We start from the raw sequence: 51,076 nt of genomic DNA, 5'->3' as shown, positions 1-51,076 counted from the left end.
CTGCTAAGCACAATGGGTCAAATTCTGCCCTTGGGTCTTGATTCTGTTGACTACACTGGGACTTACTCATGAGCATCCAAGGGCAAAATAAGCCTTGTCAGATGGAAAGCCCAATGGTACAGTATTTTGTGCAGCACTAAGGCCACAGAGCTTCAGCTTGGAAGGATTCTGCTGCAGAGATCAGAGCCTAATCCACCGTGTTGTAATGCTGCAAAGAAAAAAGCCCCAGCAGCAGTGCCGTGGCTTTGATGGGCAGAGCTTCTGACAGCTTGTCTTGTCTTCTCGGAATCTAGTTCTGCAGTTCAGCACCGGAGAGCAATGTATGCATTAAAGGATTTAATAGCAGAAAGCGCTTGATGTTTTTGGAGGGCACCATTTTACAAGGGGGAGGTCCTCTCTCCTGAATACACATGCCTTCTTTCTGTGACTGATGGGAACAATTAAGCACAGATACACCTGTTTGTACAGGAACATTGTAGGGTATTGTAAAGAGTACGGTTGCATAAGAACCAGATCTAGTGCACTCCCTCTCTATGCCTCAAGCAAGTTGGGTGTTTCTGCTTCTGTAGAGCTTGCATTTACAACAACAATTTCTTCTCTGCTCTCCCAGTGCAGAGATTTTTACACAGTGCACCCTGTTCAGCCCTTGTGTAACTCCACCAAAGCCAGTGAAGTTATACCAGGACTGCACTTGGCCTCGCATCTCCAAGGTAACTCCAGCATGTGTATCTTGGTTTTTACCAGGGATTGAACCAAGGACCTATTCTTTTCTAGTCGATACAGATTTTTACACCACCCTCACCACCATAGCATATGACATCCAGAGCTAAAGCACTAAAATACAGATTTTTCAAAAGGCTCAGCTCCCATTTAGGCACCCAAATAAGTGCTCCATGTTGCTAAAAGTTCTCAGCATGCTGGGTGCACGTTGGATGCTGAACACTTTTGAAAATCTGACCGAAGTTGTGGGGGCTGTTCACTTAAAAACTTGGCCCTGAGCTCCTTTGAAAATCTGGTTTTAAGTCCTCTGGCCTCTATTCACATCCTTTGTGCACCAAACACAGAGCGGATCACGTAACACACGCTGAACAGGGGGTTCTTACATAGGCACATTCAAGGCATCTTTTGGTAGCTGTCAACTTCCAGACTTCACTGCACCACTGGAATCCTCAAGATGTGCTGGTCCTTGGGGTGGAAGCACAGAGCGGGAGCCAGATTGGCAGGGTGTGTGGCTATTCTCACCTGCTGTTTGGAAAGTAAAGATGGAAGCCACATCAAAAGATGTTTGTGGAGGCGGCAGTGACGGAGAGAGAGAGAACACTTTTCTGAGTAACATAATCCAAAGCTGGGCTCCTCCAGGACAGAAAAAGCACACATGGAAAAATTATATTTAAACATAGACCAAATACAGCAGCAAAGCTGAGCCTCCACTATGTTTTTTATCTTAAATTTGTATTATGTCCACACAGGGCAGCTCAACTGCGTTACAACCTGTTTATGGAGCAACTGTATTGGAGCCATATTTAAACGCAGTTCTGTGGGCTTTGTTGCTAAGGCAAGCCCTGGAAATTGGCCAAAGGTCTTGAACAGATAATAAGAGGCTGCTTTCTGAATAATAAACTTGGCATCAGTGAGAGGCTACTAGTCAAACTTCATATAGTAATACGTGCAGATATGAATAAGTGAGCCCTTTTGTCCAAGAAAGTGTGTGTGTGTGTGTGCGTGTGAGAGAGAGAGAGAGAGAGAGTTTTTGCTTCTCTTTTGAGAATACATATGGTTCAACACTTGTTTTACAATCCCTTGTGTTTCTTGGACATACTTAGCCACTAATTTCTGTCAGACTTATAAGTAACCCTGTTTTCCATTTTCCATGAGCCTGCTATTTACACTCTAAGGAACTGTAATTATGATCCTGGTCTGCATGCTTTACTTATATTGAAAAGTCCTTACAAACTCAAGCAGTTTCCATAGTTTTCAGAGTATCAGCTTGCTTTATAGGGTCCATCTGGCCACTATGCAAAACATTTTCAAAAGTGCAAAAACAGTGCACTTGGGGGGATTTTCACTGTATTATTTCCATTACCAACTTCATTTTGATATGTTTGCTTTCAGGCTGTGTGTGTGTTTTATTTCTTTTAACAAGGCTTGGCAGAATTCAATTGTTTTTTTCTAATTTTGATGGATAATATCAATGTTTATTTTCAAGCTTTTTTCTATTTTCATCTGTTTAAATTTTCACAGTGGCAGGAAATAATGGAGGAAGTGGGACAGCCAATAAATATTTAATGATAGTAGACATTGAGATTCAAAAAGTTAAAGCTTTATAACCATTAAAACACAAATTGTCATCATCACAGGTCAAAATATACAAAGTAACTATCCTTAAATCAAACTTTGGTAAGTTCTTAAGCAGCATTTTTCCTACTTTGCCTGTCTGTGCATTTTTATTATTACTGGAAATATTTGTTCACCAGTTTGTGTGCATATGGTGAAATCAACATGTACTGATAAAACTCTGATACTTCCCAGACTAGTTTTAAACTAAAATCAAGAATCCTATTTATATCATATAATGACCTGGCACCTTCTTAGTAAATAATCTTCAACCCTGAAGTATGGCACCTCCCCTGGCAATGTAGAATTGTTTTAGACTTTGTTCGGATCAAAGTATCCTAGAACTTTTGTTGTTACCTGTAACATCCAGCTTCTTGAGACCCATCCAAAGCCCAAAATTAGCACAACAGTCCTGGTGTGGGGCTATTTGCCTAAGTACTTTACTTATTGTGAGTAAACGCTGCAGAATCAGACATTAAATAGTGAAGGATGAAATCTAATGCAACTGGCTTTGAAATACATGACTATAATGTTATAGAGTGGCCAACCTGACAACCTTTAATCTTGAGAAATATACAAACAAAATAGGGTTATTCAGTGGTTGTTTCATTTTCCATTTAAAAGTCAAATACCAAATTCCCTGCAGGAACCTGCCGGTTCAATGCACAACAAAAATTCAAGATTGTTTTAATCTGTGAATCAGGAAAAATAACCACCACAAACAGTAAATCCTGTATAAAAACTGCAAGTGCAGTAAAAATTTAAATCCAACATGGTTCAATATAGGCATTTTTCATCATCCTTTGAGGTGTATTAATTTTTTACTAACAAGATCATAACTTTATCATCAAGAAAGGTGAAACTGAAGAGCATAGCATAAATAATCACTTCATGATATGGTGCTCAAAATCTTTTATCAGGTGAACCCAGAGCATAATGAGAGGTATTAAATGCTGTTTTTCTGAACCACACCTGCTTTGCAGATAAATCATGCTGGCTTTGTCTGAGGAATTCATCAACCTGAAGGTCAAATTCCAAAATATAGTAATAGTCACATAAAAACATCTTTCCCAGACTTGCAGAAGAGCTCTATGGAGCTCAAAAGCTTGTCTCTTTCACCAACGGAAGTCACCCACCTTGTCTCACATAAAATTATAGACATTTCAGTTGCAGATTTCAGTCACATGTTACAATGTTTATATTAATCAAATAGTGCCGCTAAAGCCCTGATGACTGAGGCAAACAGCAGAGGGCTAGTTGACTTGGTCAGCTCTTCTGCTGCGTGAGAGACTGGGCGAGTTCTTGTTATTCTGGCTGCTTGCACCCTAACTATTATTACAGATCTCTCCTATTGCCCTGGTTTCAGGGTACAGCAAATAACAGCAGAGTTATTACAGTTTCACCAAGTGACTCACTCTATTTTGCCTTTAGATTTGATTTCCTCATCACCTTTCTGTTTCTCATGCAAATGTTATGGCTGGCACCTGCTGTATTGCAGCTAACTGGGAACATTCCTACACTTGCATGCAACTTTCATCAACAAAATTTTTGCTACAGTTAGAGAAAGCTTGCACTCCAAAGATGGCCTGAGCTATCTTAAAAAAATATGAGTAGCAAGTGGCTGCAGTATGCATCAAACCAAAAGATACCATAGAACTTTATATTAATATATATTTGATATTTAGTAACTTTCATCCTAAAGAATTGCACATATTATGTACATACAGCCTCATTGAAATGCAGCCACTTCTGGGGTGGAGGGCTGCAGCCAGCCAGCCAACACTGGAACAGAGGAATTATTTGGCCAGGACACCTCTTCCTAAACAAAAGGTGCTCTACATGAAGTGGGTAGGATTTAGGGGGGTTAAATCTTATTATAATGATCCCCACACACAGGACTGCATGCTGCTCATTTTAGTTAATTATTTCAGGAGGATAAAGGCTAGGGTGAACCCTTCTGGGATATGATCTTGCAGTACTACGATAGCATAGGTATTCCAAGATCCAAGCACAGATCTCTAAGCTCCTTTAGCTGTAAGGTTCAGTTCAAGCCAAATAAGCATATTTGGAAAAAACAGTGTGCATGTGACTGAATGATGAGTCACTGAACCTTCTATACCCACTCTGTTTAAGGCAGATGGTGGGTTTTTCCAAAGTGAGACACACTGTGAAAAACAGGGAAGCACAAGGCAGCAAAGGAGGTGTTGGGACGTGCAAACCAGGTTCAGAGGACAGGACGGAAATTGAGCAAAAGCACAGAGAGGACCAGGAGCCACAGGGCATGGGAGAGAAGTAGAGCGAGACCTGAAAAAGGTCCTTGTAGCTTCTGCAACGAAATGAGCCACAGACAAAATCATTTGGGAAAATGTTTGGTTTTTTTCTGTATTGTGCAACTGGCACGTCATGCAATTTAGTGTCAGAAAGGATTCCAAGGTAGCATGATGATCAAATGATTCAGAAAGCACATAACAAGACACTATTTCAGCAAGCAGCATATATTTGAAAAGTGGGCTTTAATTTCAGTTGCCTCCATTTTTTGGGTGGCCGCCGGAAGCTGCACTCAGCACCTCTGCATATCAGATCCTGAATGTCTCAGGTTGGTCACGCAAAAACTGGGACACCCAAAATTAGAGACCACTGTTGAAAATGGATGCATTAAGACAGATGAGCCTGTAAAATGGGAAGGTAATACTTACCTCCATCAGAGGGGGACTGTGGGACTGTATTAACTTCTGCTAAATTCTTTGAGATTTCAGAAGGAAGGAACTTGGGAAATGTTCATTATTTATTTTTATTATCTTCATCTCCACATTCAGTCAGTGCCAAAACCATCTCCTTACAGGTCTATTTTTACATCCTGTACAGAGTCTTCTAGCCCTTTCTGAGATGTTTGTCCTTCAGCCAGTCACTTTTCTATTGCCCTGCTCTAAATGTACATTGTCCTGTATTAGCTTTAATATACATTTTGTTTGTCCTGTATGTATTTTATTCCAAATCACTGTCTAGAGCACTGAGTGACTTTCTGGGCTTGCTTGTGGAATGGCTGCAATGCAAGCAAATTCAGCAACCCGTTGAGCGCAAAGCAATAACTCCTACATGCTCATGGGCACTGACATTAACGATGGTTAATCTGCAAGGTTAAGTGGCAGACACAGAGAAAAAGAGATATTTCAACTGAAAATATAAATGACCTTTTAATGGAGGAATACGGGCTCCTTAAATTTTGACTGAGCCACTCAACAACAACAAAAAAAGGCAAGGGGGACCTTGTTGAACCCTTTTCATATTTGTTTCTTTAAAAACTGATACTGGCAACAATATTGTCCTGGGAAAGACATTTAATTACAACTATGCTAAAAGAAGTCAGCCTTTGCTTTTATTGCCTCCAGGAAGCTTGATGCACAAACAGATTCAAAATTAAGGCTTGATTATCAGCTGGTGGGTCCCTAAGGCTGTCTGGTGACCTACATGCTACTGTGGGGAAGATAAACCCCACAACAGTAGCTTACAGTGACAAAGGTGGATGAAATTCATTGGCAGAGTCCTGTACGTTTGTATGAGAGGTGAATACTGCAGGTATGTTGCATCCTGCTGAAATAATTGTCCCCTTCATGCATGGTGAAAGCGGCTGTCAAAAGGATACAGCCAAGCAGCTGCGGAACTGTAAACTAAAAAAAAAAAGTTTACAACCCTAACGTAGGGTCTCCTATTACAGCGAGGGTGGGGAAACATAAGGGTGAAATTTATTCCTGTGTGGAGGGCTAAAACGAGGTCTATGGACCAAGTGCGATCCCACTTAAGTGTTCAAGATAGGAGCTGAGTGGTCCATAGACTTTGTTTAGGCCTTCTGCACAGGGTGAAATATACCCCTACAGAGTTTCATTGTAACAGGAGAGGACCTAACAGGAAAAAGTCCCCTCCTTTTCACTCTAGCAACTGTGTGGCAAGGCCTCCAAGCCCTAACATAAACCTCAAATATTTTGGGAGCACCAACACCTGCCTTTACATACATGGTACTATCTTGAGTTCATTGGCAATGAATTCACTCCTGTTACAAACTTCTAAGGCTGACAAACCCTGGTAACTCTAATCTAGATAAACCCTCAGAGGCCCGTGAAAGCTGTTGGTAGAGCTTCTTAACTGCTATTTTCTCCTCTCCTATTGGGGAGCAGCTGTGGTAAGGCTGGTTCCTTTTCACATTGCATCTTTCTCGGAGCAGCTGCAGCAAGCCTATGCGCTAGGAATTTCTTTTCCTTCATCGCCACACGAGGTAGTGGTAACTTCTTTCTCCTCTACCGCTCTGCCAAAGGCTCCCTTGGAAATGCAGCACGCTTGCCTAGTCACAATTGTTGAATTAAAAGAGTGAGGGGAGTGGAATCCCTTTATAGCAGAGGGAGACGTCATTGGAAACAGAAGGCAGCTTTACTAAAAGGAGTGAAAATCCATTGAAATGTACTGAAGTGTTTCAAGGCTGTTACTATAACCAAGACCACTAGAAGCACATTCCGACTATGGCTGCCTCTACATTACACTCTTCTGGGAAATCTCCTAGCATTGCCCTAGCATTGGTGCAGTCTGGCAACCCGTTTTGTAGCATTATCCAGCGCCGATGAGGTAAAGTTGAGATTTGCTGTCAACAATTGTAAAATGTAATCAGCAGTTGCTAACAATGGTCATTTCACCCCAGAGTCTACAATATCTCGGTCTGAAACATGGTTGTCAAAGTCCTAAAAACCCCTTTTTGTCAGGATTTCCTCATATCTTTTAATGCCCTTTTTCCTTTGCTGTTAGTACAAATAACCCATTGGAAATGTAATACTTAAACCTGTTTACAAAGGAATTTTAATTGAATGTACACACCTTGCTATTTTATTATCAGCTGCCATGTCAAAATAGATGCGCTATTCATTGTCCGTTTTGCCTTGGATTTTTTGATTAAATTCCCTTTTTAAGAGGCCCAGTCCTGCTCCTATTGAAATCAGTGGGAGACTTGCCTGAGTATGGACTGGAGGTCAAGTTCACTGCTATGCTGAGGGCCTAAACCAGTGCTAGGCACCACTTAAGCCCTCCAATGAGGATGTAAGTGGTGTTGGGGATTTGTGTTCTCTATGCACAGGAGTGAATTCCACCCAGAGTAAACATGTAATGAAGGCTTTGGGATGTGGCCCATGGTGCCAATGACAGTTACATCACAGCTTTCCCGCAGAAGGATCCTGCAGCCCTTGTCTTTATGTGGCAGAGCAGATCCCACACCTCAGTCAGGAAGGCGTTAAAGAGCTCATCTGGGTACAGTCAGCCTCAGTTCTGTGCACCTGTGAGGTTTGTCAAGCCTGGAGAGGGGCAGGTCCTGAAAAAGGAGGATCCCCGCCCAGTGCAGAGTGGCAGGATTGCAACTCAGCATTCCCTGTAGTGATGCCATTTCAGATATTACAGGGGAGAAAATTCTGGTCCCCACTCCCTCCAGCAGGGACCCCAATCTGGTCCCTGCTCATCTCCCCTCCTCCCACAGGGACCCTTGGTCACCCTCACCCCAGGAGTCTCCCCTCTCTCTTACCCACACAATGCATGAGACAATGCTGCCAGGAGTCTACTTCTCAGTGGACTTCCCTGTGCTCCGCTGTGTAGGAACAGACTCCCTGTGAAGCAGGTTGTGACACCATTTGGCCTGGCCATCCTTCCATCCAGACAGAGAGGTGGTCAGGTCAAATTTCAGTGGCTTTGTGACCCTGTGCACCGGGTCGCAACATCACTCACTGAAATTTGGCCCTGCTGCCCCCCTGTCAGTAGGGAGGGGTGGCCAGATCAAATTTCAGTGGCACTGCGACCACACAGCTGTGGGGTGCTGGCTGGAGAAACAACCTGAGAGCCTTAGCTGCCCAGGCCCTCTCAGAAAGGAGAAGGGCTGGTACTTTTCTCTCTTTTTTGGCTTCCTGAAGGCCCACGACTACTTTTTGTGGGCGGCAGAAGCATCCTGACTTCTGGTGTGGGCTACTTTAACTCCACCCTGTATGGGTGCAGATGCCCTGAATAGCCCAGCTGGAGGGCTGTGCCCAGGGCTCTGAGACAGGAGCACTGCCTGCCCTCTCCACAAGGGGGCACTAGAGAGGTATAGCCTACTGCAGCTTACCTAACTCAAATGAAGCCACCTCAGGGGTGAAGCTGGACTGTTTGGCAGTACCACCCGATGGATCACAGCAGGCTTTACCTAGCTGCAACGACCAGGCAAGCTGATAGGACCCTTATTTAGATGGAAGAGTGTGGCCTACTGAGTCACCTGCGATTTCCCTGGAGATTTTTTCATTTTTCACCTCTCTCAGTGGGATGCAGAGATGCTTCCTTTTGTAACTAACTGTATTAGAGAAATCCAACTCTCTTAATTCGGGGTGAAGTCTGGTGGTTGCTGAGCATGGCAGCTCTCTCAGGAGGCAGATACAGCACATGTTGCATTTGATCAATACCTCTGACAGCCTGATCCTACAAAAGGCAAGAGCCAAAATCTGAAAGACGTCATCCTATGGCATTATTGCTGGATTCCAGGAAATCCCGAAAGCAGCAGGAAACTACAGGGCAAAGAAACTGCCTGCAATGGCATGTCCAAGGCATTTGAATGACTTCAGAGGGAGCAGTGATTCAAAACTGGCTTGAGTCACACATTCCTCTGAATTCATTCATATACCTTTCGGTGTAACATTATGTAATAACAGCTTTGCTCCTGAAAATCTGCCAGTTTACACTAATAGAAGAGCTAAAAGGAGGAGGTGCGAATGAAAACAAATGAACACACGCACAAATAAAATAAAGGCAGCTACCTACACAAGGCCAGGTTCTCAGATTCTGGTAGTGTATGGTAGTGGAATTCCAGGGTAATTGACTGAAGTCAATAGAGTGACTAGGGACTGACACCAGTGTGAGTGAGATCAGAATCTAGTCCACAGACAGGAAGGGAGGGAAAGGGAACAGTGATTTCACATCCCCGGAACTATGGTCACCTAACTTCAGCATAGGGAATAGCTTGGCTGTATTGAGATTCCTGCCTTCAGTAGCTCAGTGAGCACTCATGTAGTCCCATCTTGCATTTCATGCATACTCAAAACTCCCATTGGAGTTAGTGCTAATTTTGGATGCACAGAAGTGAACGGTCAGGCCCCTTTCAATTGTCTTTTTGGAAGCCTAAACGCATGACTGTGTCTCTGGCTGGCATTGCATTTACTCACAATTGTTAAGCCCTTTTGTTCAATGTTTAGGAATTTTTCTTCCCCCCTCAATGTTTTGTTGCCCCAGTTTTGGTCTGTGGTTTCTTGCAACTCATTGTTTTGTTCTTTCAAGTGCCTCAGCTGGCTTGTTCCAGACTGATTTTTTCATTCTTGTGCCTCCTCTTGTTAAGTGGTGTTTCTTCCACTCTAGGGTAGAAAGGAACTCTGCCCGCCTTGAAACCAGGAGAACAAAAATCAAGGTAAAATTTACCTTCATCCTAATTCTATACACTGCTCTTCTTTATAGCCCTTCCAGACAAATGTCCAGAGAGTCTGATTTTCCTCTCACACTGGTGTGAATCAGGAATAAGTCCATTCAAGTTAGTTAGGTTCACTGGTGTAAAATCAGTGTGGGTGGAGAACTGGGTCATGTCTCAGGGCAGCAACTCTACTGTTCCAGCTGCGTCGTGCACATTTCAAGAGGGGGCTGCAAAGCAGCAGCACATCACTACTGAACAATCAGGCCATAGCGTCCAGGGGCACTTCACTGAGAGCTTTCTTCAATCCATGTGAAACTAACGCAAGATACAGTGGCACAGCTACATTTCGGAGCTGGAGCTGCCACTGCTCCTGTTTCTGCGTCTGATCCGGACTTTTCACAGGGGGAATTCAGTATGTAAGTTCGTATTTTGAGAAGTTCTTGGATGCAAAGTGATCACAGACCAACTTGTTAAAGTGAAGGGGTGTGCTTAAAATGCTCTCCTTTGTGACCAACAGCATGAGCAGAATTGGTCAAAAATTTTCCAGTGGGATGCTTCACCGTCACAAAATACTGGTTCATTGAAACCAAAACTTCCCGTGGGAACATGTCAATTTTTACAACATTTCATTTAGAGAAAACATTGAAAAAAGCTTTTCGATTAACTTTAAATCTTCCTCTGACATTTTCAGAATAGAACATTTCACTTTTTCTGTTTTGAAACAACTTTTTGTTTTGAAATTTCTTTGACTTGATATTAGTAAAAAAATGTTGAAATTGAAACGAAATGTTTCGACTGACCTGAAGCAAATATTTTCCAAACATGTCACATTGTAGGAAATTTCAAAACAAATGTCAAAAACGTGGCATTTCGTACAACATGAAAAACCTGGTTCCTGCACAGTGCTAGACAGGAACAGCTCAGCCCTCTCTAGTGCAAAACAACTGCATGCAAAGGAAAGGGCTGATGCCTCATCCCACTGTGAGACCTTTCAGTTCAGAAGGAAAATGTGGAGCTTATGTGCTTCCCTAGGTTTCATACATAGGGGCTGAGGGCGCAAACAGAACTATGTATTAAGCAGTTAGGAGAGAGAACTTAGTGTAGTTTCTGGAAGGAAGCAGGCTACACATGTTTGACTATGGACTCGTCTACGTTCCGCTTTTGCACCAATTAAATGGAGGGGGCAGAAGCTCAAGCTAGTTGGTTCTAGGAACAGGGCAGTGGTTTCTTACTTGGGATTTCTGCACAAGGAGCTGCCTGCGTTCAGTTTGTCCTGACTGCTGTTCAGAGAAACAAGACTGGTGTTTATTTTGTAAATAAACAAATTACACTAAGAAAAAATTGAACTGATTTCTGTTCCAAACAGGAAACTGACTTGTGTGGCCCCAAATTTGCCCACTGCTCAGCCAAAGGGGGCAACATTACTACCAACTGGTGGTATTGCCCAGAAATTTGTCCGTTGTCAGACTTAAATGGCCACTGTCTATAAAGAAACATCTCAGGCTTCTGGGTCAGCAAACTTTTTTAGACATCAAGATTGAATAAAATGTGGAGAAATTTTCCCTAGATGGAAACGGCAGGATAACTAGCTGTAAACAATAGGAGGCATGGAAGCACACAAGCCATGTTTGAAAGTCGAGCTTGGGAAAGCCAAAATTGATTCAGTTTTATTCTTATAATGTTTGCAAAATGCAGGTAATTCTTCATTTAATACACATGGAATTTCATAGGTTCAGCAAATATGTAACCTAAGTCAATAGGGACTTTGGCTAATTCACATTTCTTATGATCAACCCATTCACAGCAATAAAAAAAGAGCATTCATTAAAAAAATTAGTTCCAACAGCCCAGATTGAGACAGTCTACTACAACTAACGCAGTGTAAATGCTTGTAATGGAGGAGAAAAATGGGTAAGAAAAGGCATTTCATATTCAGCCTTCCAAGGAGTTCTAAACCAGTGATTTATTTATTCCATAAATAAATCACTGGTTTAGTTCCTAGAGGAGAGGGAGGAAGCAACCCAAAGGTCTTGAAGCTGTGGAGCGAGACAAATAGCATGTCATCATGTATTTAGCAAACTATAATGCAAACCTCAGAAAAATAGAGAGGAGGGGAGATATATGTTCTCTAGGCTGGAAAGTTATTGAATGCTTGAAGCCAGCAAGCTGTTTAAAGGATGGAGGGATTTCCCTGGCTATTTCTCCCACAAACACCTTGAAACAAATAACTGGTGGTGGTGGTGGGAAAATTAAATTAAAACTATTAAAAATACTTTGGCTGTGCCCCTTTTTTAAACCAATGACATTGTTGCCGAGTGAGACTTGCTATTTTCTGCAAAGAACAATTAGTTGATTTCAGAAAAAATCATTTTAAAATGGCACTTTAATGACTGTGGTTTGCAAACACTGTATTTTATTGATATTAATTGTGGTTTAGTATTAGAACAGCGAGTGTTTATGTAGCACTGTAAATGTACCTAGTGCATTGTAAAAAAGGGCCTAATCCTAAACCCCTGCTGAGGCTACTGGGAATTGTTAGTCCTCCGCACTTTGCATGATCAGATTCAGAGCAAGGCATATTCCCTTCCCTGAAGAGTTTATGTTCTAAAGGCCAATCCTGCATGCATGCAAGTAACTTCACATAGGTGAATGGTCCCACTGACATCTTTGCTGTCAGGATTGAATGCTAAAGGCCTGATTCTGCAAGGTGCTGTGCCCTTCCAACTCCTACAGAAATCAACAGGAGTTGAAAGTACTCAGCACCTCACAGGAGGTGCTCAGGACCTTGCAGGATTAGGCCTCTAAGAGAAACAAGATGTGGAACAAGAAAAGGAGTACTTGTGGCACCTTAGAGACTAACCAGTTTATTTGAGCATGAGCTTTCGTGAGCTACAGCTCACTTCATCGGATGCATAGCTATGCATATGCTATGCATCCGATGAAGTGAGCTGTAGCTCACGAAAGCTCATGCTCAAATAAACTGGTTAGTCTCTAAGGTGCCACAAGTACTCCTTTTCTTTTTACGAATACAGACTAACACGGCTGTTACTCTGAAACCTGTCAAGATGTGGAACAGCACTTGAAATATGAGAGGGGATGGAGACCTTATTGGCAAGGAGAACAAGACAGGAAAGATTCCTTGGAAACATGGGGCCAGATTCTCTGCTGATGTAACTCTACTGAGTTCAATGGAGTTAGCTGGCAGAGAAGTTGACCCAGGGAATTAAAGGAGAGATTTAAAAGAGAGAAAGGGTGTTTGGTGGGCAAGAATTGGGAAGTTGTTCCAAGGGAAGAGGCAGCATGAAAACAGAGGCAAAGCTGAAGGTGGAGACAAATGGAACAGTAAGGAGAATCAAGAAGTTTAGGGAGTGAAGTGGAAATGAGAAGGTTTGAATTTAAACACACAAATTTTGAAAATACAAAAGTTGAGTTTCTCATAGCAACTCATTACACGTGGCTGGCAAGATCCGGATCTCAGTCACACTGAAGACAATAAAGTTACTTCAGATGTACATCAGTGTGGGGTTACTTTGGATTTACACGGATGTTCTGAGATTAGCATTTGACTCTGGGGTACCCATTAGAATAGACATTCACTCCAGAGCTAAATTTTGAAGGTGCATTTTGTAATCAGCAAATGCCTGTGGTTACCTATTGTCTCTACATCTATCTCCTTTCAACTGCTTCTTCATTATTGGCTCTAAAATGTGCTGAGACTGCAAGTTTCCTGCTTCATCACCATGATCAGCCTGAACTTTGCTCTGGCCCCACCATGATAATGAGTTGTTATGATTATTATATAACTGCTGTGTAAAGAATCCAGCACGTGTACAGTGGAAGCAATTTATCTTGGAGAGGGGAGGAGGAAACTGGGTTGGCAGAGACATCCCTGCAAATTAAACTAGGAGTAAATAAACCCATTAAACAATATTCAGGCATAGATGCAAAGCAGTGAGCAATAGTAAAAGCCAGCACAGACCATCTCACTGCCAATGCAATTTAATTTGTCAGAAATTCAGCTGATTTTAATTGTTTTTGACTTTGCCTCCAATGTGTTTCTATTACATGTAGAATAAAATAATTTTAAATATGGATTACAATAATAAAATATTTTTTAAAGGATATGCTCATTTCTTGTGCCTTCCTCCAAGAATTTCAAAGCACTTAACAAACATCCTGGAAATAACTACAGGCCCAGGGAGACTCGCATGCATAGTTACTCATCTGCAGAAAGTAGTGGCAGGATCGGGGCCATTACTGAAGTAAGTTTCAGATCACATCTGGGAGGTAGGTCAGTATGATTTACCCCATTTTATTGATGGAGCAACTGAGACTCCAATTGTGCTATGGGAGGCCCATGGCCAAACCCCTACACCCACATGGAGTTCATTGGAGGATAAGCATTTGAGAAACAGAGAAATTGACTTCCCCAACACTAAACAGTGAGTCATTGCCAAAGCCAGGAATAGAATCTGTGGACCCAGTTGTGCAATATGCTCTGCACAGTGGGAGCCGTGAACCTACGTGGGGCCCTGCTGAAGACACTGGGAGCGCCATTTGGGTGCAAGGGTTTATTCCTGTTGGGCACCTTGCAGGACCAGGACTTCAATCTCCGGAAGCTCTAGTCTGTGCTCAGCAGACCATGTTTCTTCAAAAAACTCCCCACATCTGTGGTTGTCAGACAGTTGTTTTCCAGGGTAAAGCCAGATGTCCTAAGTGGCTGGTCAGGTCTGTTTAAAAGAAAAAAGTGGGCACCTTTAAGCAACAGAGCAAATAGTCTCAAAATCTGATATATTAATAACACAATTATCACTTGAAATAGTTATTGATCATTTTTTAGTTAGCACGGTTATCAATGGCAAATTACGATTGATATTAATTAGTTATGTGTATTATATTTATGGATCGACAATTATTATTGATATTAGTTATTCAGGATTGCCATTAATAATAATCTTCGCTCTTTTTGGCTTGATCTAGTCGCTTAGGGAGCCAGACTTGCACGTCTGGGGGCTCTGGCTGCGAGCGGCTCTCTGAACACCACCCCCTTCGCAATGCTGCGGGCACATGCCGGCTTTAAAGCTCCGGTCGGATCTATGTCCCTGCTCCCGCCCCCTCGCGGCGGAAGGATTTCGCGAGCGCGGGACGCTGTTAAGCGAACTCTCTCTTCGCGCTCTGCCTATAAAGGGTTCCCGACCGCCGTGGCCGTTGCACTTAGTGTTCGTGCGCCACCAAAGCTTCCTGAGAGGGGACGGCGGCCATTTTGTTCGGAGCTGGGTCGCTGCTGAGAGCGGCGGGCGGGAGGCAGGCGAGCGCCGGGCCGGCGGGCAGCAGGGAGAGGCGGGCGACTCGGGCGCGGGAGCTGCGGGGCCCCGCATTGCCGCTGAGAGGCGATGGCGGATATAGACAAGCTCAATATCGACAGCATCATCCAACGGCTGCTGGAGGGTGAGGGAGCGGGGGGTCCTGGCGGCGGAGCGGGGTCTGGGGGTAAGCGCGGCGGGCGGGAGAGCGGCGGGGGGGTCCCTGAGGGGATGCCCTCGGCCCCGCCGGCTGCAGCCGAGGGAGGGTCCGGTGGGGCTGGAGCCTGGGGGCGGCTCGCGGCAGGGGGGCGGGCGGGCTCGGCGCGAAGGCAGGGGCCGGCGCGGTGTGTCCGGGGGCAGCCGGGCGGTGAGGGGGCCCCTGCCCCATACGCGCCGCTCGCCCGTGCCCGGCCCCCCCCTGGCCGCCGCCGAGCGGCGCTTTGCCCGTGCCCCGGCGACCTCCCGGCTTCGCCCGCCCTGCCGTCTCGCCCCCTCTGGCCGGCCTCTGCGTGGTCACGCCGGGAGTTTCCTTCAGCGCCGGCCCTGGTGGAAAACCAGTGTCCTGAGCCGCGCTGCGGTGCGCTTCCCCTCCGCCCGCCCCCTTTGCAACTGGGGGGCGATTGGGGGGGGGGGTAGAGAGAGGTTCAGAAGCTGAATGTCCAGTATCCTGCCCCGCGCACACATGCGCAGTAGACGAATGCTTGGCTGGGCAGTTGGGGGGGCTGCAGCCTGTCTCTGTCTAAAGCAGTGGTTCTCAACCTCCTGGAGGGCCACGGCCAGGTTTCAGGGGATCCACCAAGCAGGGCTGGCATTAGACTTTCTCGAGTCCGGGGCAGAAAGCCGAAACCCAACCGCGTGGGGCTGAACCCCGGAGCCCCGCCATCCAGGGCTGAAGCCAAAGCAACTTAGCTTTGTGGCTTCCCCTGTGGCATGGGGCTGTGGGCGGTTGCCCTGCTTGCTACCCACTAATGTATGCCCTGGCTTTTATATGCAGAAAAACAGTTGTTGTGGCACAAGTGGGTCATGGAGTTTTTATAGCGGGGGGAGGGCTCAGAAGGAAAAAGGTTGAGAACCCTTGGTCTAAAGGACAGAGATTGAGTCTGTTGTGGTAGCCTTTTTAGAATAATCTGTGGGATTTTCTGTGTGGTTCTTCAGGTGGGAAGGGTTATCATTTTTAATTAGAACATTGTAATCTGTTGTTTGTAGGAATACAAACCTCTGACTGGGTATGTAATTATGAGTTTTAGTTTATAAAGCCTCATATTTGATTTTTTTTAAAGTGGAATTGGGCTGCTTTTGCACTTGTAAGTGCCATTTTATTGAAATGGTTTGTTCTGTCCATCTGTAATGCTTTGGGGGTGGGAGATAGGGAGGTGCACCCAGTGTCTAGTCTTTTCTAAATAAATATGGGGGTTGTGGTGGGTTTCATTTTTTTTATTTGGTCAGCATCTGATTAAAATGGTTTGTTTTTCTTTGGCAAAGGTACAAGGTTGTGAAGTAGCCAGTGGATATTTTCCTTGGAATAGAAAGCAAAATAATTTATTTAAAGAAGAAAACTGGATTTATCCAGCCTGTCTCAAGTCTGTCCATGCACTCATAAGTCTGGATTTACCCTGGAAGAGCTTGGCCAGGGTTTTAATTTTTTTCCCATTTGGCACAAAGTAATCTAGGACTTTGTTGAGCCAGACAGTAGATAAATGCTTTTAATCGCTTCCTTTTTGTGAGATTTCTTTGACCTGGATAATGAAAGGCCAGGGCAAAGGGACAATTTTGCTGCTATAGAAACTATTAGGATTTACAAATCCAGTGGATTCGGTTTGTGATTGTGCTGCTTATATATAAAGAGACAGAGAGAGCGCTTGTGTCTCTTGTTAGGGGGTGTTGAAGAAAAAAAATTTTTTTTGCATGTCTTTGACAAGTTTAGGCAGAAGTGTTCATGAAAAATTGCTGCTTTTTGCAGGTGTCAGCTCCTTGTTTCAGTGCGTTTGGTGTTTAATAGAGTTTAAAAGTTGTTTGTATAGTGGCTACTTACTGTTGTTGTTGTTTGCCTTGCTATAGCATAACTATCAGTAGTATTTTCCAGGAAAAGAACGTAAATATGTCAAAGTTCTTTAACAAGAAAAAGTAGTTGAAATGTTAAAAGGTAGAACAAGTAGTAAGATGTATTTGATATTTTATATAATGCTTATTTGCTGTCTAAGACTTTTTGGGATTGGGTGGGAATGTGAAGGTTGCTATCTTGAAATTAGGGTTGTCAAGCGATTAAAAACATTAATTGTGATTAATCGCACTGTTAAACAATAACAGAATACCATTTATTTAAATATTTTTGGATGTTTTCTAAGTTTCCAAATATATTTATTTCAATTATAACACAGAATACAAAGTGTACAGTGCTCACTTTATATTATTTTTGATTACAAGTATTTTCACTGTAAAAAAAAAAAGAAATAATATTTTTCAGTTCACCTAATACAAGTACTGTACTGCAATCTGTCATGAAAATTGAATTTACAAATGTAGAATTATGTTCAAAAAATAACTGCATTCAAAAATAAAACAATGTAAAACTTTAGAGCCTACCAGTCCACTCAGTTCTATTTCTTGTTCAGCCAATTGGTTGGACAGACAAGTTTGTTTATGTTTGCAGGAGATAATGCTGCTTGGTTCCTGTTCACAATGTCACCTGAAAATGAGAACAGGCATTCGCGTGGCACTGTTGCAGTCAGCATTGCAAGATGTATGCATCCGATGAAGTGAGCTGTAGCTCACGAAAGCTTATGCGCAAATAAATTGGTTAGCCTCTAAGGTGCCACAGGTACTCCTTTTCTTTTTGTGAATACAGACTAACACGGCTGCTACTCTGAAAATTGCAAGTTATGAATCTTTAGCACATCTGGCATGTAAATATGTCCCTTCATGTTTCATCCACCATTCCAGAGGACCTGCATCCATGCTGATGACTGGTTCTGCTTAATAACAATCCAAAGCAGTGCAGACTGACGCATGTTCATTTTCGTAATCTGTGTCAGGATGCCACCAGCAGAAGGTTGATTTTCTTTTTTTGTTGTTTGGGTTCTGTAGTTTGTGCATCGGAGTGTTGCTCTTTTAAGACTTCTGAAAGCATGCTCCACGCACCTCATCCCTCTCAGATTCTTAAACCTTGGGTCAAGTGCTGTGACTATCTTTAGAAATCTCACATTGGTATCTTCTTTATGTTTTGTCAGATCTGCAGTGAAAATGTTCTTAAAATGAACAACATGTGCTAAGTTGTCATCTGAGACTACTATAACATGAAATATATAGCAGAGTGCGGGTAAAACAGCCGGAGACATACAATTCTCCTCCAAGGACTTCAGTCACAACTTTAATTGATGCTTTTTTTTTTAATGAGCGTCATCAGCATGGAAGGTTTCAGAGTAGCAGCAGTATTAATCTGTATCCGCAAAAAGAAAAGGAGTACTTGTGGTACCGTAGAGACTAACAAATTTATTTGAGCATTTAAGCTTTTGTGAGCTACAGCTCACTTCATCAGATGCATGGAAGCATGTCCTCTGGCATGGTGGCTGAAGCATGAAAGGGCATACGAATGTTTAGCATACCTGGCATGTAAATATCTTGCAATGCCAGCTACAAAAGTCCCATGCAAATGCCTGTTCTCACTTTCTGGTGACGTTGTAAATAAGTGGGCAGCATTATCTCCTGTAAATGTAAACAAACTTGTTTGTCTTCGCAATTGGCTGAACAAGAATAGGACTGAGTGGACTTGTAGGCGCTAAAGTTTTGCGTTATTTTTGAGGGCAGTTATGTAACAAAAAAAAAATTGCACTACAGGTACTTGTATTTTTCAGTTCACTTCATACTATTTCTTTTCATCATTTTTACGATGTAAATATTTGTAATAAAAAAGTGAGCAGTGTACACTTTATTCTGTGTTGTAATTGATATTAATATATTTTTAAAAACCATCCAAACATGTAATACATTTCAATTAATATTCTACTGTTTTGCAGTGCGATTAATTGCGATTCATTTTTTTGAATTAACCTGCAATTCACCGTGACACTCAGCCAGCCAGTAAAATAGAAGATTTATTGGATGACAGGAACACAGTCCCAAACAGAGCTTGTAGGTACAACCAGGACCCCTCAGTCAATTCCTTCTGGGGGGCAGGGAGTTCAGACCCCAGTATTGGGGCTCCCTCCGTTTCCCCAGCCAGCTCCAAACTGAAACCCCCTCCAGCCGTCTTGCACCCCCTCCCCCTGGTTCCTCCTCCAGCCTTTGTCCAGTTTCCAGGGCAGAAGGTGTCACATGGCCCCAACCCCCATCCTGGGCTCTCATGTTACATGCTCAGGTATCTTCTCTCAGGGAGTGTCTCCCATCCCCAATGCAGACAGTCCCAGTAAAAGTCCCCTGCAACATTCCCAGGTCAATACTCCCCACTCCCTGCTATGTCACAGAGATTCATTGCGATTAAATTTTTTGAATTAATCATGTGAGTTAACTGCGATTAATCAACAGCCCTACTTGAAATACTACATAAATAGGACTTTAAAGAACTAACTAACAAGGTACTCAAAGGATATGGCCAAGTCACTGTATTTGTCTCTACAAAAATTAGCAATATTAACTAGTGTTGCATTGATTAAATGCCAAAGGTTTAACATGGAAACTTTATATAAAATCAAGAGATTCAAGAGAGGATTTTAAACTGCTTGGGGCAGGTATTGTTTTTCTAGATTTAAATCACTTATGACACTGGTTATAAATATTAACAGCGTTCCCACATCAGCTAGTTCTGCCCCTTTATATGTATTTACTGTATTATATATTTACTCCTATTTTAATATGAGCTGTAGCAGTCAGTTGCTATGTGGAGTAAAAACTTTGTTATAAATCTCAATGATATTGGATTAATGTAGCCTTCTGCATTTAATACCATTTTTTACAAACGAAGGCCAAAGACCCATTCTTGCATTCAAGTAAATAGCTGTGTTTTGAATAGAAGTGCTAAGTTGTGATTTGTGTAGCTTAAAAGGGAAATAACATGTAAAACCCACCATACTATTTTAGGTTTCAGAGTAGCAGCCGTGTTAGTCTGTATCCGCAAAAAGAAAAGGAGGACTTGTGGCACCTTAGAGACTAACAAATTTACTTGAGCATAAGCTTTCGTGAGCTACAGCTCACTTCATCGGATGCATTCGATGAAGTGAGCTGTAGCTCACGAAAGCTTATGCTCAAATAAATTTGTTAGTCTCTAAGGTGCCACAAGTACTCCTTTTCTTTATGCATATGTCTGAAACTGTTACATAACTTCATATAATTATATCTCAATCAAATTCCCCTCAAATGAATAACACTTCAGACTGAGTTCTCCATTGATTAAAAGTTTGCTCTGATGGACTAGCACGTTGCCAAAAAAAAAAAATCTTTTCGTAACTGGACATCTCTCAAACCGAATCTTAAAACTCTTTAGTGAAGGCTTAATCTTTAGAGGTATCTTGTATTTCAATACACCAGTCCTTAGAAACAACATACTCCTGCATTTGTAGGTAATAGTCATTCTAAATGTTTTGCTAATAAAATTTTAAGCATCTAGATAGGTAATTTGGAGCTAACAAAACCTAATATCAATGGAAATTTCCTTGTGAAACACTTCAAATCAGTGAGAAGGTGTTGGGATTTAAACATTGCTTCCGTATTTACAACATACTTTTTAGTCTTGTACTCTCTTTGCAGGAGACTCAAAGTGAAACTAACCAGAAAATCTATTTTCATTGTCCAATCAGAATGAAGTGTTTAAATGGTGAAGAGTAAATTACTTTGTTTTAATAATAGAATGTTAGTGTAATTGAACTTGCATGAAAAGGATAAGTTACATTAAAAATTTAGAGTGTAGAAATTGAATGTAGTGATTGTGCAGTTATCTATAACTTTTAACGTCAAAATATAAAGGAAAGAACTACGGTTGACAAAACATGGATTCACGTGTAAAAGAGAAATATAATTTGTCCAACTCTTAATACCAATTTGAAATGTCCCATTAATATGATACCTAGGAAAGATTCAGTGTGAAATGTGTTAAATTAATAAACTTAAATCTTAACAGATTATGGTTAATTTCAGTGCAAATTATTTGTAGTTCTTGGGCTGAAATTTTTAAAGACAGTTTAAAAAAAAAGTTGCTTATACTTTATTTTTATTTTTTAAAAAGGGGGTATAATCTAACCCCATGTTCATAGACCCATAGAAATGTGGGGCTGGAAGGGAGGGACCTCAGTCATCAAGTCCAGCCCTCTGTGCTGAGGCAGCACCAAGTAAACCTGAAAGATTTATGTCTAACCTGTTCTTACAAACCTCCAGTGATGGGGATTCCACAACCTTCCTTGGAAGTCTATTGTAGAGTTTGACTATGCTTGCTTAGAAAAATTTTCCTAATATCTAACCTACATCTCCCTTGCTGCAGATTAAGGCCTTGTCTTACCTTCGATGAACTTGGAGAACAATTGATTAGTCTTCTTTTTATAACAGCCCTTAACATATTTGAAGACACTTATCGGGTCCATTCCCATCCCACTTCTTTTCTCAAGAGTAAACATACCCCAGTTTTTTAACCTTCCTCATAGTGCAGGTTTTCTAAATCTTTTGTCATTTTTGTTCCTCTCTTCTGGAGTCACTCGAGGTCGTCCACATCTTTCCTAAAGGGGGTCCCAGAATTGGGCACAGTATTCCCGCTGAGGCTTCTCCAGTGTTGAACAGATTGGGACAAATGCCACCTGTGTTTTACATACAACACTTCTATAGGTTTCAGAGTAACAGCCGTGTTAGTCTGTATTCACAAAAAGAAAAGGAGTACTTGTGGCACCTTAGAGACTAACCAATTTATTTGAGCATAAGCTTTCGTGAGCTACAGCTCACTTCATCGGATGCATACTGTGGAAAGTGTAGAAGATCTTTTTATACACCCCATAAAAAGATAAAAAAAGATCTTAAATAAAAGATAAATAAAAGGATCTTCTACACTTTCCACAGTATGCATCCGATGAAGTGAGCTGTAGCTCACGAAAGCTTATGCTCAAATAAATTGGTTAGTCTCTAAGGTGCCACAAATACTCCTTTTCTTTTTGCGAACACTTCTATAGATACACTTTGGAATATTAACCTTTTTTGCCTCTGCATGACACTGACTCATTCAATTTGTGATCCAATATAACCCCCAGATCCTTTTCAGCAGTACTACTACTTAACCAGTTATTCCCCCTTTTGTAGTTTGGTTTTTCCTTCCTTGTGCAAGTGGTTCACTTGTCTGTCTTAAATTTCTTCTTACTGATTTCAGACCAATTCTCCAGATCGTCAAGATCTTTTTGAATTCTAATCCTGTCTTCCAAAGCGCATGCAAACCCTCTCAGCTTGATGTCATCCACAGATTTTAGAAGCATACTTTCCAATCTATTATCTAAGCCATTAATGAAAATATTGAATAGTGCTGGACCCAGAACTGAACCCTGTGGTGCCCTACTAGATTCACTGCTCTACAGTTCGTGAACAAACCATTGATAACTACTCTGAGTACAATCTTTCAACAAATTGTACACCCACAGTTGAGTAGTTTCATGGAGACCACATTTCAAAGTAGCTGACACTTTAAAAAATGAATCTGTATGACTGGATTTTAAAGACTTGCAGACATACTTTAAACTTTCCTCATTGTAATGTAAATATTTGACCCTTCCTTTATTCCTCAAACTCTTATAGTACAAAGCCATTCGACTGGTCACAACCTTAAAGAACAATTCAATGAAAATATAATACTTAGTGATAACTCTGCCTGTAATTGATGCTCCCTTTCTCTTCCCTTGTTCTGAGGGCACTTAGAGTTTATATACTTTTTCTGCTTATTCCCATTTGCAGAATATTCCAGTAATTTTCACAGCATACATTGATAGAAGAACGAGACTTGAAGTGGGGAGTAAGTAACAGGAACACTGCACGGAAGAATGAAGTTTCTTAAAATTCCCCATAGTAATAGAATGAGATGTACAAAAATGTGTGTAGCAATACCTGAGCATATATCAGCTGTATAAGAATAAGAAAGGAGATGTAGTTCGCAGCAGTCAGCTTGTGAAATGGCCACTTCAAGATTGCATTTGCCTGTTGGTAAAATTAAAAGCGTTAGTTACAAGAACAGTATGCTAGGAAAGATGCCTCTGAGAGAATGACCCCTACACTGGGAAGAGTCAGTAGTGATCAGATAGCCATGAAAAGGGGTTCTAGGAAATGGCTAAACTCCCATTCTTGGGGCCAGAGATTTTTAATCAAGATATTCCAGGGTTTTCAAAGCTGGAGCATGGCTTTGAAATACCAGTCTTTGTGCACTTCTGATATTTTGTTTTTATAACTTGAGCCTTCTAACGGCTTCCAGCATTTAGTGCATCATTCTACGCTTATTACATAGAGTATAAAAGTAGGTGCTGATCAAAAATGGAACTTGGTAGTTTGTGTTGACACTTTCTAAATCAAATGCAACAATTTTTTGATTCAGAATGTACTTGTTTTATTTTAAAAAGCCAAACACCTTAACGATTAAATGAAACATTGCTTTTTTTGAACAAAACATTTAATTTGACCTGGAACAAATCTTTTTACTCTTTCATTTGCTGAGAAACCCAAACATTGCTTTGGGTTGACTTAAAATGAGTTTTTCAATTTTATGGAATGGTCAGCAAACTGAGAAATTGGTTATTCATGCAGCTGGACTCCACAATAATATAATGTCTTGAAAATGAGATTGAAACTTGCTCAGCTTACTGAGGTGGCAAAAGAAAACAATCACAGAAAAAAGGATTAACTGACATGTTAAAATAGCTGACCAAGATCTTAAATGGGTATCTAAGGGTAGGCTCCTAAACCTATCATAAACCATCTGTTTCTGAAAATCTTGAGAGCGCAAGAGCGCGAGTGCTGAGATCCTGGCTAATACATGAAAGTCTTCAGAGAGACTCCAAATCAAATTTGCACATTTTCTACACCCAGATTTCTGTTCCTTGTAATAATACCTCTTACATGTTCGTTTGGGGAGACATCCATTGATCTCTGTAAATAGGGAAAGAGGATTTCCTGGGCCTTAGAAAGGGAGGCCTTGGGTGGGAGGGAATATGGATAAACTTGCCTAGGCAGTGTTTATAAAGTTTTTTGCCTTTTTCCTAAAGCAAATAATTTGATTTTTTTTTTTAAAAAATTCCTCCCCGGCCTATTAACACTGCATCCACTCATTCCTACCTAACCAAAAGTTTAAGGAAGCATTTTCTAGCGGTTAGTGCATTGGGCTGGGACTTAAAGCCAGGAATTGAACCCAGCCTCCTATTACATACTTCCTGTGTGACCTTGGGCAAGTCATTTACCCTCTCTGTGCCTTGTTCCCACCCTTCTGCTTGAATGTGTAATGCTGCTCTCCCATGTTTCTTCTGTTTAGAAGGTGTTCAGGGCATGCACTGATTCTTACTATGTTTGTATAGTACCTAGCACAATAGGGCCCTGATGCTGATTGGAGCCTCCGGGTGCAACTGTAATATATATAATAACTTACTAATCAATGTTTTAACCTTACAAAGCACTCTGAGGTACGCTTTGGGAAGAAAACTTTTTGTGGGAAAGGAAAAGTATTACATGGAATTCTTATTTCCTAACTCTTCCATAGGTAAAAAGGCCTTCATTTTCTAGAAGTAAATGCAAATGTTTTTCATAGTTTTTCAAAAAATTGAGCTATATGTTCTAAATACTTTTGCATCTAACATTTCAAGCATTTCCTTGTTTTTGTGAAGATCCTTATAGGGTTCATGCAGTTGTGGAAATGCAGTCTTCCTCAAAACAAGCCACAAAGTTCAATCATTGTTGTCTTTCACAAATAAAGCCACTCCACCATGTTCTTGTAAGGAGAACCACTGCCCATGTGCTCCCATAGCTGGTCATAATGCCAGAGATGTGAGTTGAGGTGGTAGTGGTGATCACTGAAACTGCAACAGTGTTTGTGTGGAGGTGTCTCCATGTTTGCTCCATGGTCAGCCTCTTTTCACAAAGGAGCTAGCGTGGTGAAGTTGTTGAAAATGGGCTTGGAGACATGTTCTTGCAGCATGTAGGTCAGCTGTATGTAGCGCACAAATGTTGACTTCTGTCTGAACAGCTACATGCTGAATATGAACTCGTCTGTCTTTTTAAAAGTTCACTGCACTCAGATCTGGCAGCTTGTTCTGAGACTTCTCTGGCTTTCTTTTATATCCCATGCTGCTGACAGAATTGTAGGAGTATTTTATTAAACAAGCTATTGAAGTAACCCTATTTCAAAGCTCATTGGGCAAGCCTGGTGCATGTGGGACGCATGGTGTCCCTAATTAACAAGGAGTGCTCACTAATTTGGAAACCTCTAGTTTGGAATGGGTCATACCCTTTAGTCAACTACATTTTGCAGGGATACAGCAATGTCTTATAGAATTAGATGCTTAGAATCTAGGTCTTCCAACATTTATTTCTACCACTGTCACTGATGTGAGCAAGTCATAGAATATCAGGGTTGAAAGGGACCTCAGGAGGTCATCTAGTCCAACCCCCTGCTCGAAGCAGGACCGATCCCCGACTAAATCATCCCAGCCAGGGCTTTGTCAAGCCTGACCTTAAAAACTTCAAAGGAAGGAGATTCCACCACCTCCCTAGGTAACACATTCCAGTGCTTCACCACCTTTCTAGTGAAATTTTTTTCCCTAATATCCAACCTAAACCTCCCCCACTGCAACTTGAGACCATTACTCCTCGTTCTGTCATCTGCTACCACTGAGAACAGTCTAGATCCATCCTCTTTGGAACCCCCTTTCAGGTAGTTGAAAGCAGCTATCAAATCCGCCCTCATTCTTCTCTTCCGCAGACTAAGCAATCCCAGTTCCCCCAGGCTCCCCTCATAACCTCTACCTCAGTGAATGCACATTACTACTTATAACAGTCTGAGTAAATATTACACAAAATGCTATTTTGTTCTTCAGTCATATGTGAAGTACACATTTTCAATTTGGTAGTGCTACTGTGAGTTTTAGTCTTATCAAAGTTAATAGCCTTAGAATTTTCTCTCCTTGGGGTATGTATACATTGCAGTGTAAGCCCAGGGTTCAAACTCAGACTCAAACCTAACCCCCTTTTTGTCTGCACACAAATTGCTCAGATATAGGGTCTCGGGACCCCCTCCATGGGGGAGGAGGGTCGGGGCCTGAGTCAGGCCAGAACCCAGAGTTCAGACCTTACTGTTCTGCAGTGGAGATGCCCCTCCCCTCCCCCCTCCCCTTGGATTCACTCTCTAGGAGTCTGCCAAAAGTATTCCACAGATCCCACAGGCCGACGCTTTGTCCTCTGGACAGTCAAGTTTGTTGGGCAGTCAAGTTTTCCCACATTGCACCATGAACAGAGGGCTAGAGCAGCCACATTTTTTTAGGATAACATTAGGAAGTCTGGGATATGGATGGTTGGACTTAGACCTGCATGATGTGGTGTAGATGCTGGAGCCTCAGGCTGGGATCCACAGTTCAGCGATTCCTAACATGGGGTTACAAATGAGCTTAGATGCTCATGCCCTAGGTTAACAAACCCAGGGTCTGCTAACTCAAGTTCAGCTAATCCTGGGCTTATGTTGCAGTATAGCTGTACCCTTAGGTTGCCTACACTGCAATTAGAAACCCACAGCTGGCCTGTGCCAGCTGACTTGGGCTCTAGGACCCTGTGAGGTGGGAGGGTCCCAAAATTTGGGTTGCACCCCAATCCAAAACACCTGCATGACAGTTAAATAGCTAGTTAGCCCAAGCTCTGTGAGCCTGAGTCAGCTGGTGTCTAATTGCTGTGTATACATACCCATAGAGGCTCGAGCATCTAGGAGTATCTTTTCAGTTCCAGTTCTGAATCTGAAATGGCCACCTCAACATAGCTGCTGCTCAGTCAGCTAATAGTTGAATTTTAACCATTCGCAAGTTATTTATCCCTTTTATGCCCTTGATACAAAATTAAAATTGTCATAGGAATGATCTGCAAATGCCTTTAGTTTGTTTACTATTGGATACAATGTTAAAACTCAGGAAAGATCGTTTAGTATTGAACTGTACTGTTGCTGTTAGACCAAGTCGTCTTGGGCCATGTCTACATGAAGTGCTTTGCCATTATAGCTGTGCCGGTATATTGTACTGGCAACGTGCTGCTAGTGTGGACACCTCTTATGCTAGCAAAACTTGCTTTTGGCAGGAGATGTAACTTCTCCACTGGAGGAAAGAGCAACTCTGCCATAAGAGCAAAATAAGGTATACTGGCAGAAGCACAGTTTTGCTGGTGTAAGAAAGATGATCCCTGATCAACATAGCTGTGCTGATAAAAGCCCTGGTGAACTGTGCTTTTGCTTATGTAACTGCATTACAGAAGGGGCTATTGCTGGCACAGCTGTGTCAGTAGGGGCTTACATCTCATATCCCTGACTGACATAACTGTTCTGGCAGATGTTCGTAGTGTAGATATGATCTTACACAAGCTTTTGTAAAGAAAACGTGAGTCCAGCATTTTTTTTAGCTGTCGGCTCTGTAAGTGTCACTTTTAACCTAATTTAAGGACAAGAAGAAATTTGGTTTCATATTTGAAAAAATATTTTGAGTAGTAATGTATGTATAAAGGACTCGGTCCATGAGTCCCTTCCTATTCTCCCTCTACACCTTATTCCTGAGCGACATAATCTATTCTTGCAGCTTTTATCATCATAAGGCCATCTTCATTAGAGAATTGTACTGCTTCTTATTGAACCAGTGGGATAGCGATGACAAAATGTGCTCACACTGACCTTTCTGTTTAGGGTGCAGTTCTGTCCTTTGTGCGCACAGCCCTCTAATCAAGCATTGCTGACTACTGTCCAGGGTTTTAGAGTGAGATTTTTTTCCCCTTCAACTTCTGGGAATTTGAGTAGTTGGAACCTGTCAGTCTTTCTTTTATGACAGCTTGAGGCTTCTGTGATGAATCTTCATGTCTTCAGAGGTCAGTCGTGCAGTAGCAGGTTATTATGAAGGGAAAAAACAGTCCCAAAGGCACCATTGGTTCTGTTTGTCTCCCCACAGCTATCTTCACACATTGCAATTTAGAGTCATGGAAAGTGCCAATAGACTAGTGCTTCTGGCTAGCTCTTTTAGTCTTGTGACTTCAACCTCTGATTTGACTTCAAGATGGCCCTGGGTTGCGTCAGCAGCAGATCTATGTAGAGGTGATGGTGGCTTCCAATTCAGGCAGCCTTAGAAAAGTACATGCATTAGAATGTTGACATCTGGTGAAGTGGGAATTTTCTGTAATACTTTAATAAATTATGTGCCTGGCAGTAACTTACTTGACTAGGGGTTGCTACTCAGGGGGTATAAAAGGGTTAAAAAGCTACTTTTGGGACAGATCAGGAGACATGAGGGGTTCTTACATAACTGTCTATGGTGGAACGAATGTGTCATTAGAGGACTGGCTGACACCGACCCATATCCATGGAGGATCTGGGAAGACAATGGGAGCACCAAGAACTGATCAGTTAACATCTAACAGTGAAACTCCTGCAGGCAGTGGAGTTTGTGAACTCAGCCTGGCTCTGCAGGAACACAAAGGACTAAGAGGTGATAGGACTGTGTGGCTTTTGGAAGAGACTTGGAATCTCTCACCTGGGACGACAGAGAGATGGAAAAAAATGGATTCCATGTCTCCTTGGCTGTATGGAATGCTAGCTTAGCCAGGATGGACTGTCTTAACCTTGATTCTCTATGCTAATGTAAAGACTTCCTGATGCTGTGTTTCAGTTGACTAATAAATCCTCCTGCCTTTTGAAAAGACTGCCTGGTGTCACTTTTTGAGGTGCATTGGTTCCTGAAGAGTGTAAAAGTCTCTGATCAGGAGTCTGGCACAGTTGGACTTGCTGAGCAGAGCTCACATATGATACAGTGCTGGGGTCCAGAGGCTCAGTCTCAAGTGTGGATACTGAATCACCTACCTGTAAGGAAGAGCGAGATCCCTTGGGGGTGTGGCACACTGAAAGGATTCCTCCAAGGGACTATTCAAAAGCTGGGGTGTAGCACAGGACCCAGAGGATTATCATCTTTCCCTTATATCTTTCATTCTGGCCACAGAGTTTCTCCATAATTTCTCATATCTCCCACAATGGAGAAGATTGTCTTGCTAAGAGAAACAACTATACCAAGAGGCCTTAATCCAAGTTTCTTCTTTATAAGAGAATCTCTGTCTAAAAGAGGAAAGAATCTGTCAATGTATTTTATTGACATTGGAGAATAAGACAGCATCATAAATATATCCCTAAAGATCAGGTGCAATTACTACTTGGGATGAACTATTTTATTCTGTTCTCAACTGAATCCTCCTTAGCCTGAGCCACTATCAATCCCAGAATACTTCAGTTCTTGTACGTAGAGATGGTGCTTTCAGTGCCTCTAGAAAAATATTAATATGTACAATACTATCAAGCACACCTAAAAGAAGAAAAAAAGTGATTACATGGCCGAACTGCCAGGTGGTATCTTCCTGCATGATCTCAGCCCAAGCTGCCTTATGTTGCTTCAAGTTCAAAGAAAAATCAGAAGTTTACATCATTATGGTAACATAATTTGTGACTTTTAGTGTGACTGATCTATTTGGAGAATCCCTCAGAGCAGCCTCTTAAGGATTCATTCAGGCTGAATATGCTGCTTTCTCTGGCCAGTTCTTATTGTGGATGAGAGAATCCTTGTTCCAAAAATATAGACAAGTTTTCACACCACAGGCAGTCCTGCTGACCATCTTGTATTTCTGAAACCAGGAGGTACCTTTCCAACACACCAGGACAGAGGTATCATATCTCCATCAGCAATTCAAGCAGATTATGCATATCTGCTAGTTTAGGAGTCATTAAGACTACAAAAGGAGTACTTGTGGCACCTTAGAGACTAACCAGTTTATTTGAGCATGAGCTTTCGTGAGCTACAGCTCACTTCATCGGATGCATAGCATATCGCGGAAACTGCAGAAGACATTATATACACACAGAGACCATGAAACAAAACTTCCTCCCACCTCACTCCCCCGCTGGCAACAGCTTATCTAAAGTGATCCTCAAGTAGAGCCATTTCCAGCACAAATCCAGGTTTTCTCACCCTTCCCCCCCCCCCCCCCCCCCCCCCCCCACACACACACATACAAACTCACTCTCCTGCTGGCAACAGCCCATCCCCCTTTGAAACCCCTCTTTATAATGCACATGATAATCAAGGTGGGTCACCTCCAGCACTAATCCAGGTTTTCTCACCCCCCCCCCTTTTTTTTTTTTTTTTTTTTTTCCAAAAACCACACACACAAACTCATTCTCCTGCTGGCAACAGCTCATCTTACAATGTGCACAGCAATAATCCAAGTTTAACCAGAACGTCTTGGGGGGGGTTTTGCAGGAAAAAAACAAGGGGAGACAAGCTACCTTGCATAATGACTTAGCCACTCCCAGTCTCTATTCAAGCCCAAATTAATAGTATCCAATTTGCAAATGAATTCCAATTCAGCAGTTTCTCGCTGGAGTCTGGATTTGAAGTTTTTTTGCTTTAAGATAGCGACCCTCATGTCTGTGATTGCGTGACCAGAGAGATTGAAGTGTTCTCCGACTGGTTTATGAATGTTATAATTCTTGACATCTGACTTGTGTCCATTTATTCTTTTACGTAGAGACTGTCCAGTTTGACCAATGTACATGGCAGAGGGGCATTGCTGGCACATGATGGCATATATCACATTGGTGGATGTGCAGGTGAACGAGCCTCTGATAGTGTGGCTGATGTTGTTAGGCCCTGTGATGGTGTCCCCTGAATAGATATGTGGGCACAGTTGGCAACGGGCTTTGTTGCAAGGATAGGTTCCTGGGCTAGTGGTTCTGTTGTGTGGTATGTGGTTGTTGGTGAGTATTTGCTTCAGGTTGGGGGGCTGTCTGTAGGCAAGGACTGGCCTTTCTCCCAAGATTTGTGAGAGTGTTGGGTCATCCTTCAGGATAGGTTGTAGATCCTTAATAATGCGTTGGAGGGGTTTTAGTTGGGGGCTGAAGGTGACGGCTAGTGGCGTTCTGTTATTTTCTTTGTTAGGCCTGTCCTGTAGTAGGTGACTTCTGGGAACTCTTCTGGCTCTATCAGTCTGTTTCTTCACTTCCGCAGGTGGGTATTGTAGTTGTAAGAATGCTTGATAGAGATCTTGTAGGTGTTTGTCTCTGTCTGAGGGGTTGGAGCAAATGCGGTTGTATCGCAGAGCTTGGCTGTAGACGATGGATCGTGTGGTGTGGTCAGGGTGAAAGCTGGAGGCATGTAGGTAGGAATAGCGGTCAGTAGGTTTCCGGTATAGGGTGGTGTTTGTGACCATCGTTTATTAGCACTGTAGTGTCCAGGAAGTGGATCTCTTGTGTGGACTGGACCAGGCTGAGGTTGATGGTGGGATGGAAATTGTTGAAATCATGGTGGAATTCCTCAAGGGCTTCTTTTCCATGGGTCCAGATGATGAAGATGTCATCAATATAGCGCAAGTAAAGTAGGGGCGTTAGGGGACGAGAGCTGAGGAAGCGTTGTTCTAAATCAGCCATAAAAATGTTGGCATACTGTGGGGCCATGCGGGTACCCATAGCAGTGCCGCTGATCTGAAGGTATACATTGTCCCCAAATGTAAAATAGTTATGGGTAAGGACAAAGTCACAAAGTTCAGCCACCAGGTTAGCCGTGACATTATCGGGGATAGTGTTCTTGATGGCTTGTAGTCCATCTTTGTGTGGAATGTTGGTGTAGAGGGCTTCTACATCCATAGTGGCCAGGATGGTGTTATCAGGAAGATCACCAATGGATTGTAGTTTCCTCAGGAAGTCAGTGGTGTCTCGAAGGTAGCTGGGAGTGCTGGTAGCGTAGGGCCTGAGGAGTGAGTCTACATAGCCGGACAATCCTGCTGTCAGGGTGCCAATGCCTGAGATGATGGGGCGCCCAGGATTTCCAGGTTTATGGATCTTGGGTAGTAGATAGAATATCCCAGGTCGGGGTTCCAGGGGTGTCTGTGCGGATTTGATCTTGTGCTTTTTCAGGAAGTTTCTTGAGCAAATGCTGTAGATGCTTTTGGTAACTCTCAGTGGGATCAGAGGGTAATGGCTTGTAGAAAGTGGTGTTGGAGAGCTGCCGAGCAGCCTCTTGTTCATATTCCGACCTATTCATGATGACAACAGCACCTCCTTTGTCAGCCTTTTTGATTATGATGTCAGAGTTGTTTCTGAGGCTGTGGATGGCATTGTGTTCTGCACGGCTGAGGTTATGGGGCAAGTGATGCTGCTTTTCCACAATTTCAGCCCGTGCACGTCGGCGGAAGCACTCTATGTAGAAGTCCAGTCTGCTGTTTCGACCTTCAGGAGGAGTCCACCTAGAATCCTTCTTTTTGTAATGTTGGTAGGCAGGCCTCTGTGGATCATTATGTTGTTCAGAGGTATTTTGGAAATATTCCTTGAGTCGGAGACGTCGAAAATAGGATTCTGGGTCACCACAGAACTGTATCATGTTCGAGGGGGTGGAGGGGCAGAAGGAGAGACCCCGAGATAGGACAGCAGCTTCTGCTGGGCTGAGAGTATAGTTGGATAGATTAACAATATTGCTGGGTGGGTTGAGGGAACCATTGCTGTGGCCCCTTGTAGCCTGTAGTAGTTTAGAAAGTTTAGTGTCCTTTTTCTTTTGTAGAGAAGTAAAGTGTGCGTTGTAAATGGCTTGTCTAGTTTTAGTAAAATCTGGATTTAGTAAAACCTGGATTAGTGCTGGAGGTGACCCACCTTGATTATCATGCGCATTATAAAGAGGGGTTTCAAAGGGGGATGGGCTGTTGCCAGCAGGAGAGTGAGTTTGTATGTGTGTGTGTGGGGGGGGGGGGGGGGGAAGGGTGAGAAAACCTGGATTTGTGCTGGAAATGGCTCTACTTGAGGATCACTTTAGATAAGCTGTTGCCAGCGGGGGAGTGAGGTGGGAGGAAGTTTTGTTTCATGGTCTCTGTGTGTATATAATGTCTTCTGCAGTTTCCACGATATGCTATGCATCCGATGAAGTGAGCTGTAGCTCACGAAAGCTCATGCTCAAATAAACTGGTTAGTCTCTAAGGTGCCACAAGTACTCCTTTTCTTTTTACGAATACAGACTAACACGGCTGTTACTCTGAAACCTGTCATTAAGACTACAGAAAACTAAAATTTCCGTTCTCTGGCCTGGTTACACCTTTGGATCAAAGCATTTCAAAAGTCATGCAAAAAAAAAAAAAGTACTTTACTGAATTTCAAGAGATTTCCCCACTTCTCTCTTTCCTTCTATCATTCTGTGGCAATGAGTTTAGTGTGCCCTGGAAACAGAGCGATCAGTTTATATTGTCAAGACTGTCAGCATCCAAAGGACGAGAAATTGCTTGTTCTTACATGAAAACGAGATTCTGGCATTTCAATGGACATCTACAGGACAATCCCAGAAAGTTTAATACTGATTTCTGTTTCAAATTATCACTTCTAGCAAAAATAGACTCGTGCCATCTTTGGTTCGTCTAGTTTCAAATATAACGGAATGCCTGTGGACTGCATAATATTGCTCATTCTAAGCCTATTTAATCTCCTTCCTTTTTTAAAATGTGGGATTCAGGGTTTCAGTGTCGTGGTACCTAATAAGATTGACTAATGCAAGATTAAATCTGTTTCCTCTCCACAGAAATTACAGATAAATCCATACACTTGTTAATCTTTAAAGCAAAGGTTAACTTTAATATTTAAATGTTAATTTTTCTCTAATGTCTCTTATAATGCAATTAACTTTGATCACTTTTTCTATAGATTTCTGTTAGTTGCTGCTGGATATTTGGCATTTTGGACAACTTGCTCAGCTCAGAAAGTGTTTAGAAAATTGCTATATGGCTGAGTAGCTTCATGCACAATAAACTATTATGAAATAAAGATTTAACTTTCATTTCTATGCTTCATTACTTGCTTTGAACATTTTAATGGAACACTTGAAATTTAGTGGCAATTCCAGTAATGCCATGTAATGTCAATGCATGATGATATTACAGATATGCAGTGTTATAGCCATATTAGTCCCAGGATATTAGAGACACTGTGGGTGAGGTCAGATCTTTTATTGGATCAACTTTGTTGGTGAGAGAGAAATGCTTTCAAGCTTACCTAGAGCTACACCTGCGGAAATTCTGTGCCTAAAAATGATGCGCACAATATTTTAAAATTGTGCATATTTTATTTGTCAAAATAACACTACGTAATCACACCAGTTTCAATTATTTTTGGTAATTTATTTCAAAATACCTGTCAGCAAGTATTCCTGTAACAATACAGACAACAAAAAAGATTCAGGAAATGTTTTTTTGACAAATAGATTCCTTACTAGGCATACAGAACTCTGAGTAATAATTCATTTAAACTACAATACAGAACCGTTTTCCACACACCCCTCAGAAGCAGTATAAAGGCTTGGACAGGTCGCTGGCAATACCGGGAGGTCCCTGGCATACGTTTCCCCCTCATCTGTCGTTTCGCGTATCCATCGCTCATCAGTAGGGGAACATGTTCTGATTCAGTCAGTCCTGATCTGCATATCTGTCGCTTCACCTTTTGCATGGCTTTTCTTTGGGTGCTTCCCGCAGCGTTCAGGTGATGTTGGGAAAGGAAGGGGGAAGAGCGAGTATGGGGTGTGCTTGGAGGAGGAGGCGGGGCTGTCCATTCTTGCTTATGGAGAAAAATTCTCTGGTATCCTTCTTTTCGGTGTCAATCACCCTTTTCAGGAATGCAACCCTGACATATACCGGGGACCCCTGTAAAGAGAAATTCACGGAAGCCTGTGACCTGTCCCTGACTTTTACTAAAAATATCCATGATAAAACGGGAAGGGGCGGGGTAGCTGGGAGCTCTGGAGCCACCACCACCTGTGGGGACTCAGCGCTTCAGGCTCCCCCTGCCCTGTGGTGGCAGCAGGGGAGCTGCCAGGGTATCTTACAGCTCCCCGCCACTGTGGGAGGCAGCGGGACCCTGTAGCTCTCAGCCACTGGGGCTGAAGTCACGGAGGAAGTCACGGATTCTGTGACTTGCTTGACCTCTGTGACAAAATTGAAGCCTTAATTATGGGCTGTAGTTCCATGCCTCATATGAGTTTGTCAAGTGGTAGGTGACAGCTAGTGGTGTGCTGTCCAAGTGGGTTTTATTTCTGTAGTGAAGCAAGTTCTCTTGGGATATTTGGGTGGCCCATTCCATGATGTGATCTACTTCTCTTGTGGAGTGTCCTTGTTTTGAAGTAAGGGGGGTGTGTGTGTGTGTGTGTGTGTGTGTGACGGTTTTTATCCCAGACGTACTCCTCCAATCATACTCTGTGTTATCTGAGTGTCTGGCTATAGATTTCTTAAGACTTAGTGTTTAGGTAGTTACTGGATCTCTGAAGGTATATGTGGTGATCCATGGCAGTCCAAAATATAATAGATTAAAAACACATTTCCCCGACCTGAAGAAGAGTTCTGTATAAACTCAAAAGCTTGTCTCTGTCACAGACAGAAGTTGGTCCAATGAAAGATATTACCTCATCCGCCTTATGTGTCTAATATCCGGGGACTGACAGAGCTACAACATTGCTGCGTACAATATTACAGATAGTGAAGCATCTATTCTTTGAGTGGTGATGTTGTTACACCTTTGACCTGCAATTAATTTGCATACAGTTAACACACTTTGTAATTTGAACTGAAGTTCAATTTCAAAACTTCAAAAAACTAGATTTGTGATTCTGCAGCCTTGCACTAGGAAAAAATAGTACCTGTGACATCAACTGACACTACTAATCCACAAGTGTAGGCAAGCCTCATATGCTGGAACTGTGTCTACACTAGTGGCTAGGTCATTGCTACTACCATTGCGACTGTACCTGGTATGACAGCATTATATACAACTTGAGCCATTTGCCAGCTGATGTATTTTTCTGCAGACTGTCAGAGCTACTAGCTACTTCCTTCTCTATGTAATGGATGTAGATAACTCTCTCGGTGCGCCTCTGATTGCTCAGAAACACCACTGAGATATAGTGTGTGATCAAAGATGCTCTCATAGGAGAGCAGCATTTGAAGACTACTAGAGCCGCCTTCACAACTCAGAATTGTAATTGGTCTTTGACATCAATTACTAAAAACCCACTTCTCTATGGCCACGCTGCAGCCCAGGTGAAGATCCTCTTTTATTCAAACTCTCTCCCTGTGCACATACAAATTTATATCCACAGATGCGGGTATCCGTGGATATAAATCAGTATCCATGGAACTGCAGCAGTGAAAGGAGCAGAATGTGGGGCCAGTGCCCTGTACTGTCAGCTCCTCCAGTGTGACTCTACCGCCCCCAACCCCGCCCATTGGGGCGGGCACCAGGCTCACCGGCAAGTGTTACTGGTCTCACCTTTCTGTCCAAGTGGTGCGCACACCCCCCAGATGGGACACGCAGACAGCAGTGTGGAAGGGACGGCAGCAGGGCTGGGGGTGATTCAGCCATGCTGGAGGAGCTGCTGGCATGGGGTGCTGGCTTCTGGGAGTGGTGGCCCTATGTTCTGTTCCTTTCACCGTGAACCCTGCGATTCTGCGGATATAAATTTTTATATGTGCAGGGCTGTAATTATAGTTGGCAAGTTAGGTCTTTGAGCTCCCACCACCACCATTCTAGCCACTGATGATAGCTTTTAATTTACTGAAGTCCATGAAGTTCAGACCTCTTTGATCTTGATTATGTTTGGGGGTTGATCCCAACAGTTTTCACTAGTTCATCTGAACTACGGGAGCAATAATATAGACAAGTTCTGCTGGCTTCTCATATGTTAGCTAAACCTGCTGACTAAAATAGTGATTAAAAATTTAGAAACCACCTGAGCTTTATCAGCACTATGGAGCTGGCTTGAATGGTGGATGGGATTTTTGTAAACTTTTCTTGTGAAGACACAGCCTTGGATACTGCCAGTGTTAGATTTAAGGTATTAAAATCCGCAGGACACGCTGGACTGCCATTTGAGATCTGGAGGGATGGGCCTGTAATGAGTCAACTGTTGAGAAAACACTTTGCCTAAGAGGGACATTTACAACACACACCCTCTTTTCCTATTTAATAGGGCAAGGAGGAGATAAATATTGTCTCCACTCTGCTGTTACTGCACAGGGCATATCCCTAGCAGGAGCGATCTTACTATCATAGTGTCATTTTAATGCTTATTTGCAAAGAGCCCTGGGAGGCAAAAGAGGGGAGAGAGATGAGATCAGTAAAATTGAGGGGAAAGCTGCACTGGTAGCATACTTACTCAGAACAGAGTTGGGGTTTTTACTGTCAATTTAGCAAAGGTTGGAGACAATTTAAAAAAAAAAACAAACAAAAACTCTTAACACCCTTCAAAAACTGAAGTACCGGTATTATTGACAGACTTGGGAGGGAGCCATTTGTGGGGATGCAGAAAAGTTGGGATACAAGGGCTGAAGAGAATATTGATGATACCAACAGTTAGTAGCAGAAGGGGTAGAGGATGGGGAAAAGCAGGAAAAGAATTGAGGCTGGGGTATGTGGGGCGGTGGTAAGAAACAAGATAGTGAGAAACCCAAATCCAAAAGGGCTAGAGTGAAAGCTAGGAAAAACAATGGTGCGTTGTATTTTTTGTTGGTTTTTGTGTTACAGTGAGGATCTTAAGAGTTTCTCTTGGCTATCAGTCGGGTAGCCCAAAAGCTCAAATGGAAAGTCTAGAAAATCTGCTGTCTAAAAGAGTAGATTCCCTCTCAAATTAAATTCAATTCAATTCTTTGTAATCTTGAACCAGTCTTGTTCAGAATGAAACTATGGCTTTGCAAAGTGATCATCAAAATTTGGTAGCCAGAATGCGTGGGGGCGGGAACACTGGGGGAATGCAGAGCTCTCCCTGCAGCGTAGACTCCAAAGGCTTCAGTCCCGCTGGGCTGGGCTCTCTGCTCTGGGCATTCTGACATTCTGCACGGAGTCACAGTGCTACTCAGGTTTGGCCCAGCCACACCTCTCATAATGACAGTGTTGGCTGGGCCAAATTTGAGTGAGTGGTGCTACAGTCCCATAAACCTAGTCACAATGCCACTCTCACAGATTTGGCCTGGATGGCTCCCTCCTCAGGGGGACAAGACTAAACTTGAGCAGCACTGCAACCTTGGAGGTTGGGGGCAGTTTGGCACTTAACAAGTCATTTGATTCATTTAACCAATTTTTAACTTCTTCCCACAGTGAGGGGCTCAAAACCAGGTAAAAACGTCCAACTTCAAGAGAATGAAATTAGAGGACTGTGCTTGAAATCCAGAGAAATCTTTCTCAGTCAGCCTATTCTACTAGAACTTGAAGCCCCACTTAAAATATGTGGTAAGTATTGTGACTGTGTATTGGTCAGTTGACACTTGACTTTCAGTGAACAGGCGTTAACTTGGAAATATCTTTGCAGAAATATTTTGCTTCTTACATACCTATCGATAGGTGTCTTAAATGTAACTAAAATAGAACTAATGTAAAAACATCAATTGTAATCAGCTGATTTAAACAAAAGGCTGTAGCATAAGGGCATAAACAAACCAATGTCCAGTTAATCTAAAGAATAGTAATAAAGAGGGTAGCAAATACAGAAGTAAAAAAGTGGGGGATGAGGAGCAGAAATCCCAATGACAAAGTTAAGGTGGCTGAAACTAGACTACCAAAAAAGGATGGATGGGCTACTTCCGGGCGGGGGAGTCCCAGAACAGAAGACCTTGTATGAAGCAAGCCCTGCCCTTAGCACAGTCCTGACTGAATCTAGGGATAGAACAGAGACCCACAGTAGTACTAGGCAAGGTATTTGGGGCATAGATTCCTAGCCTGTCTAATTTATATTGTGATGAAAGGCAAAATAGAAACCACTCCAGTAAGAATACGTAACTCTTTTAAATAGCTCTTAAATTAGGTCGTTTTATTAAATCCTTTTCTAAGACTGAAGATTACCTCAATTTAGAGTAATTTGTTCATTATATCTTATAACTGCACAGCTGGTTTAAAGTCTAGTAGTCTTTATAAGTATGGCTGCTAGGCATGCTCTGTTTAAAAAAAAAAAAAAAAAAAAAAAAAAATCTAGACCAGAAGTGAAAGTAGCATTCACTTTCAAGCCAACTTTGCAGCTAGGATTTGAATAATCTTGTTACTTTCTTAACTTATCCATAAATGGTACTCAAGATTTATATCTGGGAGAGATCTTCTAATTCTTACATATGCAGCATTCTGAAATGAAAAGCTGCAGATGGATGCCATCTGGAGGCATTAAGACCAAAATAATGGGTCTTGATCATAGAATCTTTTCTCAAGCAAAATTCACATTGGAGTCGAATTGGAGTTTACCTGAGTAAAGACTACAGGATTGGGCACAAAGAGCTTTAACTTTTGGATTGAGGTATTAAAAAATATGTATGAATATTCTTAGATAGCAATTCTTTGGTCATTCAGCACAACGTACTGGGTTATGTAACTTCAGTGACTCTGTATACTGCTGAATGTGCATAATTTTCATACTAAGACTAGAGACAATTTGATTCTTCAGACATCTATGATGGGCCGCATGTAGCTTTGCATGAGATATCAGAAATAGATGTAACTTTTCTCAAGTTTTATTTGGCTAGTAAGTCAGTCAGCAATTGTAGTGAAGTTCTCGCTTATGTACCACTTATGAATGCCTTTGTTTTTAAGGTGACATCCATGGACAATACTATGACTTACTTCGACTCTTTGAATATGGAGGTTTTCCACCAGAAAGCAACTATCTATTTCTTGGTGACTATGTTGATAGAGGAAAACAGTCTTTAGAAACAATTTGTCTCTTATTGGCCTACAAAATCAAATATCCTGAGAATTTTTTTCTTCTTAGAGGGAACCATGAATGTGCCAGCATTAATAGAATTTATGGATTTTATGATGAATGTAAGTAACATTTGTTTTTTGGTGGATGGGAGAGGAGGGTTGTTATACACTTAATTATGCCAGCTTACAAAAATTCTCTCCTGGTCTCTGGTTTTATTTGAACTGTGTACTAACTTACAGCTTCTCTCTTGCGTAGCTCAGGTGGCCTCTTGGCTTGTTTTGGCAGGTGAAATTTGTACCCTCAATGATCCAGTTATGGTCTGATCAGCAAAATAGAAACTACTGCGTAGAATGACTGGTATAATTTTATTCCTGTTTGATCACTGCTGTGATTAACAGCTCTGACTGCTGTACACTGTTAAAGTTCAAATTGTAAGCCTATCTAATCTTGTATAAGATAGAAATTCTAAATTGCAGTACAAAAATATTTACCTTTTCTCTGAAGTATAAAACTTGTGTGTATAATTACATTGTAAATCCTTTAGAGAATAAATGGTCCTTTATCCTATACCCCGCTTACCAGATAATAAATACAAGATTTGACTTTTTACAAAACTGTTTACATTAGAAATAGCTGATCCTTACTTCCCCTTTTCAGGAGGACCTGAATAGTGACATAGCATGAGGATGTAATGTGAACTAACCACGGTGGATTGATTTAAATTAAAGCAGTTTAAATCAACAAGCAAGAAACATTGATTTAAATCAGTCTATTTTAATCATAGAATCATAGAATATCAGGGTTGGAAGGGACCCCAGAAGGTCATCTAGTCCAACCCCCTGCTCGAAGCAGGACCAATTCCCAGTTAAATCATCCCAGCCAGGGCTTTGTCAAGCCTGACCTTAAAAACCTCTAAGGAAGGAGATTCTACCACCTCCCTAGGTAACGCATTCCAGTGTTTCACCACCCTCTTAGTGAAAAAGTTTTTTCTAATATCCAATCTAAACCTCCCCCATTGCAACTTGAGACCATTACTCCTTGTTCTGTCATCTGCTACCATTGAGAACAGTCTAGAGCCATCCTCTTTGGAACCCCCTTTCAGGTAGTTGAAAGCAGCTATCAAATCCCCCCTCATTCTTCTCTTCTGCAGGCTAAACAATCCCAGCTCCCTCAGCCTCTCCTCATAAGTCATGTGCTCTAGACCCCTAATCATTTTTGTTGCCCTTCGCTGGGCTCTTTCCAATTTATCCACATCCTTCTTGTAGTGTGGGGCCCAAAACTGGACACAGTACTCCAGATGAGGCCTCACCAGTGTCGAATAGAGGGGAACGATCACGTCCCTCGATCTGCTCGCTATGCCCCTACTTATACATCCCAAAATGCCATTGGCCTTCTTGGCAACAAGGGCACACTGCTGACTCATATCCAGCTTCTCGTCCACTGTCACCCCTAGGTCCTTTTCCGCAGAACTGCTGCCTAACCATTCGGTCCCTAGTCTGTAGCGGTGCATTGGATTCTTCCATCCTAAGTGCAGGACCCTGCACTTATCCTTATTGAACCTCATCAGATTTCTTTTGGCCCAATCCTCCAATTTGTCTAGGTCCTTCTGTATCCTATCCCTGCCCTCCAGCGTATCTACCACTCCTCCCAGTTTAGTATCATCCGCAAATTTGCTGAGAGTGCAATCCACACCATCCTCCAGATCATTTATGAAGATATTGAACAAAACCGGCCCCAGGACCGACCCCTGGGGCACTCCACTCGACACCGGCTGCCAACTAGACATGGAGCCATTGATCACTACCCGTTGAGCCCGACAATCTAGCCAGCTTTCTACCCACCTTATAGTACATTCATCCAGCCCATACTTCCTTAACTTGCTGACAAGAATACTGTGGGAGACCGTGTCAAAAGCTTTGCTAAAGTCAAGAAACAATACATCCACTGCTTTCCCTTCATCCACAGAACCAGTAATCTCATCATAAAAGGCGATTAGATTAGTCAGGCATGACCTTCCCTTGGTGAATCCATGCTGACTGTTCCTGATCACTTTCCTCTCATGTAAGTGCTTCAGGATTGATTCTTTGAGGACCTGCTCCATGATTTTTCCAGGGACCGAGGTGAGGCTGACTGGCCTGTAGTTCCCAGGATCCTCCTTCTTCCCTTTTTTAAAGATTGGCACTACATTAGCCTTTTTCCAGTCATCCGGGACTTCCCCCGTTCGCCACGAGTTTTCAAAGATAATGGCCAAGGGCTCTGCAATCACAGCCGCCAATTCCTTCAGCACTCTCGGATGCAACTCGTCCGGCCCCATGGACTTGTGCACGTCCAGCTTTTCTAAATAGTCCCTAACCACCTCTATCTCCACAGAGGGCTGGCCATCTCTTCCCCATTTTGTGATGCCCAGCGCAGCAGTCTGGGAGCTGACCTTGTTAGTGAAAACAGAGGCAAAAAAAGCATTGAGTACATTAGCTTTTTCCACATCCTCCGTCACTAGGTTGCCTCCCTCATTCAGTAAGGGGCCCACACTTTCCTGTTTGCATTTGTACTCTCTTTAGGAAAATAACTAAAACGGTGGGGTTTTTTCCCTTTGGTAACCATTTGTAACTAAATATAGCCTTTACACTAAATTTGATGCTTTCTTTCATGAACCTGTAGGGTACACTATATCTATACAAATGTATTTAAGTAATGATATAACTTACATGGTGATTGTACTGCCCACCTAATAACTTTTGGCCCAGAGTACTAGCGCGCCGCGCCCCCCCCTTGCTCCAGAGACACTTTTTTTCTATTATTTAGCTACAGTGGAATAGCATGACTGAGGGAGCCATATATCAGAATATCTCATAGCTCACTGGTTAAAGAATTTTCCTGAGAGGTGGGAGACCCCTGTTCAAATCCTCTATGTCCTGACAGGATGGGGGAATTGAATCTGGGTTTTCCACAACCCAGGCAAGTGCTCTAACTACTTAGCTAAAACCTACAAGGTAGGTGCCACCTCAGTTGGCTGGATTTTCTCTTCCATCATCTGGATTTTGAATAAGTCCCAATCCTGTAAACAGCATCTGAGCATGCCTACCAGATTGGGCCGTATACATGACTTAGGTGGCCAGATACCCGGTTCATAAATCACTCTGGGGAGAATGAGGCAGGAGTGTGCATTCCCAGAGGCAGAAATAGTAAGCTCCTAGGGAACTCTTACAGCAAAAACATAAGAGCCAAATGAATGTAGGCACCTACAGGGTTCAGCCAGCAGAAGTTTTGTGGATTGCAGTGGAGCTAAAACATACTGGATCCAATCCTATCCTATGCTTTTCAAGATTCAACCTAGTATATCTCATCCTCACGCCTATTTTTTTCATAGATTGGAAGACCAAAACAAGCTTCCCTGCTTTTTCAACTTCCAGTTGATTTCTTAATTTCAAATGAACTAGTAATAAAACTCAATTAGCAGAATAAACTGAAATGAAGGGAAAAATCTCTCTGCACCTGTAGAAGTGGCTACTGCTGTCTAAAAGCTGGTTTAGCACTTCAGCAATATCTGGTTCCAGTTGCTTAGGCAGTGACTTACACCACTTTAGTGGTTTGACTTTCTTTAAAACTTGGCAACAAATATGTTGTACTATTTAATATTTTTTTGTATTTAATGTAAATGATTTTAATTGTAATTTTAGGGTTTTTAAATAGACGTGTATTTAATTCAAATAAGTCCACTTTTTTTAAAGTTATCAGCTTTTATCCACCCTCTGCTGCCCCCACTCTTTAGAGGAGACAGAGAAGCAGCTCAGATTACGGGGTTGACATGTTTCATCTCTTCCAAAGATCACGTTAAGGTCTCCCAACAAAGGGAAGACAGTAAGGACCTGATATATTTCAAATATCGTATATATTTTGGGGGCAGGAGGAGAACTGAAGCTATCTTTGTGCATCCTAATGGAACAGTAAATACTAAAATTGACTTCAGCTTGCAGTTCTACTTTTAAACTAAAATTGTAACTGGCATTCTTGTCTCCTGGTAAAAACAGTCTTGCTGACAAGTGACTCTTATTTATGGTTTTGATTCCACTTCACTACTGGCTTATTAAAAGAAAACTCTTAAGATTTAAATATTCATAGTTTGGCAATGGAATGAGGAATCTTTCATGTCTTGTTCAAATCTATCAGACTGGTAAATTTGATCTTGGTGGTCTTAGTATAAATGTATCCACATCATTCAGTTGCTACTATGGATGACAGAAGAGGGGCCAAGGAGTGAATGGTTCATGAAGACTGAACTACCTTCTAATACAGTATAGAGTGCTGAATTCCTGTTACCCCGACTGTGGCGCATAGACTTTCTGGTCCTCTAAACATTGGTGAACCTAATCCTTTACGAAGAGGACTTAAGTCTTCATAGTCAATTTGGCAACCAGCAATAATACTCTTTAAAAAAATGTTCATGTAAACTATATGAAAGCAGGATAGAAAGTGACATGCAGTAGCCCACTGTGATGCACTTGTTGCTTTAATGTTATTTTTCAAATACATGATCAGTAATTACACAACCTTTCAAATGGAATTGATTAAATGAATGCCGCTTTCCTAGTTATTGTGCCTTGTGACCTTAACTGTTGGCTGTGTGTGGACTAAAAGCATGCATAAAGTTTTTTTCATATGTGCTGTCCACAATATACACATTTGATTTTTAAAGTGCTGTGCTATTTCAAAATATAAACTTTGCTTGGAAAACCATTACCTTTTAAGTTTTAAAATCCCTTAGCCCTTTTTATACTATGGGGAGAATAAGGATACGAATTGTGCAGAAAACTAAGACAGTTTTTTGTTTTGCCAAACTTTATAAAGCTGGCTTCATAACTTATGACCCTTCATTATTAAAACACTTTCAAAGTCAAAAGAACACTCTATTTTTGATACAGTTGAGGGTTACTGGTGTCCTCTGAACTCTGAAAAAGATAATTTAGGTTTATATACCAAAATGTTAGTATAGCTCTAGTACCTTGTCCTATATTATCTTGTGCTGTGATCTAATTTGATATTGCATGCTGAGCAGTTTGGACTGTATGTGTATGGATGGAAGACCTCAAAGGAAAACCTAGGTCCCCCATGAAATTACATTGCTGATTCAATAGGTGGCCCTTGTCCCTGAGTGTTGGTGTGAACCCATTATCCCACCATGGTGTTGAGGGTAGCTTTTGGTAAACTCTGAGCCACATACAATGTTGCTATGTACTGATATCACTTGCCACTGGGAGAAAGTGTTGATTCCTATATTAATTAGGCTCTTTTAGGACAAAGACTACATAAGTATACAGTGTAAATCTTAACATAATTCCATACGCAAGTTGCCCAACTTTAGGGGGGGTCAGTAAGCAAAATACACCCTCTGAATACATTTGGTCTATGCTAAGAATGTCTCTAAACAGGTGCTCAGTTAATCATAACTTCAGTGTGCTTAAAGTTACGTTTAAAAGCCTTCTGGGGTGAAATTAAAAAAAAAAAATCCTAATGCTGGATAACTTCACTTTTAAAGAGTTGAATGAAAATAGGGGGAGAACATGTAAAATACAGTAGACTTCATATGGGAGTGGGGGTCTCTTCCAACTTTATCTCACATTGATTCATCCAGAACATTCTTTGGATGAATTAATGAGGCTTCTAAATCTTCTACATATTCACTGTTGAACAACATAGATTAGTCATAGATGTCTTTATATAAAACAGCATGCACCTCTGGTGCTGCTTAGGATAACTTTTATAAAGACAACTTTTTGTTTAATATGCTTAAAGTTTAGGTCCGGGTTTTCTACTGAGCTTAGTTTCAACTGGATACAGTTGAGTAGAGTCTGGGTATTAGGGAGACAGTTGCACTCCCTGATTCTCTGACTGGTTTTATATCTGCTACAGTACCTGCTAAGTTAAGAGTCGCCTCAAGGCTGCTCTGAACACTAGTCAACAGTGGTTTCCAAGGGACAGTCTTTTAGTTACGTATTTCCAGAGTGCAGCATACTCCCCAAATGCCCCTGTACTGGGGCTGCGTGGGCGGGGGGGGATAGGAGTTGGTTGAACTGTCTCTGTGCCTGTTTGAGAAGGTATGAGCAATGCAATGGAAGTAGAACAAGCCAGAGAATCTGGCCCTAACCTGTAAAAGGTCAGTCTCATTCTACACATGGAAACTCCTACAACTCCAAAAGAAACCTTTAAGAGCCACTTGGCTTTTCTGAATTTGCTACAGTCTGAGACTCATTCAGACCTTTTTTTCATCAGCAGTAAAATGCATTGCATCTAAGAGGAGCTGATCGTGTGTGTGTGCGCTCGCACTTCATTTCTACACTGTGGCAAAGTTAAGACAGCAATGGTAGTATTGTAACATTGTTGGATCCTTTCTAGTTCTCATTTGGAGACCATATGTGTTTTTTTTCCTCTAAAACTGTTTTGTAGGTAAAAGAAGATATAACATTAAGCTGTGGAAAACTTTTACAGACTGTTTTAACTGTTTACCAATTGCAGCCATTGTGGATGAGAAAATATTCTGCTGTCATGGAGGTATGTCGTGCTTCTCTAGTGGTTAGTCAAGTGATTGCTAATCCCTTACCTCTAGGTGTGCTAGTTCCATGTTTGTGTTTATGCATTTTCCATAGTTGGAAAATGACTCCCTGTTGGCTTAATCCTCGTTGCTGAAGTTCTGGAACACCTGTTCTCCCGGGGGGAATATGGGAGGCTCAATTCATGCACTGAGCTGGATATTGAAGGTTGAGGTTGAGGTTGAGCTGGATATTGAAGGGTAAGTTAAATAAACCAACCCTAAATGGGTTGTCAAACTCTGGAACTTGCTTCATATATTTTTAGACATTGAAATACTTAATTGAGCAAGTAGTTTAGTACCATTTGGGATATATGGCTGGCTGCTTTTCCTGTTCCATAGGCGTTCATCTGCACTCACATCTCCTTTCAAATAGAGAATCTATGCAATTTGCCAAATAGATGGCCTCAGAGACTTACATAGGTTCTAAAAAGGACAATAAATTCCAAGGACCTCCCCAGGACATGCCAGGGGGTTAGCCTATGCCTAAAAGTCAGTCTTATCCTTTTTGAAGTGTACTTAGGTTAAGTTTTGTAACAGCTGTTTATACCACTTCAGTAACTGAATGGGTCTAATGTATAAAACAGTCCAAGTGTCACAGCAGTGACATGTGGCTTATTGCAACTCTTGGTATTGGTCTATAATTTGCAACAATTATAGCTTAGCTAGACACTACGGTGAAAAATAGCATGAATATTCCTCAGTGTTACAGTAACTTAGTATCTCCCCATCTTAGTATTTCATGTTACTATTCCTGAACAATGAGACAAGTACAGTATTCTTTCTATTTAAATATCTTTCCGTTTGTGTCTTAAAGGCACACTTTGTAGGTGTTCACAAATATTAAGCAGTGAGAATGATGTATTGCAGTTCTGTAAAATGCAGAAGTGACCTTTCTCATCCTTCTACCTAAATTTGTGAACTTCCACAATAGGCCACTGTTTCTGCTAAATCGTAAAACTGTGAAGACAAGTCACTAACACCTCTTTGTGGCATGATGTGGCCCTTCAGAGTACCATGCACTCGGTTCCTTCCTGATTCTCCCATAATTCATTTATAGCCTGGGGTATTTAAAGTAATGTCCCCTTGCTTGGAGTCTTAATTTAAGTTGTTAGACAATAGTGTCTTAGCCCTTCAGACCCAACCTGTCCCACTTGAGGCTTTCAGTTCATGCTTGTAGGCCACTCAGTTCCTTCCCCTTAATTAAGGGGTTTTAACCCTCCTTGTTGAGCTGTGCTATATTTCAGCAGTCAGGCTTCTCCTCACCAGGCTTTTTCCCTTCTTCTTTTTCTCTTTTCCCTTCTCCACTCCCCCAACAGTTGGGCTTTATCATGTTCAAGAGGTCCTGTATAATACCTGGCCCTCAATTAGCTAGCTTGCATGCCACTCCTTTGCACTTTTTTCCTTTATGGGGCCATGTCATGGAATAGGGTTGGCTGGCCGTGGGCTCCACTGCTTCTTGATGGTGAGAGACCACCCTGTTACAGAAAGCTTTTAAAATTGAATAAAAATTAAGAATCACCATAAAACTTTATAAATACTAATCACCACCAGCAAATCAACAGAGTGGACTTTAAGGCTTTTTGTGTCTTAATAGATGAGTCAAAATGTTTGTTAATGTGTGGAACATACTTTGAGTAAAACATTAACCATTTATACATCTTTAAACTCCTAACAGGCCTGTCGCCAGACCTTCAGTCAATGGAACAGATTCGGCGAATTATGCGCCCCACTGATGTACCAGATCAGGGTCTTCTTTGTGATCTGTTATGGTCCGACCCTGACAAAGACGTCTTAGGATGGGGTGAAAATGACAGAGGAGTGTCCTTCACATTTGGTGCTGAAGTGGTTGCAAAGTTTCTCCATAAACATGATTTGGATCTTATATGTAGAGCTCATCAGGTATTTTAATTTTTTTACAAGTACAATCCATAGTCCGGACCTTCCAGTGGGATCCTAGTGCCTCAGCAGAGTTCAATTAACTTCATTGCTAATAGATCACACTGCAGGATTGGGCCCTGTATCCATTCCTAATTGTTTTGATCTACTTAGTTTAGAATGTCTGTTGTCTAAGCTTAAATGGCTCTTCTACAGCTGTCTGTGCTAGACAGTCATACTGTCTCACAGCTGTATGTGGGCTAACGTAGATGCATGTCATTTGAGAAATACTGTTATATGACTGTGTAGTAAGAAACTGTTCCACTCTAATAGAGCTATTTGTCTATTAAAGGTGGTTGAAGATGGGTATGAGTTCTTTGCAAAAAGGCAATTGGTAACTCTGTTTTCTGCCCCAAATTACTGTGGAGAATTTGACAATGCTGGTGCCATGATGAGTGTGGATGAAACTCTCATGTGTTCTTTTCAGGTACAGTATTTTAAGATTTTGATTTTTAACAAATTTGCTCTTTAAAAAAAAACCAACATACTATTGTAGAAATAAGAAAAGGAGTACTTGTGGCACCTTAGCTTATGCTCAGATAAATTGGTTAGTCTCTAAGGTGCCACAAGTACTCCTTTTCTTTTTGTGAATACAGACTAACACGGCTGCTACTCTGAACTCTATTGTAGAAATAGTTCTCACTGCAAATAGACTTTTACAAATGGGAAAGGTGGCTGGAAAGGCTACATTCAGTTCAGTCACTCATTCTCTTCTCAAAGGATTTAGGTTGCTGTCCACGTTGGCATAAAGTAGAGCACACTTCTCACCTTGAATTAGATTTTCCAACTGAAGTCTCGTCTGTTTTCCTGAATCTTACTGTCACGTGATTCCAGATTGTCTGGTCTAGTACTAGCATAACTGGGTGGGCAGGGATCACACTACTCCTAGCATTGAGCATGCAGAGCTGCTGGCTGACTTTACTCATCATGGTCACCTGTAGGATGTTTTTTACAAGCAAATTAGCAGATTGGCTCATTTGCTGGCTAAATCACCATAGTAAATGACTGAATTGTCTTTTCAGATTTTGAAACCTGCAGAGAAAAAGAAGCCTAATGCTAGCAGACCTGTAACGCCACCAAGGGGTATGATCACAAAACAAGCGAAGAAATAGTAAATTTGGTACTGCCTAGTTGGGACTTGTATTATAGTATATAACCTCCATTTTTAAAACTGTAACGTGTACTGTTCAGCTTGCTCAAAATAGATAACGTGTTTGTGGTTTTTCATTTTGATTTAATGAATGGCATTTGCTGGTTGTAACAGCAAATGAAAGACTTTTCTCCCTTCCCAAGAAGAGTTTTTAAAACTTCCCTTATGTCGGTGTTACAGCTGTACACTCCACAGCATCTTATCCTGTCATTATGGGTAATTGTACAACTGACTTTTTTGAATCTGTACAATGAGTAGTGTAAATGCTTGTTTTCTTCTTTAGGAACTAAAGAGGGCACTAGTGTGCTGTGAGATTAGAAATTTGTTACTGTCAGAAGTTACATACTGTTTATACAAACCACTGTGAACTTTTTTTACTTTAAAAATTTGTTTTAAAGGGATTGCTTTTCTTTTAATGTCTTGTCATGTACACATTAGTTTTATTGCTGTCAACGTAAGAAATAACCCTCAACCTGACCAGCATCACTGGTATGATGTATATTTAATTAAAGCACACTTCCCCTCCCATATGCTTTAAATGAAAATTAAAGCCATTATTTTAAATGTTTGTGTCTCTTTCCTGAAGCCAAAGTTTCTGTTTAAAAAGCTGTATCTACACAACCCATCAAGATGAGTTGGCAGGGCTTTACATTCAAGCCTTTCTCTTGGAGATAAAAGGAAGTTTTGACTTTAAATAGCAAGTTGTAATGCTGTGCTGTTTGTGCTATTAATGGTAAAGGTAAACAATGTTTTGTACGATTTCAATATTCTGTTGAGTGAACCTTCTTACAGTTGCAGCTGTCCTGTGGCAGCCAGTTCCAGAAAGCAGTAACTTGTGGAAATGGTTCTAGATCTGCCTGAGAATTTGTCCATATCTGGCCTAAAGACTTGCTTCTGCAAAGAAGCCTAGAAAATAACTTGATAAGCCAACCAAGCTCAGGAGTTATTTCTATTCACCAGTTTATACAAATCTAAGTCTCTTGTTTTTAAAAACAAAACTGTTAATCTTTTTTTGAACAGATGACAGTGTACAATACCATGTAGTGAAAATAATTCACTTATTAAACGAAGAAATTGTTAAATCTTCTCAGTGTCTATTTATCAGCACAATACACACCTGAATTGTCAGAAGATTTGACCAAATTAGATGAATATATTGATCTGGAAATGCACAAACTCATCTTGGAATTATGTCAGCGCTTCACACACTTGAGGTATGCTTCTAAAGGGAAGGTCTTGATATAGATCCATCATGCTTGCCTGTAAAACTTGAGTGCCTCCCCATTAAAAGTGAGATGGGAGAGTTGTGCTGTCAGACTAACTTGCTAGAGACACTCCTGTAGATCCAGTATAGTATACAAGTAAATTTAAGTTCTAAATTTGTCACTGAAAGTACAGCAGCTT

At 41.8% G+C, this 51,076-nt stretch overlaps 1 protein-coding gene across 1 annotated transcript; it reads left to right on the top strand.

The window, feature by feature from the left end:
* Positions 1–15,002: 15,002 nt before the first annotated feature.
* PPP1CC (protein phosphatase 1 catalytic subunit gamma) lies at positions 15,003–50,754 on the top strand. The gene is made up of 7 exons (XM_037878515.2): positions 15,003–15,235; positions 38,414–38,545; positions 39,890–40,120; positions 46,443–46,547; positions 48,263–48,486; positions 48,815–48,949; positions 49,545–50,754. The coding sequence occupies exons 1-7, from the start codon at positions 15,181–15,183 to the stop codon at positions 49,632–49,634; spliced, it is 972 nt and encodes a 323-aa protein (XP_037734443.1). The 5' UTR covers positions 15,003–15,180; the 3' UTR covers positions 49,635–50,754.
* The last annotated feature ends 322 nt before the right edge of the window (positions 50,755–51,076 follow it).

This window comes from Chelonia mydas, chromosome 15 (assembly GCF_015237465.2).
Source record: "Chelonia mydas isolate rCheMyd1 chromosome 15, rCheMyd1.pri.v2, whole genome shotgun sequence".
Classification (NCBI taxonomy): Eukaryota; Metazoa; Chordata; order Testudines; family Cheloniidae; genus Chelonia; species Chelonia mydas.
The sequence above is the reverse complement of the archived record's forward strand: the minus strand, read 5'-3'. Positions and strand labels throughout refer to the sequence as shown.

Bases quoted from the DNA above. Each gene is read 5' to 3' on its own strand.
- PPP1CC (XM_037878515.2), top strand. From the start codon at position 15,181: ATGGCGGATATAGACAAGCTCAATATCGACAGCATCATCCAACGGCTG. The intron at 40,121-46,442 runs GTAAGTAACATT...ACTGTTTTGTAG, and splicing joins TTATGGATTTTATGATGAAT to GTAAAAGAAGATATAACATT. The intron at 48,487-48,814 runs GTATTTTAATTT...TGTCTATTAAAG, and splicing joins TTATATGTAGAGCTCATCAG to GTGGTTGAAGATGGGTATGA.